This window comes from Castanea sativa, chromosome 6 (assembly GCF_040712315.1).
Source record: "Castanea sativa cultivar Marrone di Chiusa Pesio chromosome 6, ASM4071231v1".
Taxonomy (NCBI): domain Eukaryota; kingdom Viridiplantae; phylum Streptophyta; class Magnoliopsida; order Fagales; family Fagaceae; genus Castanea; species Castanea sativa.
In genome coordinates, this window is record NC_134018.1 from 16,730,460 (window position 1) to 16,791,407 (window position 60,948).

Here is a 60,948-nt window from a genome sequence, read left to right on the forward strand (position 1 = left end):
TAAGACTTCAAACATAATGTCCAATTCACTTATACCCAAGAACATCTGATCAATGGTATCTCAAGTATTTGGATATATAGAAAATATTAGGGAAAAAGGAGGGGGTGAGGGGATTAAGCTAATTCAGAAAGTAGGACTTACTAACTTGAGTTTGGAAAAGAGCTAGTTAATTTTTTTTTTTAAAAACTTAATTTTGTGATTATATGTAATCTATCAAAGTAGTTCAAATTAAAAGTTTAAATGATTCATAGCAGTATAATTCTGAAGTATTTCACATAAACCATAAATGTCAAAAGAAAGATGTAACATAGTTTGGAAATCATGTAACTTAACGAGAATAAGAAGGAAACATAACTTAGCACGGCTAGTGGCATAAAAGATTGCAAGGACTTACCTACAGTACCATGCCACTAATCACAACTAGCCTTAGGGTGTTTAAATCATTCTCTCAAAGTTCTCTTTAGACACTCGATTTTGCACCCATGATTTAATCAAGAAAGATGACTGGGGTGACCATCCATGTACCAAAAAAATCATTCTTGCATTAAATGCATCATTTGTCTTTGCATCACATGCATCAATTCGTTCTTGCATTGCATGCATCAATTCATTCATTGCATATCATAAAAATGATCTTGAGATTCTAATGATCACAACGGTATGTATGGTTTCTAAATCGAACTATCAGATTGAAAGATAGCGCATGATCAAGTTTGCACGGTCCATATGCATTGTGTCTAAGAAGAGTCAACCACACACGATTGATTTAGGTTAATTCTGATTGGCTGAACAGTTAAAATTAATTAAATAATTTGTGATTGGTTGATAATTAGTGTTTAAAGTAGGGTTGCATGCATAGGAATAAAAGACATGATTGGATAACAATAAAATTGTGGATAATCTGAACTTTATCAAGATTTATTTTAAGGGATTTATCCACAAGATAATTGTTTAAGATAATTGTTCTTAAAAAACCTGAATTTTTAGAAAAGAGATAAAAAAAAAATCATAGACGGAGGATGAAAACACGTCTAGATACAAGGACTGGTCAAAAAACCCTAGAACGAGAGTTCAAATGGCACCCGAATACGGAAGTAAGTTCGGCATCCAAGAGCCAATTCGGCACTTTTGGAGTGCTGAATTGCACCTTGTTGGGCTTTGGCCCAACAGCCTTCGGGCGACGATAAGACACACCCTTTTTGACCTTTTCGCAGAAGGATGAGACGGATTCACATCCTAATTGTCTATGCCTATTTTTTAGAGATTTTTGGCCTCTATAAATAGAGTCTGGGTATCATAATTCAAAACCTCTTTTTTACGCTCTGAGAGGCATACGTTTTGAGACTTACAAATTGTTGATATTAGTTGATCCTCTCTGAGATTTGCTACAAGAATTAGGGTTTACGGTTTCAAAGATAACTGCATAAGTTTCTTTGAACCCTAAAACATCTTCTCAAGTAAAAGGGTGCTCATGCAAGAGGTTGCTTTCTAACCCTTTTGTTTTTATGTTTCTCTAATCATGATGGTGCATGCTTTCTTGTTTTAAATATTCATATTCTAATTTGTTAATGTAGATTATCAAATTATGTTCTTGATTCTTTTATTGTCACTATAATCTGTTTCTTAGTTTTAGAGATCTGCGTGTACTAGACTAATTTTTCTTCAAAATAAAATGGATCTACATCTTTCTTAGATGTAGATCTAATTTTTTTTTTAGATAAAACGGATTTTGTATCTTTTTTAGATACAGATTTGATTTTTTAATGCATGCAGATTTTTGAAATAAAGAAAGAGATCATGAATCGTTGTTTTGTTGTTTGTTTTGTTTGAGTCATGTAGCATGAAATTATTTTGTGAATGAGATTCTCTACAAAAAAAAAATATATCTTTTTCAAATATAAAAACTCAAAACCATTTTTTTATCTCTTAAAAAACAGATCTGAATTTTTTTAACAAACCAAAAGACTTGGTGTTTTTTTAAATAAAAAAAAAGGTTTGAATTTCCTCTTCGAAAATCATTTTTTTTACACATACAAAACATATCTGATTTTTTATAGATCAAAATAAATTTTTTTTTCTAATCATTAAAACATGTCTGAATTTTTTAAACAAAGGAGGATATATTCATAAATGGTTTTGTGTCATTTAGTTTATTTCACATGTTCAACATATCATTCATGACATGCATAAAAATGGTACATTGGTCACAATAGTCTAGAAAACCAGACTTTGTTAGGGCGAAATGGCTGCCAAACACCTTCCCATTCCATATCCTAGCCTCTGGATTTAGGTCTTTGGCTAAGTAGATCTAGCTTTATCTTTGTTTTTATTTTGGGTAGATTGTAACTAGGACAAAAAGCAATGTATATTTGGTAGATTGTAACTAGAACCCAAAGCAATGTAAAGTTCAAATTTTCAAATTTGTATTTTTTTTATTCAATCAATGAAACGAAGAAATTCAATCATGTATTTGTATATTAGTTGTTTTTATTTTTTGAACATAACAAATAAGTGGCGACTCCACACCATTTACCCTGAAAAGCACACCACAAAAATCTCTCTTTTTTTGAGAGGCAACCTTACTCAGGCGAGGTCTCTCACATTCTCATAGTAAATGTGTTTCAAAATTAATCATTCTAAAAGTATTCCAGTACTGTCTTTGCAAAATATATACTTTGAAATCATGATACCTTCCAACCACTACAAAATAATATAGACATCAAATTCCATGTAAAAGATCATGAGTACTTAAATAGTAATTTCTTAAATGGCATTCATCTCAATATACCAATGTCACAAAGTATTCATCATCACCTGCCATGATATTTTCTCAACGTATCATGGGTAAAATGAACAATAAATTCCTCATACCAATTCATAGGTAGATTGAACAACAATTCTAGAAACATGTGCATAAATAACTCAGTATACCCATACATATAAGGTCTAGCTTGTCCCGTAAGAATTACTTGTAAGTGGTATAATTCCTAAATCTTGCATCATAAAAAGATACTTGGTAAAATATTCAAATATAATGTCTAACAGACTGACCTAATCTACTAATGAAAACATGACAAATGCCAAAGCCTAACTGATTAAATAGTTAGGCTAAACTATAGCTAAACTACTTGTCATTCACTGTGTCTGCTTGTCATATCTACCTGTCATTTACTATAGCTAAACTACTTGTCCTAAATAGTGCAGTAAATGTGTGATCTGATTACTTCCATTGCCATGTTTCATTCACTGCAAGTTTGCAATTTAATCCATTGCCAGCTTCTTTTTTAAAATTTAAAAAAGTCAAATTTTTAATTGTGTGATCTGATTTTCTTTTATAAATGAATGTAAAAAAATTCTTTCCTAAAAATCCACAAACAGTTGACTGAAGTAGTGCTTGCACACATAAATAGAAGGTATACCTTTAATGCGCAATGCTTACAAAAATATTGTTGCACTTGGTTACAATAGCATCGACAAAAGGCTGCCTGCAAATGAAACAGAGCACTCACAAACCAAAAAAGAAATAGAAACAAAGCACTCACAAACCAGTGCAAAACCATTTTAACCAACTGTTCAGATTTCAAACACAACCCTAAGAATCTTACCACAATGAAGAGAGGAAAAAGGATCCAACCCTGCTTATTTAGATTGCTTCTTTCCATTCTTTGCCTATAGTTCTTAATTACTGGCAAACTAATGCATAAAATCCAGATATCCCATTTATAAGAAAAATTCTTTGGGATGTAACTAGGGAACTACCAACGATGTAAGTCACAGTGTAAGTTTCTCTAAATTTACTACACATACAATGGTTTTATATTGAATATGTATTTTGAGTTCTAACAAATCTGCATTGCCACACGATTCTTTGTGAAGTGTTCCATACATTTTTTGATTCAGTAGATGTATAGTTATCTCCAATATTTGAATTCTATGTGCACTGCTTCTAAAAGATAAAATTTGAGTGGTATCAATATCTTTTGATATGTCCAATATAAAATGATTACCTATAGCACTAACAAGAAAAATGTAAGACCAGAAAAGAACATGCCCGTAGCCTTTATATTAATAACTACCATCACCACAAAATTTTTTATACGCCACTTAGCATTTGAGTAGTCACTAGCTTCAATTTAAACCATCATTATTCTATGGCAGACCAGAAAAGAAACATAGAGTTCTGGAGAGAGTCAGACCAGAAAAGAAAAAAAAAAGAAAAGCACTCACAACAGAAAAGAAAGGAAAAGTAGAAACAGAGTACTCACAAAAATAGAAACAGTGTTTTTTTTTCCTACTAGCAACCTATGGAGGTGGAACAATGGTGGAGGAGCAATGGAGGAGGAGATAGAGAGAGAGAAATGTAGGTTTAGAATGTAGAGAGAGAGAGAGAGAGAGAGAAAGAGAGAGAGAGAGAGAGAGAGAGAGAGAGAGTTAGACGTTAAATTTTGTTGGGTTTAGAGATAGGGTTAGAATGTAATGAATGTGGGTAATTAATGATATTCTAATAAAAATATTTGGGTTAATTTAGAACATTTATTATAATGTGAGAGTACTACATTTTTCAATCACAAAAAAAACCTAGGGGTGTGATAAATATTATGCGTTAGCAGGTGAAATAATTTTTCATCACACCCCTAGGTTTTTTTTGGTGATTGGAAAATGTAGTATTCCAAAATTATAATAAATGTTTTAAATTAACCTTTACCCAAAAAATAGAAAAGCTTCTGAGCACGCGCGTGAGTGCGTGCTCAACGGCTAGTTTTTGGTTGATGCATTTTTTTGAAGGATATTTTTTATTGATGCATTTTGACATGGAGAAGAAACATTTTGAAAAAGATTAAATGGTTCTCTACAGTTAATCCACCCTCTCACAATTCACAATTTTAGGTAACTCTCTTTCCTCTCATGCTCTCTTACTCTTAATTTCATTTTTTTATTTATTTTGTGAGTCATATTGATATAATTTTTATTTTAGGAAATGGTTTTGTTCCAAATCGAATTGGTAGAATTTTTCTCAAACTCACTATGTGGCAATTGAAAAAATTTTCCATGTATAATTTTAGTTATATGAATATTTTAATGACTTGTGTGATTTATTTAAATAACATATATGAATAGCATTTTCACATATTTTATATACTTTTTGTGAGTCTCAACTTTATATCAAATAGTTTAAGTTTAAGTTTTTTGGAAATAAGTCAATCTTTAATTTTGTTTTTTGTTTTTTTGTTTCACATATGCAAATAAACTATATATCCGAAATAAGTAATTCTCAAATGGGCACTATAAAATAATTTTTTAAAAAAAAACTATTGTACCTTTCATGATTAACTTCCTAAATCTCTCTCTCAAAAAAAAAAAAAAAAAAACAAATTCCTAACTCTCTACACGTGAAGACTAATCCTATGCAATTGTGCCTTACCACCCACATCCAAGTTTTCAACAACTCCATCTGAGGGGGAAAAAAGAAAGAAAAGAAAAGAAGAAGATGCATTTAGTTGGTAATCTAGTGGAGCCCCAACAATATTGCCAAGTTATATTGAAAGAAAAATTTTTGGGATCCCTAGCATGTTGCCTTATTTTGAAAATTGAAATATATACACAATTACAACTTGTAACTTATACATTCCAATTACTCTTCTTAATCTTCTAGATCAACCAACTGGAAAAAAAAAACTTATAAATAAAAAGAATTACAATTTTTTTTCCTCACGAAAATCCAACAAAGAATATAAGTCAACAACAATAGATGAAGATATAAAAATAAAAAATAAAAGATTAGATGTCTCATACTCCTTTGCATTCATTTGGGCTCTTTAATAAGTGCTTATGTAGTATCATGCCTCCGATTCATCACCATCGTCAACTATTCCGCAATCAATCTAATCACTCAATGATAATCTCTTTCAAAATGTGTCTTCTCCTTGTCAAAATACATAAATAAAAAATAACCATTAAAAAAGTTATATCAATATGACTCACAAAATAAAAAAATTAAAAAAAAAACTGAAAAATGAAATTAAGAGTAAGAGAGCATGAGAGGAAAGAGAGTTACCTAAAATTGTGATTTGTGAGAGGGTGGATTAATGGTAGAGAACAATTTAATCTTTTTCAAAATGTGTCTTCTCCATGCCAAAATGCATCAATAAAAAATATCCTTCAGAAAAATGCATCAACCAAAAATAACTATAAGAAAATTTTATCTAAATGACTAAAGAAAGAAAAACTTGAAAATGAAATTGAAAGTAAGAGAGTGCAAGAGGAGAGAGAGTTACCTAATTGTGATTTGTGAGAGGGTGGATGAACTATGGAGTACCATTTTTTCTCTTTTTTCAAATTAATCATTTTTGGCACTTTTTGTTGAAAAAAATGATAAATATAAATGATCAGTTTTTGTAGTTATCTTAAATAATAACCGCTGAGTTTAGTGGGAGGTGAAAGAGAGGTAAATGGATAAATGGATTAGTAGGATAAAAGAGAGGGAAATAAAGAAGTTTTATTTTATTTTATTTTTTTACATGAGGCAGTGGATTTTTAGTGGAAGTTTGTTATTATTAGCAAGAATTCGGGTGTTTTGAAATTTGTTAGTGTTTGACATTGAGCCTACTTCTAAAAAATGCTAAATTTTAGGGAATAAAAAAATGAACATGAAGAAAAAAATCCGAAATTTTAGGAGTGCTCTATTTGTCTATTTTACCAGATTATCCTTAGTTTCGTCTTTACTTAAACCTAGGGAAATAGGGGTATTTTGAAAAAAAAAAAAAAAATTCAGTGCAATGAGGCTTTCTTTTCTTTTTAGTGGTCATAGCCAAAAAAAAAAAAAAAACTTTGTTTATTTTTTTAAATTAAAAAAAAACAGCAGCAAAAGTGGGTTTTTTAACTTATTTTTCTATTTTAAAAAAACAATAAAAGTATAGTTACTTTGAAGAAGTAAGTTAGTGGAAGAGTGTTTCTACTTGCAATGTTTTAGTGCAAGTTAGACATGTATTTTTTCCGAACTATCTTTTAGTTTTGTCTCTACTTAAACCTAGGGGTGTAGGGGTATTTTGGAACAAAAAAAAAAATTCGGTCCAAATAGGGGCAGCTCCTTAAATAGTAGTATAGAAAAAATAATAAACGTATAGTTACTTTGAAGAAGTGGGTTAGTAGAAGAGTGTTTCTATTTTGTAGGCAATGTTTTAGTGCAAGTTATACATGTATTTTTACCAACTAATCCTTTGGTTTTGTCTCTACTTAAACCTAGGGGTGTAGGGGTATTTTGGAACAAAAAAAAATCCAGTCCAAATAGGGGCAACCCCTTAAATAGTGGTATAGATAATAATCATGGTCAGTTTATTATATTAACCACAAAATGTTCCTGTTCTAGTGCATGTATTTTGTTTTTATTTTATTAGTGGCATGATAGTATACATGTATTTTATTTTTATTTCACTTATGGCCTTATATAATAGTTTACATGTACGTTGATAACATCAACTTTCAGAATATGGTTGAAATTCATATAGATATTGGTAATTTTGGGGGTCAGAAATGCTGTATAGATTTCCTAAACAAAATTTTTTGATCAACACAACTAATTTCTAAAAAGTGGGGGAAGACCACAATGGAAAGATCAAGCAGTTAATCAAAGACAAAAAAAAAAAAAAAACTGAATCATGCGTTTATATACGAAGAAATGTTGTTCCCATGGTACAAAAAGGGGATTGTAAAATGAAAATACAAAAGAAAAGCTCTTTTTCTCTCTCTTGTTCTTGCTCAAGTTCTCTCATTTTTTCTAGATCCCCTTTCATGTTGTTCTCCTCCTTTTATAGCCGTTCCTCTCATTCTCCAGCTGTCCAGCTCTTAGCTAGATTCGGGAGGATACTTGTCCCATTAACCTCTTGCCCTGCCATTTCTTGATCATGAAGAATGACTTTTGGGAGTGTTTTCAGTGTTCAGGCCAGTCATTCAACATTTAATGTAGCTGACATTAGGTAGAAGGAGTTTAGTAATGTGGAGGTGACTATTACATTGAGCTCTGCGTTTCCCTTGACGTGTTCCTTGGGAAAAGGGTAAACGATGGGTGGCCATGGGTTAAGAGGAAGGTCGTTTCTTGGATAGTCTTTGCATCCTCAGTAAAGTAGGGTTTCTCGAATTACCTCGGTAGTAAGTTCAAATGGTCTTTGGGGAGAATGGGCATAGCGGATTACCTCGGTAGTGAGTCCAAATGGTCTCTTCTCATCATAAGTCCTTTCTAATTCTTGTTGCACCTCAAGCTGAGTCCATTCTTTGGATTTCCTCCTTAGGTCATAGTACTTGGGTTGGATTTAGGTCCACCCCTCCCCGCCCCCCCCCTATAGTAATGTATATGAAGCTATGAATGAGGTGTAATGAAAATATAGGATTTTATAATGAGGTGAATGCTTTACTTTTAAATGAAAATAGAACTTTAAGTGTTAGCTTAGATCATAATTCACGAGAATGGAGTAGCTAGTGAGATATATTTTTGTTTGTTGAGAAATTTCTAGTGAGATATATAATTTACATAGAATGTAACTTTAGGGTAAGGGTCATCAAATAGCCCATGGCTTATAGCTCGACCCATAAACCCGATGGCCCACCGGGCTAATTGGCGGCCCGACCCGTTGTTATTAAGGCTCATGGGTAGCCCACTAGCCCAGTGGGTCAGGCCGTGGGCTAGTTTTTATGCTCATGGGTACCCGGTGGGCGAGCCCAGTAGCCCAACCTGTTGCCCAACCCAATAACTTATAATTCATAACAAAAATATATAGGAAGTGTATGAAGGATTGATCTTGAAATATTATAGATGAATTTCTTAAGAGAACTCCCTCAACCACTAAGATACTCAAAGTAATTGTACTAAACTTAGTTTACTAAATATATATTTTTCTAGTAGTCTTCCAAATTTGAATTAACCATTTGACATTTTTTTTATTAAAGATAAAATATAAAACTATTTAAAGCCTTAATAAAAAAAATTAACAGGTTTCCATAAACAAAACAAAAAATTAATTATATTTGAATATAAAAAAATTTGTAATTAAGTATTAAATTATTTAATTCTTTCCTTTAAAAAAATAGATTGATCATTCCCTTATAAAAAATTGATTCTTTCCTTATAAAAATAATAAAATGATATGTTAACACAAGCCTATGGGTAGCCCATTAGGCCCAACCCGATAGCCTAGCTCACTAAAGACAAAATGGGTATTGCCCATGGGTAGGGTCATGGGCTGAGGTTTTCTCTTTCGGCCCAGCCCGACCAGGCCCGTTAACTAGTTAATAGCCCATTATGCCCATGGGCCAAGTGAAAATGGGCCGGGCAGGCCCGACCCGGCCTATTGATGACCCTTACTTTAGGGTTTGAGATATGTTTTATTTCTTAGAAATTTAAGATATGTATGTGCATTCAACCGATCAATCTTATAATTCCAATTAGACCCAATCGAACTTGATGTCTCAACTCTCGAGTAGGTTTTTCTTGCAGTGATGCGTTGGTTTTTATTTTTATTTTAATGGCTTCAACAGTTGGCGCCGTCTGTGGGAAAAACACTATTCACTGTTCTTATCGTTCGATTATCTGTTTTTGTTGTCAACGATTAGCCTTTCCTAGACAAAATGCTGAATGGTTCGAACAAGATCAAGGGCTACCAGCCTAGGCCACCAGGAGAGTAGGGATGCTTCTAGTAATCCCCTTCGCAATCGCAGGTCAGCGCCTGTCATGCAACTGCCTTCTGTTCAACATATACAATCCATGGCTGCCGCTATGGTAGAACTTACCCGTCAGAATCAGGAGTTGAATAAGGAGATTAACCATAGGAGGCAGCGCTAAGATGGGCACACGGAAGGACGAGCCCAGATTCAGGAAGGTGGAGGAGAAAATGTTGAGTCCGAAAATCAAACAAGGGGTATTGCTTCAAGAAGAGTGCCACACTTGGAAAGAGAGATGGACCAGATGAGAAAAGCCATGGATGAGAGGGAGAACATGAGGCGGACGAACCCAGTGGATGATTTAGTTCACCGAACGGACTCCCCTTTCACGGCTTCCATTAACAGTCATCCCCTACCTCCGAAATTCAAAATGCTTTCTTTGGATTCGTATGATGGAAATCGTGACCCGTGTGATCACATTGCTACTTTCAAGACGACCATGCACCTTCAAGGGGTCCCGGACGAGATTATGTGCAGAGCTTTCCCTACCACACTTAAGGGACCAGTGCGGGTGTGGTTTAGTAAAATACCCCCAAACTCAGTGGGATCGTTTGAAGAGTTGAGTAAGTTGTTTGTCAATAATTTCATTGGAGGACAACGCCACAAGCGTTCCTCTTTTAGTTTGCTTACTATAGAGTTCGGGAAAAATGAGAGTTCGTGGTCCTTCATTACACGGTTTAATAGGGAAACCTTGACGGTAGAAGAAATGGATAACAAGTTATTGTTGGCCGCCTTCCATAATGGGGTCAATTCTGACTTATTCATCCATAAGCTCTACGAATAGGAACCACAGACTATGGCCGAACTTGTCCATTCAGCCCAGAATTTCATGAATGCTGAGGACGCTATCATAGCCAAGAAGAGGAAGAGAGCAGAGCACTCGGAAGCAGGCCACCAGCGTTACTCAGATTAGGGACCTCGTCCAAAGAAGGCTCGGGCAGACGAGAGAAAAGACAAGGATGGTAAGAAGGCAAGTTCCTCAGCGAGGAATCAGGAATACACACCCCTGACTATGCCACTAGAGCAGGTTCTTATGCTGATCAAGGATGATCCGTCCTTGAAGTGGCCAGATAAGATGAAAGAAGATCCTAACAAGCGCAACTGGAGCAAGTACTGCCGCTTTCATAGAGACCACGGGCATGACACGGACGAGTGCTTTGATTTGAAGCAGCAGATGAAGAATCTCATTAGACAAGGAAAGCTAAGGAACTTCCTTGGACGAGACCAGAGAGATGAGAAACTGAAAGCTAAGGTGGAGGAGTCATCACGACCCCCACTAGGAGAGATAAGGGTAATTATAGGAGGAAACTCGACAGCGCTGTCATCCAAGTCGAGGAAGATATACCTGAAGGTGGTGCAAAACATCTAGCTGTCTGGATGACCTCCTAAGACGAGGGAAGTAGACAAGCAGACCATTACGTTCACGGACGAGGATACAGGGCGACTTCACCACCCACACGATGACGCGATAGTTATCACCCTACTCATTGCTGACTACATGACTAGGAGGGTGTTAATAGACAATGGCAGTTCTATGGACATTCTGTATTACCCGCCTTCCAGCAAATGAGGCTAGGATGAGATCAGTTTCGACCAGTGAATTCGCCATTGGTGGGATTTGGAGGAATGAAGGTACAACTAGTGGGCACCATCACATTACCAGTGGTCATTGGAACATATCCACAACAGATAACCAAGGAGGTGAATTTCCTCGCAGTTGATTGTGCATCGTCATATAATGCAATTATTAGAAGACCAACTCTGAATAGTTGGAAGGCTGTAACCTCTACTTACCAGTCATCCATCAAATTTCCGACCGAGCACGGAGTGGGCCAAGTACAAGGAAATCAATTTGTTGCCAGAGAGTGCTACTTAGCTATGCTGGCGATGGACGAGCATATGCAGGGAATGAGTATAGACGGGAGAAGGATCGCAGCGGTACCCACTGAGGTGTTAAAAGACGTCCTTTTGGACGAGAACCAGCCGGAGAAGTTCACTAGAATTGGGGCGAGCATGGAAGAAGAGGCAAAGCATGCTTTGGTCAAGTTTTTGAAGAAAAGCCTCGATGTCTTTGCATGGAGTCATGAGGACATGCCTGGTATTGTTCCAAGTGTTATTACTCACAGCCTGAACGTGTGTCTTTATTCCAAACTAGTGCGTCAGAAGAAAAAGGTTTTTGCTCTTGAGCGAGACAATGCCATCAAGGAAGAAGTCCAGAAGTTGGTCACCGCGGAGTTCATCCGAGAAGTTTATTATCTAGATTGGTTGGCGAATGTAGTCATGGTAAAGAAAGCTAATGACAAGTGGCGAATGTGCATGGACTTTACTGACTTAAACAAAGCTTGCCCCAAGGATAGTTACCCATTGCCACGGATTGACCAGCTGGTGGACTCGACGGCCGGTCACAGGGTGCTAAGCTTCATGGATGCCTTCTCAGGCTACAACTAGATAAAGATGGACAAAACGGATCAAGAAAAAACCTCATTTATTACAAGCCAAGGGTTGTATTACTACAAAGTGATGCCTTTCGGTTTGAAGAATGCAGGGGTGACTTACCAAAGATTGGTTAACCACATGTTCTGTCCTCAAATCGAGTGAAATGTGGAGGTTTATGTAGATGATATGTTGGTGAAAAGCCTGGATGAGGACAATCATTTGGACGACCTTCAGGAGACTTTCGATACACTTTGGTGGTATAACATGAAGTTAAATCCAAGCAAGTGCGCTTTTGGAGTTTCGTCGAGAAAGTTTTTGGGGTTCATGGTTTCACACAGAGGAATTGAGGCAAATCCGGATAAAATTCAGGCGATACTGAATATGGAACCATCGAAAAATATCAAGGAAGTCTAGTCTCTTACCGGACGAGTTGCCGCCCTTAACAGGTTTGTGTCGAAAGCTACTGACAAGTGTTTGCCGTTCATTAAAGTCCTCAGGAAGGCATTTGAGTGGACAGACGAGTGTCAAAAGGCCTTCCAAGACTTGAAGACATATCTCATGACATCGCCGTTGTTGAGTCCGTCTGTACTTGGAGAAGAGCTGTATTTGTACTTGGCGGTGTCCCCGCACGCAGTAAGCTCGGCGTTGGTCAGAGAAGAAGGGAGAATCCAGAAACCGGTTTATTACACAAGCCGTGCAATGAGAGAAGCAGAAGGATGGTACCCAATGATGGAGAAGCTAGTTTTTGCCTTGATCATGGCTTCCAGAAAGTTGAGGCATTATTTTCAAGCTCATATTATCAACGTCCTAACAGATCACCCCATAAAGAAGGCAATGAACAAGTTGAAAGTCGGTGGGGGATTAATACAGTGGGCTGTGGAACTTTGCGAGTTTGACATCAGATATCTTCCAAGAAATGCGATAAAGGCGCAGGCATTAGCAGATTTCATCGCAGAGTTCACCCCTAGCCAGGATGAGCTGGACAAAGACGAAGGAGTTAAAAAGTGGGTTATTAATGTAGATAGATCGTCCACACTATATGTAGAAGGGTTTGGAGTCATACTAAAGTCCCCAGAGGGTGCCAAACTAGAGTACGCGGCCCGTCTACAGTATCAAACCACCAACAACGAGGCTGAGTACGAAACTCTACTCAAAGGATTGGAATTAGCTAAGTCCTTAGGGGCAGAGTCGATAATAATCAAATGAGATTCTTAGCTAGTCATCAACCAAGTGAATGGAATGTGTGATACCAAGGAGGATCGGATGAAGAAATACCTCAGCAAAGTAAAACGACTTGCATGAAAGTTTTTAGCAGTAAGTTTTGTTCAACTCCCCAGGGAGGAAAATATGGAAGCAGATGCCTTGGCGAAAGCAGCATTGGCAGGAGGAGTTACGGACGAGTGTGACAACGTCCAATATATGCCGAGCATAGACTTTTCGGAAATACAGCAGATAGGAGGGGGAGAAAATTGGATGAGTCCAATAGTAATCTATCTTAAAGATGGAAGGCTTCCAGAAGACAAGGACGAAGCTAGAAAGTTGAGGGTAAGGGCAGCCAAATACGTCCTCATAAACGAAGTGCTATACAAGTGAGGTTTTTCCCAACCTTACCTAAGGTGCTTGGCTCCGGATGAGTCAAACTATGTTTTGAGGGAAGTTCATGAAGGAGTATGTGGAAATCATTTAGGAGCGAGATCACTAGTTCATAAGATCGTCCGTGTAGGCTACTATTGGTCTACAATGCAGGCAGATGCTAAGGCCTATGTCAAGGTATGTGACCAATGTCAGTGCTATAGCAATGTCCCTAGACAGCCGTCAAAGTACCAGACCCCAATGATGGCCGCATGACCCTTTGCATAGTGGGGACTGGATATCCTAGGTCCCTTCCCCATGGGAACCAGACAAATGAAGTTTTTGGTAGTAGGAATTGATTACTTTACCAAGTGGGTAGAGGCTGAACCTCTTGCAACAATCACTCAGCAAAATGTTGAAAATTTTGTATGGAAGAATATTCTATGTAGGTTCGGAGTACCCAGGGTATTAGTATCGGATAACGGACGTCAATTTGATAACGCACCCTTCAGGGACTTTTGTAAACATTTTGGAATCAAGAATCACTATTCCTCACCCTCTCATCCATAGGTGAAAGGACAAGCAGAAGTAGCGAACCGATCCTTACTGAAAATCATCAAGACTCGGCTCAAGGGGGCAAAAGGGATATGGCCAGACGAGTTACCAGGTGTTCTTAGGGCCTACAGGACGACTGTACGAACTTCGACAGGAGAAACCCCCTTTAAAATAGCTTATGGAAGTGAAGCCGTCATACTGGCAGAAGTTCATATGGCTAATCATCGAGTGATGAAGTATCAGGAGAAAGAGAATGGGGAACAACTTCATCTTGACCTCGATCTTATTGACGAGGTAAGAATGAATGCGGAGCAAAGGACAGAAACATACAAGAATCTTATGGCTAGACAACATGATGCCATGGTGAAATCCAGACGATTCAGTGTTGGGGACCTTGTTCTCAAAAGAGTCTCCTTGGCAACCAGGAACCCAGCTCATGGAAAATTGGGACCTAATTGGGAAGGACCCTATAGGGTAATCAACTGCAAGAGGCAGGGGTCTTACTACCTGGAAGCTCTGGACAGAAGAAAGTTAGAGTATCCCTGGAACGTGGAGCACCTGAGGAGGTACTATCAGTGATAAGCAGGGACGAGGGAAATCAATAACGAAGTTACAGCTATGATCTACGTGTTCACTTATATTTACTGTTGTGTTCTTACTACTACTATGGTGTGTATTAAGAATAAAAAGTGTACTAGTTCTTAAACTTTTGCACCACCTACAAACTAGCTTGTGCAAGACGAGGTTATGTATTTTCTTAAGTATTTTAATAAGGCACTAGCTTATAAACGTGTGCCATACTTGTGGACAATGTTTATATAATAATATGGTTTGGATTTCTAATGTATTTAATGCATAAATCTAATTTCCATAATAATACTCACAAGGGGGGCAAAAACCTGAAATGAATGAAAATCCCTGGATGCAGGGATGTGACGTTCATAAGCTTTTCTCGAGACGAGGATAAAGCAAAGGGAAAATAAGCTAAGGCATGCTCATCCACGGACGAAAAAAAAAAGGCATACAGTGAAATTTGTCCATGGACGAGCATATGGCCAAGACGCCCAGATGCTCTAGGACAAGGTAAACACTACAAACGTTTGAACGAAAGACGAATGCCAACTGTCTAGCCATGGATGAGGAAAAGGACGAATGATCATTGTTGCCATTTCTGAGACGAGTTATACTTAAATTAAAATGGCTAACAAAGACGTCCATGCATAGGTGGGTCATCCATAAGAAAAATGCATGGACGACTATACAACACTGTTCACTATTTAAAAGCCCACATCTAATGGTAAAAACAGAGCATAGACTCGTCCAAACAATATAAACTCGTCCAAACAATAAAAGTCAATACTGAATAGAAGTATGCATTCATCGAAGTTTAAAACAAGGGTAGACGACCAACGTCCAAAAACCCCTGCAAAGTAAGCCTTAAAAGGCTATTGTTAATAAACTCGTCCAGAAAATGTTGGACGAGATAATTGTATTCAAATACATTTGAAAAAGGTCCTAAAAACAGTGGACCAAAACAAAGAAATAAAACGAACACTTTGAACAAATAGTTAAAATATTGTCTTCAGGCAGCAGGGGCATCGGCATTAGGGTCGTCCTGGGCAAGCTTAGTCGAGGCGTCATCTTTAATGTTGATATCTTCAGAACTTGTCTGAAGAAAATAACTAGCAGCACCCCCTAATTGAAGCACAATAGAGCTGAAATCAACCTCGGGAAACTTTTCCTTTGCCTCCATGCGAAAATCTTCGAATCTGGCTGCATAGTTGGTGTCCAGCAGGTCGGTTAATTGCTTTGAGGTCCTAATCTCCTCTACGGCATCTTCCTTGGCCTTCTCAAGAGTATTGCTCAACTCGTCGGTCTTCTTCTGAAAGTGATCAAGTCGAGTGTCTTTCTCTATTATATCAGCTTTTAGCTCTTCGACGAGGTTCAGCAAACCCTTGGTTTCCTCCTTAGCCTTGGCTGCCGTTTCAGCCTAGCCTTTATAGTCGTTCCTGACTTCCTGTATCCTCCTCTCCAATAAAATCCTCGTCTTATCCAGCTCAGTAGTCTGTCTGGACGCGGCTATGAACTTCAACATAGCCTGCACAAGTGATTACGAATTTTCGTATAAACCAAATAAATGAAGCGTATGACGAGGAAGATATGGACGAAAAGAAAAAGAATGGAGAGAAGTTTGTATTAATTACCTTGAAAAGGTCATGGACACCTGAGTGTTTGAACTCTCTCAAGGACATGTTGTAGCACGCAGCCATATCCTCGCCAGAAATTGCCTTCTCAAACCTCTCCCAAGGCCAAGTCCTCACTCTCGATGATGTTTGAAGCAACTTCCAAATGAGGTTGGGACGAGGTAGGAGCACTAGTTTTGGACAGAGGGGTATGGGTAGGCTCAGACGACTTTACGTCCAGGATCTGGATGGACGGCGATTGAGTTGGAGGAGGAACAGGGACAACAGGAGTGACGACCCCAGACTTGGACGACCTCCTGTGCTTCGCTCTCTTCTCCTTCAGACGGCTGGGGAGATTCTCAAGATTAATAGCCTTCGACAGGCTTCTCTTATCACCCACAGCAGGACGAGCCCGAGTTTCAACGTCTTGCTTGCTAGCCTCGTCCACAACTTCCTTGCCCTTGTTCTCTTTCATAGTAGCCATTCCTACAAAGAAAGTTGTTAGCATCATTCAAATAATAATAATAATAATAATAATAATAATAATAATAATAATAATAATATGATGATGGTAATGGAAAAACGAATGAAATGACGAAGAAATCTTTCAGGGCAAAAACTTACGTCTGCGAATTGTAATTTCGTGAGCTAAGGCTTCTGGAGAGGGCTCAGGGCCAAGTCCCCAAGTAGCGAGGCGTTGAAGGGTAACCAAGGAATGGAAGTCCCTCTCTGGGCGAAGACGAGCTTTTTGAACAAGTCCCAAATAAAACTTGTTCAAAGACGGCCTTTTAACACTTGCAGTAAGGACGAGGAGTTTAGTTAGTATAGAACAACGTGTGATAAAGGTAATACTATAATAGTAATAAGCATACCTTCAGGATGAAGGTTCCCTAAGTCTCCTGTATATGGGGCAAATGAATCCCTCCCCACCTCAACAGGGTGTCCTGCCCAAAAACAAGAGACGAAGAAAAACTCCGTCTTCCAATTCCTATCTGATGTGACCAACGATTTCATTATCCTACAATCTCTTCTTCTAGCTGTAAATTGATAAAAGCCACGAGATTGGCTAATTTCAGAGGGTTTGTAGTAGAAAAGGAATTCATCCACGGTAAGGGGACAGTCCCCTTCAAAAACCTCTCTCCACAAAATTTGCATAGAAACGATGAGTCTCCATGCATTGGGATTGAACTGACACAGCCCTAAACCCAATCTAGTGAGCAACTCCCTAGCAAATGCATTGAGAGGCAACCTAAGACCTCCTAGAAGATAGGCCTCATAAATTCCTATGCCAAAATGAGGTTGGCAACATCACTCATCACGGACGGCCAACCTAGGGTTTAGCTCATTTGGAATCTGATACCAGCTCCTAAGAGATGCTAATTTCTTCTTGTCTGTCTTAGAAGGAACCCCCACAGCGTAGCTGTAAATGGTCTCAACCTCGTCCTTTGAAGTGGACGAGGGTGCACTGGAGGGACCAGTCCCCGACCCAGATACCGCTCTTGTCCTAAATTCCTCTTGAAAAACTTCCAGGGGAACCCTAGGAACCCCAGAAACATACTCGTCTGTGGTGTTACCCCCATTACTACTACTGTTACTACTAGAGCCACTTTAACTAGTGGAGTTGTGGTATTCGTCTATCTCTTTGTCAACACTATTACTAGACGAAGTAAAAATTTCAGACATTGTGGAAATTTAAGGAAAACCTAAAGACGAGTGTAAAGAAAATACCTGGCTCTAGACGAAGGGAAACTAGGGACGCTGGAATACTTCTAGATGAGGTGATGGACGAGGAATGTCAAACAAGAAAATTTGAAAAAAATGAAGAGGGTATGGGAGGAAATCCACTATTTATAGGCGTTGATAAATGGAACCTGGAATGACGTGATCAATCAGGAAGAGCCACGTGGCAACTTCCTCGAAAACACGAATCAACGCGACGGTTAACCAACAAAGTAATGACGTGTGGCACAATCTGAAACCAATGGAACTCAACCATCAAGATCGTGACACGTGGGGTAGCTCATGATCATGAACAAGGAAACATGTGTCCAAAGACTAGGAGCTCTGGACGACCTTTGGACGAGGGGGCAACTGATAGGGTACGATAGAGCACCAACCTCGACGTCGTCCATAGAGGTCGTCCAGGACTTAGCTAGTGAAGCAAGGATCTCGGAAACCTCACCAATAACTACCTCGTCCATGAAGGAAGAAGCTTGGACGAGGTTCGTATGATCAGGGAACGAGTCGCCTCGTCCTAGAGAGTCGCGAAGCTCGTCCTGAACAAAATCCGTCCATAGGAGGAATGACCCTTATTTCTAAGCTAAGTACGCTCGACAAGAAGATCCTCAGACGAGGCTGTCACACTTAGGAAAATTTCAGAGTGTAATATTACAACTCCTTATTACACATATAACTTCCAGTAACCGTTGTGTGAGAAGTATATAACTCCTAAACGGTTATGGAAGTTATCTTTAAACCCTCACACCTCCTTGAATCCAAGGGAGGTTACAAGTGTGATAACTGTCTTTAGGAAACTATATAAACGCTCATTCAGACCAAACAAAGGTACGCTTTATATTTCCCAAAAAGTTGGAACTCCAAAAATATAGAGACAAAACTAACTTTGCCATCAGAGGGTTCTTGGCCGGCAACCCGGTCACCTTTGATCGCTTTTCTTTCTTTTCCAGGCCATCGAAAGAGCAAGTAGTCCTTTCAAGTCCGGAGCATCCAACCTACTGATTTTCTTCGCATTATCAATTTTATTTAATAATATAAGTAGTCATTTCTTTTCTTTAAACCCAACTCAAGCGAGGCCTCTCACATTCTCATAGTATATGTGTTTCAAAATTAATCATTCTAAAAGTATTCCAGTACTATCTTTGCAAAATATATACTTTAAAATCATGATACCTTCCAACCACTACAAAATAATATAAACATCAAATTCCATGTAAAACATCATGAGTACTTAAATAGTAATTTCTTAAATGGCATTCATCTCAATATACCAATGTCACAAAGTATTCATCATCACCTACCATGATAATTTCTCAAAGTATCGTGGGTAAAATGAACAATAAATTCCTCATACCAATTCGTAGGTAGATTGAACAACAATTCTAGAAACATGTGCATAAATAAATCAGTGTACCCATACATATAAGTTCTAGCTTGTCCCATAAGAATTACTTGTAAGTGGTATAATTCCTAAATCTTGCATCATAAAAAGATACTTGGTAAAGTATTCAAACATAATGTCTAATTGACTGACCTGATCTACTAATGAAAACATGACAAATGCCAAAGCCTAACTGATTAAATAGTTAGGCTAAACTATAGCTAAACTGCTTGTCATTTACTGTGTCTGCTTGTCATATCTACTTCTCATTTACTATAGCTAAACTACTTGTCCTAAACAATGCAGTAAATGTGTGATCTGATTAATTCCATTGCCATGTTTCATTCACTACAAGTTTGCAATTTTATCCATTGACAGCTTCTTTTTTAACATTTAAAAGGGTTAATTTTTTAAATGTGTGATCTGATTTTCTTCTATAAATGAATGTAAAAAAATTCCATCCTAAAAATCCACAGACAGTTGACTGAAGTAGTGCTTGTAAACACAAAATTTCTCAATTGAAGAAAATCAAACAAATTGAAAAATGTGCTCTACAAATATATTTTTGTATTAATCAAGTAATAAGTACAATCTCTGTTTTGACTCTTTTACAAAAAGTGCTCCTCTGATTCTATCTTCTTTATGGTCTTGACTCAAACGCGAAATTTTCTTCAATTTGGTTGAAAGATGGATCAAATGGTCTTCATAACGAATCTCTGGCTTTGAGCTTGTTAGAGATTTGTTGTCCTTCAAGTTCTTCAAGCCCTTCGAATGTTCTTCAAGTTCTTCAAAGATTCTTGAGATAAAATTTCTCCAGAGCTTGGGCCTCTTGAAAAACTTCGTCCTCTAAATGAGAGGGGATGTCTTCTATTTATAGTGATTTTAGAGGATAAGCTCCACTTTGAATTGATATGCTTGAAAATATGTAGTAGACTTTTGATTGGTTCAAATTCTTCTTAGAGATAATTATCTCTATTTATCTATATCATATATTGATAAAGATAATAATCAACAAAGATAAATAATTATCTCTATTTAATTTATTTTAATAAAGATAATTATCTATCAATTTTGAATAGAAAACTTATCTTTATTTTATTTATTTATTTTAGTAAAGATAATTATTCATATATTTTGAATAGGAAATTAATCTTTATCTTGTGGGCCAAATGACACGTGGCAAATTTTAATATGTCAACGTAATATCAATTTGGGTGACACATGTCATCATTTGATTTAATTAATTTAATGACATTAATTCAAAATTTGTCATTAAATTTTGATGTGGCATTTTATAATTGGCTTAAAATTTTGCCTCCTACAATGCTTGCTCACAAAAATAGAAGGTATACCTTTGATGCGCAATGCTCACAGAAATAGTGCTTGCACTTGGTTACAACAGCATCGACAAAAGGCTACCTGCAAATGGAACAAAGCACTCACAAACCAAAAAAGAAACAGAAACAGAGCACTCACAAACCAGTGCAAAACCATTTTAACCAACTGTTCAGATTTCAAACACACAACCCTAAGAATCTTACCACAATGAAGAGAGGAAAAAGGATCCAACCCTGCTTATTTAGATTGCTTCTTTCCATTCTTTGCCTATAGTTCTTAATTATTGGCAAACTAATGCATAAAATCTAGATATCTTATTTATAAGAAAAATTCTTGGGGGTGTAACTAGGGAACTACCAACGATGTAAGTCACAGTATAAGTTTCTCTAAATTTACTACACATACAATGGTTTTATATTGAATATGTATTTTGAGTTCTAACAAATCTGTATTGCCACACAATTCTTTGTGAATTATTTACTGTGTTCCATACATTTTTTGATTCAATAGATGTATAGTTATCTCCAATATTTGAATTCTATGTGCACTGCTTCCAAAAGATAAAATTTGAGTGGTATCAATATCTTTTGATATGTCCAATATAAAATGATTACCTATAGCACTAACAAAAAAAATGTAAAACCAATAAAGAACATAGCCGTAGCCTTTATATTAATAGCTACCATCACCAAAAAAATTTCTATACGTCACTTAGCATTTGAGTAGTCACTAGCTTTAATTTAAACCATCATTATTCTATGGCAGACTAGAAAAGAAACATAGAGTTCTAGAGAGAGTCAGACCAGAAAGAAAGAAAACAGAGCACTCACAACAGAAAAGAAAGGAAAAATAGAAACAGAGTACTCACAAAAATAGAAACAGTGTTTTTTTTTTTTCCTGCCGGCAACCTATGGAGGTGGAACAATGGTGGAGGAGCAATGGAGGAGGAGATAGAGAGAGAGAAATGTAGGTTTAGAATGTAGAGAGAGAGAGAGAGAGAGAGAGAGAGAGAGACAAACGGAGAGAAAGAGAAATGTAGAGAGAGAGAGAGTCAGACGTCAAATTTTGTTGGGTTTAGAGATAAGTTTAGAATGTAATAAATGAGGGTAATTAATGATATTCTAATAAAAATATTTGTAATAATGAGTCTTCTTTTAATAGTTAGATATACTTAAATCTAATGGTTTAAAAAGGTGTAACTTGAACCCATCTCTCTCTCTCTCTCTCTCTATATATATATATATATATATATATGTAGTAAGACATAAGTACAGTATTTAGGTGTTGTTTTTTAGGTTCCCCTTTTAAGATTCTGCCATGTGGATTTTTTTTCAAGGGATGAAAGTTTATTTTTTAGTTAAGTAATCACACGTTTGAATTTTAAGAGGGAAGCTTAAGGAATAGCATCTAAAGTACTGTACCTAAATTTTGTCTATATATATATAGAGAGAGAGAGAGAGAGAGAGAGAGAGGACCCAAGATTTTAAGTTAGAAGAGGCCGGCGAAAAAGCAAAAAAAAAAAAAAAAAATCAAATAAGCATCCATATAGTATTAACAAATTATAAATACATAAAATCATTATTTCTTAATACATTAACATGTAATCATCTACCAACAAAGATAATATATATATTGTTTTTTAATACTAGACTGGCTGAGTTTTTATTATTTATTTATTTATTTTATTTTTAAATTTTGTAGAAGTTAGAGCATTCATAGTAGTGATGCTAAAAATTTAGCTTTTAGCACTTCAAAAATCTACTTTATTTATTTTACCACCTCATTTTATAATACACTCAATATCAATTGTTCTATTTTTTTTACCACTTTATTTAAAAATAATTTAAACAACTTATTAGAATAATAAAAGAAGAAAGAGAGTTTGAGTTTTTTAATTGAAGGAAGAAAGAGAATTTTAATAAAATATTGTATTATATTTTTAACAACTTGCAACAGTCAACTAGTATTTATACCAATTTATTGTGGTTGCAAAACATTTATTTTTAGCTTTTCCAATAGAACATGGTTTTTTGGTGGTAAATAGTTTTTTTTTGCTAAAATACAATTACTATTGTGAATAGTTTTATTGTTTTTTTGTTAAGTTTTTGAGTTGGATAGTTGCTAATTTGACTAGGCTAGCTAGACTGATTGGAGAGGAGGGGGCCTAAGGTTTTGGAAGAAAGGGCCTAACTACAAAAATGAAAAATATAACAAGTAAAACAATTTTTTTCCTTTAGGCCAAGGGGGCCAGGTTCCTATGGGTCTCACATTGGGTCCGTCCCTATATAGGCGGGGATTGAATCTCAAATCTCTTATTTAACCATTAGAGATTTTACTAGTTGAACTAACTGAAACCCATCTCTACAAGTTAGGTTAGGTTGGTTTTTAAAACTACAATTTTTTTTAATAGTTTGGTTGAATTTTTTTCAACCCAAGAATGGTAGGTGGGGTTAAAAAAAAAATCCCAAACCTAACATATTTCGATCTATGCACACCCTATAATAAGATTTTGTTTAGCGAAGATTTGGCTGCATTCTGTGGCTTATCCTTTTATGTTTTCATTGTGCTATTATTTGTGAAACTTTGATTTTGAATTATATTTACGTGGTTGGTTTTTGAGACATGATTTTATTTAATAATATAAGTAGTCATTTCTTTTCTTTAAAACTATATATTTATTTTATAATTTCTCAAATTTATTTTTATGTTTACTTAATTTTTTTTAGTTTTATAAAAATGGTTTTTTTATTTGATATTACGATTTAAGCGGTGACCCACTAGTTTAACCATCGATCCAATTTATGCACTAGGTCAATGTCCAATCCATGTTTGATGACTCGATATTTTTCTCAGTTGGTAAAAAATGAATAAGTTCCCTAAAATTTGTTAGCATGCTTATTTATTTTTATTTTTATTTTTATTTAAGCACTCAGTACTTGAAGTTACATATTTTCTTTGTCCTTACCTCTCCACACTAGCCTTTGTGATATTTCATACATCAGATATATGCATCACCTTTCTCTTATTGAGTGTAGGTCTCATATATTTGATAATCTAGGAAGCACCTAAATGAATACAAACACGGGTATGGGTATGGATACGGTACGATGACATGGTAATTTTTGAAAATGTAGGAGACAAGTATGGCGAAAATATGTATATTAATTAGTTATTAAATATATTTTTATATATGGTTAAGCATTTAGTTTCATATAATATTAAACATATATTAATTTAAGAAAAATAATAAATATATATTATTAATCAATTTTTTTTCAAATTAAGAGTAATAATTGATAATAAAGCAAATTCATTACTATTAAAGGATATTCATAAATTAGAATACAAATCAAGGATAAAGATATTTATTAATTTTCAAATGCAATATTATTATTCAAAGAATGAATGTTATCTTTGTTTTGTGAAAGGGTATTCTTTTTCTCTTATTCTCGTGTTCTATCTGTGTCCTGCATTTAAAAAAAAAAAATGACAACTAGGACATGCATGCATATGTGTTTGAAGAGTGTCAAGTGTCTGACGCGTGTTAGACATGGGTATGACACTTCAAATGAAGTGTCCATGCTTTCTAAGAGATAATTGTTAGTTCTCTACAATCCATTTAAATATACATTTCAATTAATTTGCTCTGTATGCATTTAGGAATTTGAACAATGACCACTTGCTACAAATTCATCTGTTATCATGAGTTGGCAGCCATGCCTGTCATGGACCGAGTTTGGATGCCAAGTGACATGTTCTTCATGCATGTATGGACAAGCAAGTGACTCACATGCCAATTTTGGGTGCCAATTCAAACACAATTTGACTAGATTTAAGACATTTAAATACATTTACTCTCTCATTAAAGAACATTATATTGAAAAACAAAACATTATTACCTTTCCAAACATGGACAGGTAAGTGAATCACAATAGTTTCCAATAATAATGTCACAACATTATGACATTATTTATTATAGTTGTAACTGAACATAAAATTAAGAGGAATACTGTCTTTACAATATTTTCACAATATAAGAGATATTTTTACAACACTTTTACAATAAATCTTATGTGGCAAGTTGTTATTTTTTGTTATTAGTGGACAAGAAAGTAATTTCAGTGATGAATTCAAATTAAAAACCTGTAATAACTTACTAATTAGGATTTGTTGTGAAAGTAGTGTGAAGATGTTATGTACATAACACTTTTCTAAAATTAAACCACATGCCATACAATAATTCAACTTAAAAATTACAAAAACTTGTGGTAAATTTTTTCTAGTTCTCATAACTGCTCACCACTTAAATAACTTTTTAAGAACTGCTCACTACATTAGTAGTTCGTAAAATTTTTTGTAAAATAATTTGTTGTTTTAGCATTTTCATTTAAAAATTTTAGTAAATTGTTTGTTGCATTGTCACTAAAGCAAATATAGGCTTTCTATTATATTTTAGGCTAAATTGCAAATTCCTCTCTTAGTTTAGATTTTACTTAAGAAATTTCCAATTTTGAATTTTACTTAAAATTTTTAAAAGAACATTATTATTTGTAGACTTTTTCTTAATGGAGCGTGCAGGGAACGCGACGATAGGAGAGTGAGAGCAGAATTTGAGAGCCGTTGAGAAATGAAACTGAAATACTCCACCTGTTTGAACGAGGAAGAGGACTAAACGCCAGTCCTTCCTTTTTTTGTTTCTCAAAAAGGTTCAAAACCTACCAAACCATATTTCCAAAATTTTCCAAATCCAACGGTCCCAAAACCCTAATCCCCCAAATGGAATTCACACATTGGTCCGAGCAATCACACAGTAGAGTTCCATTCCGAATCCCCTTCGTTGTCAGTGATATATATATGTATATATATCTCTCTCTTGCCTTCACTTTCACTGTCTCTTTCACTATCGCTTTCGCTTTCGTTTTCGTTTTCTCTCTCTTCTCTCTGTGGCATTGTAGATGAACTTCCTTCGTGCAATGGCTGCTCCTGCTTCCCCTCCGTCTGCGTCCTCGTCTTCTTCGCCATTACTCTGCTTCCATTGCAGGCAGGAGACTTCCGAGTTCAAGAAAGGCTGGAAGCTTCGCGCTGGTGGCTACGCTGGTCTATGCATTCGTTGCGGGTGAGCGCTATTCTCTTTTTTTTTTTTTTTCATTACTTTCTATTGTTTTCTATAAATGCATGTTTCTCATTTTGAATGTTTAGTGTTTGTATAATTTTGTTTGGATGAATATATATCTTTCTATGTTATGCTATTTTGCCTTTTATACATATAATTCGTCTTTGGTGTTTTGATTTTTCTAGTTTTGATGGTTTTGTAATTGTTTATTGGATGTTTGAACTGTTTTTTGTTATATGCCACCATGTGATGTGATGGCATTAACCGGCTCAGTCACTCACTCACTTGTGTGAGTGAGTGTCTCTGGTGCTATAATAGGGAGCAGAGACTATACATTATTGTCTTCTGGCCCTTGTAAGGCGGTTAATTAGACGTGGGGCTGGGTTTTGGGGGGATTTTTGCACTTGAATGCCCTTGTTGGCTTCACAGTAATGGGACTGAACTGCACCAGTGGGAGGGAGAGGGGGAAGCTGAGCTGGGTTGGCACAGTTGGTTTTGTCGGTCCTCATTCACAAGTATGTCAGGCACAGCAAATCAATCAAACTTAAGCAGCAAAGAAACTCACTGCGGGATTGGGAGGTCATCACTCATCAGCGAAGGAGCCAAAATGGAGGGGCAAGGGGAGTTCTATGAGAGACAGCCATTGAGGTCATTGGCGAAGGCAAATGACTTGTTCTTTTTGGTCGTTGACAGAGAAGAAGTCATTTAGATACGAGCAAATTATGCACTTCGTAAAGCGACAATTGGGGGAGGAGTCAAAGGATACGAGGTGGATAGGTGGCGAGGATGTGGGGGCTTTGGCCTTTTGCAGGTGAGACGGAGCAAGAAGGGGAAAATTTTGGGAGGGAGAGAGGGGGGGGGGGGGAGGGTGGTGGCGGTTTTAAAACCCCTTATTGACTAATGCACCAACTAACATTGGTTTATGGTGAAATGTCACTGATGACCACCATCAAGCATGGTGGTGGCTGTGGTTGGTATGTCTCAACAATGTTAGTTCTGATTGGTGACATGGGTGACATGAGACACACATAAAATCCTTTTTATTCAAATTATTTGAACAGAATGCAATCATTGGTCATAGCCTCAACAACATATCTTGCTATTAAGTATTTTATTTGCTTTATTAGGCAATGTTGTCTTGCTAACATGCAATAGGATTGGAGGAGTTGATTATCTATCTATGAGGGTTTGCTTTTGATGGTGTCAATTTCCTGATAATGTATTTAAACAAACTTTGTTAAGGTCTTTGTACGATTGAATGACTATCTTGGGGTAGCAAGCATTCCTTCATCCTCTTTCTAGAATTTCTTGAAACTTAGTGTACGTTTGGCTTTAAATTAAAAAGCTAGCTTATTTTACTATTCAACTTATTTTTGCTATTATTTATAAGCCTTACTGCACTTTTTTGTACTATTCATAGGTTCCATTGTACTATTTCAGTTAACTTTTACCTTTATCTACAGTACTTTCAATAAAAAAAATTCAGTTTCAGCAAAATAAGCGGATCTCAAACAGACCCTTAGATTGTAATATTTTAGGAGTGGTTTAAAAGCACACATTGTGTATTTGAAGTCTCTCCTCCCCCGAATAAAATTACTCTTCTTACAAAAAAGGAGAATATGAAATAGAATGAGTGATATTTATTGAATCTTTTCTAGTTGATATACCAAAAAAAACAAAAACGATTTATCTCATTAATTTGTTTCCAATTATGTTTGTATCTTATAAGTTATAATTAATCTGATCTAGTTTGACATTTTGATTATGTTATATTATTTTATGTTTTCAATGATCTCAATTTCATTTTGTATTTAGTATTTTAAGATATGTACATATTCCATTCTTTTGTTCCTTCTACCAAATGGCATCTTGCCTGACAAATGTTGTGGTTTTCTTGATTTTCATCTCTTTCTTTGTATTGTAATCTATGTTGTCTTTAGTTTATTGCTCAATAAATTAATCATCCTCATGGAGCTAATGATAGGGTCTTGGTTTGGGGGAATTTAGATTATGCTCTACATTTGTTGATGTCATCTTTTTTTCATTATTAGAATAAGATGAAGAAGAAAGGGGCAAGAAGTCTTTGCCACTGCTATTGTTGTTGCGCCTTTTCTACTTGTCTTTTCTTGTTGTCATGGTGGCAAAAAAAATGGATTTGGAGCTTTCAAGAAGTTTGAAAGAAGATGAAATGAAACAATAGAAGCAAGGGTGATATAAGTCTATTATCATTTTAAAGAAGAATAGAAAGGAAGGGGGGTAAAGCTTTGTTGTCATATTTGTTGCTGGCAACACTTAATTCCAATTTTTTCATTTCAATTATAAGTGGGGTTGTTGAAAACTTTCATCATATTTCTTCATCTTCTCTATTCCAAATTTTCAATTATGTTATATCTTAATGCTTCAAATAGAGAAGGGATTATGTATGACTTAAAGAGACAAGAGATGATAGGAGCTTATATCTTGTTTTTTGGATGATAAAGGCTAAATGGATCTTCTTGGAGGTAAGAATCAACTATAGACTTCAAGAAATGTAAGATAAGTTTAATTGAAGAAAAGAACTCCATCCAATTTGGTTTGGGCAATGCTATATTTCCACAACATGACCTGAGGGTCATCTTCTCTATTTATTTAACTTAGATTGCTTTAGCAGTATTTATAGGGTAATGAAAATACAATAGGAATATTGAGCATAGAATTTGGTTCAAAGAGTTTACTATGAAATCCATCCCATGGATCAAGCAATTAATCTTCAATTAGCTCTACTAATGACTTCAATTAATAGGGCTAATTAAATCATTGCAATAAATCTTCAAGTTGGTGACTTGATGATAGAGGAGTTGATGATTGAAGTCCTGGTGAACAACGACTGTATTTATAATTGTGCTATAGTACCGAAATTCCTTGTTGGGTAAGTTCTTACCTGCACAAAAGGCGTAATGATTTGGGCACTGTATCAGAGTGAGATCGATCAACAATAGAACATGATCCATTTTGCATTGTATCTAAGCCGAAGAAGTAATGTCATTTGATCATTATCAACTGAGCTTACTATATGCTTCAATTACAATCAATCCTACAAATAATACTACTTAAGAAAATACTTTAAATAACACGTCATTGCTTGTTATATTCCTCTACACTCTCGCCTGTAATTGGCGTACAGAGATTATGATGCATCTCAACTTAACTAAACTTCAATCCTAATTAATTAACCATTTGAAGATTAAGATGATTTGATCAAATTGCTAGCTCCTGGAAGCAACATCTTTTTAAGGAATAGAGTTGCTTTTGAATGAAGGCATTAAAGTTCTCAGAAGACTTCAATGGTATGGAAGCAGCATCTTGTTAAGCAATAGAGTTGCTTATGAATAAAGGCTTTATAAAGTTCTCAGAAGACTTCAATGGTATGGAAGCAGCATCTTGTTAAGCAATAGAGTTGCTTATGAATAAAGGCTTTATAAAGTTCTCAAAAGACTTCAATGGTAATGACTCATCTGAAGATTATCTTGGAGGCTAATTTGTGGGGGGTTTTAGAGCTTCAACACACAATAACCTCATATGTGTTTATTAGAAGGAAAAGTTAACATAATTCTTTGAATTATGTGAAAGGCACAACGCGAGTGAACATGTACACATTGTTTTCACGAAGGATTTATTGGAACGTTCTCTTTTAGACACATATTTCATATAACTAATGAACAATAAATGTACTCAAGTTGAAGTAATAGCTTTGAGAATATTAAGAAATAACAATGGTTTTTGTTTTAATAGACAAAGTCAAAAGTCTAAAATGTGTACCTTTTAACAAGGTTAATTCCCTCCTTTTGACAGATTAAGGGTCTGTTTAGGATAGAGGGATATGGAAGGAGAGGTGAGGGGATGATGGTCGTAGCCTTCATCCAAACATTGGGTTAGCTACTTTTGACTACCTAGACATTGTCCACATCTTTTTCTAAAAGAATCTTGAGCCATTTTTAATACTCAAGAAGATCGTGGATTCAGAGCCTTCATCCATTCGTATAGAGTCCTTGGGACTAAATGCTTCAACTTCTTTACAGAATACTCTAATCCCTCCAACATGGAGCATTCCTTTCTCTCCAGATGCACCACATCAAGCATAGAGGAATTGCCTTCCAAACTTCGGTATCTCTTGTTTGCCAAATTGTCTTTTCCAACATGCCAAGCGTGCAAACACTGATCTTGACACCATCCATTGAACCCCAAACAAGAAAAATACCAGATTCCACATTTAGAGCAATAAATTAGTGTGGTTAATGACATTTATTATTACTTATAGTAAAAAATCTTGAGCTAGTGCTAGCCCCAACAACAATTTTAATAGTGATACGATATTGGACATGGGAGAGAATCCACTCTAAATCTTACATTGTTGCCAGTTGCCAAAATTTCTCAACTCAACTAGGACCTTTTTTTGATAGGCAAACGGCAGAAAGGGGGGGGGGGGTTGGGAGGTTGGTGGGGTTCAAAAACTTCAAACCCTTGTGCCTAATCACCATAAGAGGTGTTGGAACTAGTGGGGTATCCCTCAAACCTCTTAACTATAAGACCTTTTCATAACGCACATTAATCTTCAAACTTAATTACTTTAGTCAAAGAAGAGTTGCGAGGGAGATAGTTATTCCATATCAGTATCATAAAGAATTAGGAATCATCTATGAAAAGCATGTGAAAATTTATGCACTATGAGCTTGAATCTCCATTTAAAAATCATAAAGCAGTTGATCCTCTGACACGCTTGAAATTATTCTACATAATGCATCCATGGCCTGAATGAGGAAAAGTGAATAGTGATCTCCTTGTTTGGGACCTTTTGAACCCCCAAAAAAAGACTGGTTGAACAACAATTGACTAGAACAAAATATCTAATTGAGGAATTACATGTGACAATCCATGCCCCCTCACTCATCCACTCTAACAAACAAAAAAGGAAACCCTAATGAGCATGAATGTAAGCACTTTGATATTAGTGCACAATACTCTCGCTTTTGTGTGGTCCTGGAGAAGTGGTTGGTTTACAACCTTATTATTAATTTTTGGAGAGGTTGATTCTCGAACTTAAGCCTAGATCACATTGCTTTGGTGGAGGGCACTTGAATGCAAATTGGATTAAAAAATTTATATCCAACCAAACTGAAACTAGAATTTATCTTCCTTAAATAAAGGCATTTAAAATTTTTCACTATTTTACCTAAAATAGTTTTTGATCTTGTCACCAACACCTTTGGCCCTAATTTTTGCATTTTTTTTTTGTGATATTAATACTTAAAAGAAACAATTTTTTCAATTTGGAATGCTTTTATGATATTTTTGAACATATATAATTTTTTTTTTGATAGATAATCAAAGAAATATTATCAAGCATATATAATATATATTTATCTACAACAAAAGAGGAATGATATACAGAAACAAGAATCTATTAGAATCTTATAAAATAGTTGTAGGATTCAGGTAAATAGCAAGACTAGTACAAAAATTAAAAATTTGAGGTACGTTTGTTAAAATTGCCATTATTAATCAATGCAGCAACCAGCCAAATTGAGAATGATGTAAAGTCAATATGGTCCTTATTCCTGAGGTAACTTACATCTGCTGTAATAGTTTGGGGAGAGTTTTATTTTCCAAGGAGGAGCTAATTGTAGAAAAATATATTCATTTAAATTCTATGTTGCTAACTTGCTTGCACAAAGCTAGAATAACTAGTTCTCACCATTCCACCATGCAACTATGGATTCATTATTGAGTCTTGTACACGTTGCCAATTATGCCATGCCAATTATAGTATGGGATTGGCCATATGTTTTTTTTCCTAGCCCTTATTATGACATTGTTATGGTTTACAAAGTCTACAAGGGCCAATGGCCATTCCATGGCCAGAACTTTAGCCAAAGTTGCTAATGACATGAAGGTAGAATTATGTGAAGTCATCACTAGGTAGTCATATTGAAAACTGCAACTAGTTTCCCTTTTTAAGCAGTGCTACTTCCTTGGAAATGTATATTGGATTTACATGGCTTCACTCTGAACTTTACCCCTAAAAAAGCAACTTATTTTAACTTTAATGAGGAGGTATTTTATTATCTTTATCTTTTAAATTTCTTGATGTTGAAGTAGGATTGACATTTAAGGTTGTCATCCTAGGTGTGAAAAATTTGATGGTATCCCATTTTAATGTTCTCATAGATAAAATCTAACTAAATGAAAGTAATCAATTAACAATAATAATGAATTGGTAGATCTGTCATGTCAACAGAGCTTTGCAAAATTACAAATAATACATGTTGTTTGATCATTATCCAAAATTCTTTTGATTCTTCCCCAAGGAATGTAAGATTTTTTTTGTTTGTTTTCCTTCTGCACATGTGGGAGGGGTGTTTGGGGTCAGGGGGAAGCTGAGCTTAGTAATATAGAACAGGTATGACAATGTCTCCATTTCTTAGGCTTTTGGTATGTTGTCGTTTCTTTCTAATGTCCAGATGGTGTACTTTATGCTTAAATTTAGAACAGGAGTCAGAGAGGGAAAGATTTCATTTTTTATTTTTATTTTAATTCTTGTAAGGAAAAAAAAAAATCATAATTCGTAGTTCAAAAATTGACATATTGCTAGAGAATTAAAGGTTAGTAATCCTAATTATATGTTGAACATCATAGATGTATTTTTTTGATAAGACATCTTAGATGTATTTAAATTCAATTATTGTACTCCAATTTTATGATGGTCACTGTCTTTCAAATTCATTCTGGCATCAAAGGTGGCCAAAAATAATGTGCCAGCCAAATATTACTTAAGGGTAGTGTCAGCTCAGTGCTAGATGCCAGTTTTTTGAGTGATATGTCTAGAATATATACCTAAAATTGACATCAGGGTATGCTTGTGCAATGATAATAATAAAAAGAAAGTTGAATGTTATAATTAAAAATTAGTTGTTTGCTCTTCATAGATGTGTCCTCAATTTTGAAATCTCTGTGGGGAAGACCTGGCATAGTATTTCTTCAACAAAACTTTGATGTAGCTTCATGCCCACATTATTGACATTCAATTTATTATGATGCCTAGGTTTCTGATGTTGGCATGCATTTAATTTAAAAAACTTCCTTTTTAAGACATCACCATAAATTTTAATAGCAGTTTCTTTGGACCAATAGTTCTCTCAATATAGTTTGTTGCCATTTGGATTGAAGTCCTGGCTCCACAATTAGATTGCTATATAGGCATGTTTAGTTAGTCTTGTTGTAGAATCAAAGTTCTTGCATTATTTCCTAATTAATGCATCAATTATTGAATTAATTGATTGCTGCTTTTGAAATGCATTTGTGGTAATGTATTGAACTATTTTGAAATTTTAATATGTTTCTATTATTTTTTAAAACAATCAAAGTCCTCATATTATGGTTTCATCATTTTTCATGTATTATCGAAGTGATTATTGCTTTCAGATTGAAAGTAATGGTGAATTATTGGATTTTGTTGAAATGTTAGTATGCATTGTTATTGATTATTATAGTCTATGTCCTTACATCATAAATTAATAATATACATCTATAATTAGATTGAGTTTTTACTGCTTTCATAGCGACAATTATGGTAAAGTATCAAATTTACTATGTTGGCATAGAGTAGATACTAATAGTTTGAATGTTCTTGATTGTTGTGACAAATGTTTAGATATTAAAGCATATTTTAATCATCATGAAATATTTAAAAACCTTAGAAGAGCTGGAAACTTATTGAAAAATATACTTAATTGATGCAATTTATGAAGGGGATTTAGTGTTCTCCCCTTTTGTACTTGTTCCTTTCTTTTCTAAGATTTTTTAATATTATTTGTCAAAAAGAAAATATGTTGCTTGATTGATTTAGTTGACGCTATGTTGAGTATGTTTATCGTATGCTCTTTTATGTGGGTTAGATGCAGGTCTGTGTATTTATTGAAATTCTCATTCCAATTACTCTCTGTCTCTCAAGGATTTGACATCCAAGTTCTTGGACCTAGAAACTGTTAAACTCTCTTGGTCTTGCACTATGTAGTATATGATTAAATAAAGTGTTTTTACAAAGAATGGAACTTAGAATAAAATGTGGTAAAGGGATTGCAATGATGAATCTGAAATTTATCCGTAAAAAAAGAACAATAATTAAAGGAGATTCTAAGTAATCTAATATATATAATAAACCTATCCCTTTCTATATTATCCCATAGTATTATGATTCAAGTCATTACATTTGAATCATTGTCTAAAAAGTGTCCTAAATATTTAAAGGAGAATTTCCCAGAGATGTATGACATTGCTTGAGAAAGATATGTATCAGTGGCAGAGCTAATTTCTTTCTTAGGGGAGACCTACCATTGTAATGTCAATTTTATTCGTTCAGGTCAAGATTGGGAATTAGAGTCTGTTGCCTCCTTTATGGATTTACTGTATTATGGAGTCTAGAAAGGGGAAGGGATTGATGACTTGTGCTGGAAACCTTCTTGGGGGATTTTTGACGTTTGCTCTTATTATAAAGTGCTACAATCCCCTTCTCAAATGTCTTTCCCTTGGAAGACGGTGTAAAATTCAAAATTTCCTTCAAAGATTAATTTCTTCATATGGTTAGCCGCGTTGGATAGAATTTTTACTAACGAGAATTTGAGAAGCGTCAACTTCTTGTTATTAATTAGTGTTGTATGTGTAAGAGAGGTGGGGAGATTACTAATCATTTACTCTTGCATTGCCTTATAGCTAGAGAGTTGTGGAACATGGTGTTTGCACTTGTTATAAGTATGCGGTTAAATGATTAAATTTACCATATCCCAATAGTTTAAACTTTTGAGAGAATTGGTAATTTAACATGGTATTAGAGTAGGAGGTCCTAAGTTCGATTCTTAACTCCTCCACTTTACCTCCTATTTAAAATCCCACATGTTGGGTCTCACCTATTAAAAGGGAGTTTGAGCCCACATGTGAGGGGGAATGTTAGAAGTATGTGGTTAAATAATTAAATTTACCATATCCTTAAGCTTTTGGGATAATTTGTAATTTAACAACACTTTTTGGGGTTCTTTGGGTTATGCCTAAGCATGTTGTGGAGCTTCTAGCTAGCTAGCCTGACAAATTTAGCAAGCATATAAATGGGGTGATTTGGAACATGGTCCTTCATTGTTTTATGTGGCGTATTTGGCGTGAGAGGAATGCTGATTTTTGGAGGAACTAAAAGACTGATTCAAGACTTGAAGCTATCTTTATTTCAGAATTTGCTAAGGGAGAACAAATTCATCGGGTCTTTTCTGTTTCACTTCTTTGTCTGACTTGCTGACTTGCTTGATGAATTTGATTCCTATATTTCTTAGTTCTGTTTGTTTTCATTCTTACCTCAGTGCATGTCCTGTGTGCTTTGTCTCTATGTATTAGTCTCTTCTCTATTAATGAAGCTTATTACTTATTTAAAAAAAGTTTCCTAAATATTTACTGTCTAGAATAAAAATGTTCCAGAAATGGAATTTAAGTTTGAATTCAGGTCTTTGTATTTACATGGAATCCTTACAGTGAAATGAGTGGCTAAAAGTCCAGAATGGACATGAATAAGTTCATAAAACATCTACAAGTAAAAATAGTTGTTATTTGATTATAAATCACTCCTTAATTTATTTTTAGCTGTGTCTCTTAGGTTATGTTAAAACTTCAAGCGGATTACAATTATGATTAATCATCTGATTCTTCTCCATATTTTATATAAATACTGACTTAATCCTTTGCAAATCTAGTTCTGCTTATGAGGAGGGAAAATTCTGTGACATTTTTCATTTAGATGCTGATGGATGGAGGGACTGTGCTACTTGTGGAAAGGTGAGCTGAAAATTTGCAGATTTTCTTGGCTATGTAGTGGTGGATCTATACTACCTTCTTTAAAAATATATGTATATATTTTTTGAGGAAAATCTCACATAGGGTACTTATTTCTTAATGTATCTATTAATTTCTCTCTTATTATTATTATTATTATTATATTATTATTATTATTATTAATAACTAACACCTTTCTTGCTTAGATGGTTCACTGTGGATGTATCATGTCATTCCATGTCTATACGGTGTTGGATTTTGGTGGAGTTTGCTGCATAAAATGCTTTAAGAATTCCAATGTGGTAAGAATCAATTATGTGGCTCTCGTCATATCTTATAGCTTAAACACCTTTTATGTTAGTTTGTTTTTTTTGTTGGGTTTGATAAATGATAGAATTCATTAAAGAAAGAAAAGAAGAGAGAGAGAGAGAGAGAGAGAGAGAGAGAGAGAGAGAGATTACTATTACACTCATCCAAAAGAAAAAGAAAAAGAAAAAGAAAAAGAAAAAGAAAAAGAAAAGAGAGGGTATTTATTGAAGTAAATGCCTCTTAAGTGTAACTTTATTCTTATAGTAGTATCATTCCCTTGATGGAACACCAAATGAGAGTTATTGCTTGACGATATTAATATATATCTTGATGTTTTAGTGATGCTATTCTGAATATGAATGTGAGAAAAAGGGAGTAAGAATTGAAATTAGAGAGCCAGCTAGGAAGCATGGATACCTGGATTTGGGTGATGTACTCATATGTGGTATGAATTGGATTGTCTTGGAGGAGAGACAAAAAAGAGAGGAGGTAAAAGCTGAATTGGATTGTCTTATTTCCTTAGGAGAGATAACTTGGAGACACAAATCAAGGGCTACCTGGTTGAAAGAGGGAGATAAGAATACTAAATATGTTCACAAAATGGCTAATTCACATAGAAGATATAATCAATGGGGGTGATGGATTAGTTTATGAAGAGGATGAGGAGGTGAGGAATTAGGTGGTTCAGTTTTATGAGTCTTTATGCCAAGAAACAGAAGGATGGAGGCCAAAGGTTGATGGGCTTAATTTCGCCAATATTGGGGGAGATGAATGCAATATGCTTGAGAGGACGTTTGAGGCGGAGATTACATAGGTAGTGAAGAAATTTTTAGAGTGACCTGGCACTGATGCGTTCACCTTGGTTTTTTTTTCAGCATTGTTGGAGGGTGGTTGAATTTGAAAAGCCCTTAATGCTTCATTTACAAGCTTAATCCCTAAAAAGACAAATGCTATTAATATACGTGATTTTAGACCTAGCTTGATTGGAAGTGTTTATAAAATTTTGGCAAAGGTTCTGGCCAATAGATTGAAATGGGTCCTAGATAAACTTATCTCCGCACCTCAAAGTGCATTTGTGGGTGAGAGGCTGATTTTGAAACTGCCTTGGATAAGGATGCTTTTGTGGAATCTTTGTAGTAGATACTGGAGGAGGGTGGGAGGAAGAGTTGGAGTGTGTGATTCATGAGAAATTTTAATGATTAGGATATTGATGTGGTGGCTTCATTCCTCCATTTGCTAGAATTTCGTGTTCCCATTAAGGAGGGGGAGGATTGGTTGAGATGGAAACTGAGTAATGTGCATTCCATTGTGAGATCTTTTTATGAGATCTTACGGGGTTCATCTTCTATGTCTTTTCCTTGGAAAGCAATATGAAGGGCTAAGGATCCTCATAGAGTTTCCTTTTTTTTGTGGATCATCTTAAAAACCTTGCCTATTAGTGGTCATATGACTTATTAGTTATTATTTAAAATTAAAAGACTTAACATAAAAAGATACTTAAGTTCAAGACACAAAATAGTAACAAAAAATCAACCAAGATTGATAATAATCAAACTTATGGACGTCTAGACTTTCTTTTATTGTTCATCTTTGGATGACCAAGTGTTGTAGAAAGTCCCCTTCCATATGCTTTGCATCAGTCCCTCCAGGTGAAGGAGAACTCACCCTAGAGTTAGCGACACCCTCGCTTGTAGATTAATGGTATGGAGTTAAGTGGATTACATTGAAAACATGACTAGTATTAATGTGACTAGGAAGCTTCAACATGTGGGAGTTGTCATTAATCCTCTGTAACACTTCATAAGGACAAAATTTAGTCACACCCAGCTTATTGAATTCACATGTTTGATACTCTTGAGTTAAAAAAGGCCACTTAGTCACCAGTCACCAGTCACCAGCTTCAAAAACAATGTGTCTCTGGCCATTGTCCACTTGTTCCTTGTACCTCTGGTTGCTGTCTTCTACATATTTGTTTAAATTTGCTCTATGTGTTTCACCATTTCTTGAGCTTTACAGCTCTCACACAAGCCTTCAATAGCAAAGGAATTAGATCTGAAATGCTGTTAGGATTTTCACTTTTCCCATAGACAAACTCAAATGGACCCATCTTTGTTGACCCATTCCTTGATCGGTTTTAAGAAAATTCTTCATGAGAGAGAACCTGATCCCATTGCTTAGGATTTCTACCCATAGAGCATCATATCAAATTTCCAAGATTTCTGTTGGTAACTTTGGTCTGCCCATCAGATTGTGGATGGTAGGCAGTAATAAAATTCAATTCAGATCCTAATGAACTTCCATATAGTGCTTATAAACTTTTTTGATTTTGGTACACCATGCAAACAAACAATCTCTTTGAAGTATAATTTGACAATGTGAGACACATTAATAGTCCTTTGACATGGTATAAAATGTGCTGATTTAGGAAATTTATCCACAACACCCCTTTGTGTTTTGAGGCAAAGCAAGAACAATATCCATGCTAACATTAGTCCATAAATTGGTTGGAGTTGGCAATGGTGAGTGCAAACTAGCATCCCCCCTTTTGACATTTGGAAGATGTGACAATAATTAGAAGTCAATGTACATCCTTTTTTAGCTTAGGCTAGAAGTAATTTGCCACAACCAATGAAAATGTCTTGTCCCTAGCAAAGGGTTTTTTATATTGCAGTTGAAAAGGGATCTTCTCTCTAAGAGAAAATTGTAAACAGACTATCTTGTCCCCTTTAAGAGAAAAAACCGGAATGCAAATGGAAGTCTTTAAGCCTACATTTGCGATTGGAAACCTCGTTGTAAATCTGTCCAGAGTAAGGATTAGAATGAAAATATTTAAAGCTATTAAACCCAACGACCTGAACCTGCTTAGTTGATAACAAAAGAGACCTTATACTTAAAAAGCAGCAGTCACCTTGTTCTATGTGCCTGATTTATGCTTTAATGTAAAATAAAACAGAAAACTATTGCAAATAAGTTTTCTGCCTATGAGCTTCCCATTTCCCATGACTATGATTCAAATGTCTCTGCCCATTCAGATACTTTAAAGCTTCAAGATCTAAATAGAAAATGAAATCCCGCTGATATAAATACTCTCTCCAATGTTAGATAGCACACATCACTGCATAAAGCACCAAGTCATAGGCTGAAAGTCCCAACCTGGAACAGCTTAGCTTATCACTAAAGAATGCCACAGGCTTCCCTTTCTTGACAAAAAAGCCTATGAACATGTGAGTTGGGACGTTATATTTATCCTGGTCATGGATGTGTTGAGTAGGATGTTAAAGAATACAGAGGAGGGAAGTTTCATTTGCAGATTTTGAGAGGGGGCTAATACAACTAAGGGTTTAAGTATCTCACATCTATTATTTGCTGATTACACCATTCTATTTTTTGATGAAACTAGGGAGCAAGTTTTGTATATTAGGGTGGTGTTGATTTGCTTTGAAGCTATTACAAGTTTGAAAGTTAACTTGGGTAAAAGCCAAGGGGTCCCAATAGGTGAGGTGGATACCATTGCTTCATTGGTGGATATATTATGTTTTAGATTAGGAAGCTTGCTGATGAATTATTTAGGAATGCCTTTGGGGTCACACTTTAAGTCAATCTCAGTGAGGAAGCCTATTTTAGAAAAGATGGAAAGGAAATTATATGGTTGGAAGAGATTAGACCTGTCCAAGGGTAGGAGACTTTGATAAAGATCACACTTTCCATCTTACTTTGGAATGTGTGTTTTCATTGAATTTCATGATTGGAGTTGGGGTCAGTGAATTCCTTTCTATAACATATTTACTTTTAGGTACCTAGGGTGGTGGAGGTGAATGGGAGTGGTAAGTTTGATGTTCTCTTATTACAAGGCTACTTGTGGTATCAATGTTAATTCATTCCCTTCGAAGATTATTTGGTGTCAAGCCCCCAAGAGGGTGTTCTTTGTGTTGACAGTAGCTTGGGGTAAGATTCTTATTAATGACAATCTTCTAAAGGGGGGTTTCTTCTTAGTTGGTTGGTTTTGTATGTGTCAGTGTAATGCGAAAACGGTGGATCATTTATTGCGCCATTGTGATATTGCTTATGTTTTGTGGAGTGAAGTATTTAAGCTATTTGGGGCTTAGTGGATGATGCCATTGGTAGCATCAGATCTTTTATTTGGATGTAGGAATTGGTTTGGGAAGCACCGAAGCACTATTCGAATGTTTGGAATCTTACTCCATTATGTTTGATGTGGATAGTGTGGAAGGAAAAAAAATTGTTATATTGAGCAACCCCTTGATCAATTGAAGTCCTTGTTGATTTGTACCTTGTTTGATTTGTCTCTTGCATGGGGTTTTACTCCTTTTAGTTCCATTTTAGAGTTCCAAGACTCACTTCATTTTCGTGTATGATTATTTATAATTTTTTAAGATACTTTGTTCATCATCATGAACATGAAGTAATCTTCTTTTGAATAAATAATATTACATATCAAAACAAAAAAGTTTCAAGTTCAAAGGTTCTTATACTTGAAAACTTTGAGGGTATGTTTAGTAATTGTTTTTTCCCTTTATTTTCTATTTCGAAAAACAAATTTCTATTTTTGAAACTAAAAACTTATTTGGCAACCCAAAATGGCCAGAAAACAAAACTTGTTCTCAAAACTTAATTTGTGAAGGAAATTAAAGACATGCAAAATACTGTTTTCAGTTTCTAATTTTCAAAAGTCAATGAAAACAAGTATTTAATTTAATGAATCATCTCATTTAATGAGTGTATTAGAGTATAAATCCTAGTAACAATATATTTTAGTATTTTCTATTTTTTTTCTTTCAAAAAACTATTTTTTTAATTTCAACTAACCAAACATGTTTTTGATTTAAAAAAAACAAGATTTTTTTTTCTCTTTATATTCCCAAAAACAAGTTTTTGAAAATAGAAAACAAAAAACGATTACAAAAAATAACCTAAAACTTAACGGCAACTCTTTTCCCAATGGGGGAAAATGATGCAACCATAGAAGATTAATTTGTTACTATAAAAATTTACCAATTCAAGACTTATTTTGTGGGGCTCACATGTGAATTCCAAATGAAGTAAAAGTCACGTGGCTTTTAAAATTCTAGTTATATGTGTCCTAGTGTTAAAAACAATTTTTTATTTTGCTTTTTGTTTAATAAGTTATGGTTAATTTTATATTTAGTGGAAAATATGTAATTTAAGCAATTTCAGCATATTATGGGTATTTTGGTAGTTGAGTCTGAAATTTTCAAGGAGATCTTGAATATTGTGGGTTTAATTTTCTTTGAATTAGGAGGTTTTTCTTTTCTTTTCCATAGGATAAGAATATATAACCATACTAAAATCTCCACATTACAAGTCAGAGCTCTATAACACATTTATGGACGATAATAAAAAATCATATGCTTCCACATAATACATGAATATATTGCAAAACTCCAATTGGATCACACAAACTCACAATCTTACCAAGAATAAGGAACCTTAACATCAATTCTAGGCCTACCACGCCTAAGGCTAACAAACCTCAAGTGACCAACCTCTAATAAAATTAATTAAGGCCTCGTTGAACATAGTAAGATTGAGTCACCAACCATTTATAGCAAAAGTTTCCAAATTTAACATAGACTCCAATAATCACCAATGTAGTAAGCTCCATATCCAAGGTATAGCTAATTAATCTGAAAAATTGTTAGAGGGTGGAATGAGCTAAAGCCCAGTAAGTAGCCTAATTAGAGAAATGCAAGTTTCATGATAATAATCATTTTACAAAACATGCTATAATTTGGGAATCTCTATTTAAATTATGCAAAATAAATTTCATAACAACATGACAAGAATGACAGAAATAATTTAGTATCAAGATTCCCAAAATAACTATGAAACTACATATTATTTGTTGTGAGCTAGAAAATATCCAATATTATTTCAAAACCAAAAACCTCACCCGAGGTGCCATAAAGACGGAAATGTCACAAAGACATCATACCGTCACAGATAGGTTGAAACCCAAACACACTAGCATGGAGGAAATTTGCAGGCTAGCATAGTGAGAGGAAAAAATATAATAAGTTAACATACGTTTGAGAGAATTTTGGAAACTAGCATCTCGAGTTTTAAAAAATTGAGATCGATGACAAAAATCGAGGCTTTCAAACTCGAGTTCTTTTGCTGCCGTGGAGCAATTTAGCCACATAGATCTTGAGTTTTACAGACTCAAGTTCTAAAAAGCAAAACTGAGTAGATTTTTGTCAGGGAAATTCCATTAAACTGGCTAAATCTGAAGACTTGGTTTGCAAGACTTGAAGAAGAACAGAGGAAGAGGAAGACGATCTGGTTGGAGATCTGCGGCGCCGAAGAAGAACGAAGAGATGCTGGGTGGGCGATCTGATTGGAGAAGAATGCTGGGTGGACGATCTAGTCTTCAGCGACTGGGTGGATAATTTGGTCTTCAACAATGAGGAAGAACGAATAGACGCGAATAGATGGGAGGAAGAAGAAGGGAAATAAAATGGTGGTACTCGAGTCTTAAAAACTTGAGTTCCATGTGGATTTTTTTCCACGTCAGATGCCACAACTTACAAATCGAGACTTAGAAACTCGAGTTTTATCTTGAAACTTGAGTTTTAGACACTCGAGATGTTAGTTTGTTAAATTGTTTTGAAATGTGACAACTAACAAAATTGTTTGATATTTAAGGTTAATTGGAAAAAAAATTCCACTAGCATGATATGTACTTTTGGCATGTGGTCTATTGGCCCTACCTAGCCTCACCCACACTTTCAAGGATTTACCTATCCCCCATGGGCAGCAGGGGATAACGCGCCATGTAGTACCTCTTTTGCATGTGGTCTCTTGGTCCTGCCTAGCATCCCCCACACACTTAAGGATTTACCTTTTCTCCCCATGGGCAGCAGGGAATGACGTGTCACATATCACTTCTAAAACTCATAAATTACATGAATATTATTATCAAAGCTTAGATAAAAAGAACCTCAAGAAAAAGTTTAAAACCCACCAAAAAGATTAGGAATTTTTACCTCAAATAATATAGATGTACAAATACAAACACTTCTCTCTTACGCTCCCTCACTTTCCCACTGGCACCCCACTCCTCACCACCTCCACATCTTTTCTGGCGAAGTTTACCGGAAAACCCCATAGGAATAAGCCAAGGCTTACGTATTTATATTATTTAAGGTGAAAATTCCTAATCTTTTTGGTGGGTTTTACACTTTTTCTCGAGTGAAAAAGAAAAAGAAAAGAGAATACAGTGAAAGGGAGTGCTGGCAGGTCAAAGAGGGAGGGAGATATTTGTGAATGTTTGGGGGTCGCATGGGTCTCTAAAAATCTGACCACATCATCTCTCTCTCTCTCTCTCTCTCTCTCTCTTTTTATTTATTTATTTATTTTTATTTTTAACTTGGGGTGTTACACTAGTAGTACAAGGAAAAAGTGCTTATATATATATTTGTGCTTAGTACTCAAAGATGAGATGAAGTTGGTTAATGAAAATATCGAGTGTTTTGAGAATTGTGTTATGTTGGCCTTCATGCGATGTTGTCTCTCATTCTCTTCTTCTCTTTCTTTTGGTACCGTTTAAACACAATAAAATTCATTCTTTTTCTTTTTCCTTAGAACCCTAAAGCAAGCCCCTTTTTTTTCCTATCAAATTCCTAAAACCTTCATACTTTATTCTACCAAATATTCATCAAATACCTCATCAAATTACCTTTTTAGTCCTATCACAACCTATGACCCTTTATTTAACAATTTTGTTTTTGATGAGTAAGAAATATGTATATATAACAAGCTACCTTATGCAAAGAGCACAATGCAGTCCAAAAAAGTACAATGAAAAGAAAAAAGAACAAAGAAGAAATTAATTAAAACAAAGAGAGAACTAAGGAACAAGGAGAGAAGAATAATGAGATGCTAGTCCCTAAGCTCGAGACTGGTCAAACAAAGAACCACTAAAAAAAGCAAGCTGCTGGTCCCCCGATCCATCCATGTCCTCAAAGTTTGCTAATTATGCTCCTTCCATATACACCACATTAAGCACAATGGAACTAAATTCCAAATACTTGACAAGTGCTTCCCCAATTAATTCCACCAATTGAAGAGAATATCTGATGCTCCTTCCATAGACACCAAATTAAGCACAATGGAACTAAATTCCAAATACTTGACAAGTGCTTCCCCAATCAATTCCACCAATCAAAGAGAATATCTACCACCATTCTTGGTAAAAACCACGAAACCCCAAAAGATTTAAAAGCAAAGCTCCACAACTGATGGGCCTTCTATCAATGTAGATGATCCATTGTCTCCTCATAACAACGACACATAACATACCAATCAACAAAATCAAAACCTCTACGCCTCAAATCATCACCTGTAAGAATCTTATCCCAAACTACAGTTCAAATAAGAAAAGAAACTCGCCAAGGAGCCTTAACTTTCCAAATACTTTCCCAAGGGAAAATGACGGAGAAGGAGCCTCTCAATTCATTATAGAACAAACAAATGTCAAAATTGCCATCTTCTTCAACAATTTAAAATACTAGATCCACATCTTCTCCTAATCCTAAACCCACCACAAGAACATGTGCCCTATATCACATGACTTATGACATAAAAATTAAAAGACTTAATGTAAGAAATTACTCAAGTTCAATGCACAAAACTGCAACTATATCAACTATGGATGATAAAGTGTTTGATAAAAGTTCACATAATCAAACTATGGATGTTTAGGCTTCCTTATAGTGTTTTACTTCAGATGATCAAGTGTTTGTTAAAAGTTCTCGTTCCATATGCTATGCATCAGTTTGTATTCACTATTCAGTAGGCATAACATTGTATGTACACCGACAAAGGATACCAATGATATACTGAGAGTTGTTCTAGCATTGCAGACATCTTTACAAAATTAAAATATCAGTCAAATTAATTATCTGTTCTTTCACATCCTGGATATAAAAGTAAGATTTTTTACATGCTACATGAATTCTAAAAACAAATTCAGTATGGGCTACTTAAACATCAAGTTTTTGTGAATTGTTAACCATGTCTGGTTCACATACTTTCAAGCTTGGTTTTAGCCCTCTATTGGAAGCATCTGTTAAGTGCTCAATGTTTCAGTTTGGAAAAGTCCTTGCTCAGTCTTCTGTACATTTTGTTTAGATTGGGTCGGTAATTCAGATACTTTATCGTAATGCATTTTCTTTGCTGAGGTAAGTTCTGTGGATTCACCTGAAATCCATTACATTTAGACGCTATACCTCATACTTCGTCTCTTTTTCCCCAGGAGCTTCTCTTTTATTCCTTCCTTCTTCAATTATATATTTTTTTTCCTTTTGGTTTTAGATAAAAGCGAAAGTGCATAATTTAACAGACTCTCTAAAGCCTTGTTAATGAGTACTTTCAGCAAGGGGAGTTGAGCAGACTGGTTCATTTAAGTATGAATGGAAAATGTTGGTGTTAGAAATATGTGGTTAAATGATTAAATTTTTTATCTCCTAAAAGCTTAAACTTTTGGGATAATTGATAATTTGACATGGTATTAGAGCAGGAGCTAACAGTTTGTAATTATGATTTCCATGGACTGTTATCTATGATTCCACCATTACTATAACCACTACCTTTGAAGTTCTAGTTGGTTATTCTTGGATGTTTTCTGTCCAGCAGTTTGCTTAATCTTTTCCTCAGTCACAAAAGTTAGTGATCTACAATTTTACATCAACCCTATTCTTTTTCAGGCCCCAGATCAAGACCCATCTCAGGCCCCAAATCAAGACCCATCCTTTAATACTACTCCTGAGATTTTGCAGAAGCAGAAATTGGGGGATCCCTCTGACAAAGTCATGACTGGTGATTATCCATCTTCCCTAACTATGGGATATAAGATTCACATGTTCAATGTCAGGCATCATTAAACTTTTGTTTTATGAGATATATTAAATAATATTGCTTCTATAGTTCTTGAATTAAAATATCGTGTAGGAAAAAATAAAATTTTTTTTTTCCTCCTTATGTAAGGAAAGAAGAGGAAAATTTTATTGGGGAAAAAAAAGGCAAGATACCAGTTAGAATCTACTTTTTATTATTTTTCAGTACTTCAAATTCAACCAGACATGATGGGCCTGAATTAAAACAATTAAAACTTTCCTTAATAAACTAGACAATGGATAATTTATAAATCTTCCTCCATTATTTTCTTCTTAACTAAACAAAGTGATGGCTTGTCTGCTGTTGTAAGTAAAATGATTGATCATGTGGAATGGGAGGAGTGATTACTGTGTTTAGCATAGCCTGGCTACGTCTGTTGTAGGAATTGACTGTGGGGAAGATCCAACTGCATCACTTGGTTCTCCAGTGTGTCATGAATTACCTCAGGAGACAAATGTTAAACCGCTTGTACGTATCTCTCCATCTCAAAAACAAGATTCTCTAGCTCACTTTACAGAACAGTTCAGCACAGATTCATCAAATGAAGGAGATACATCTTGTGAAACTCTAATAGACAGTGAAACATCTGAAGGGGATTCCTCTGGAAAAACCTGTTCATATTCTCAAAACTTGTCTGAAGAAAGTGATGATGAGGTTCAGGAAATCTTCAGACCGTATCCTATAATTTTTCATCTTGGTTTCTTAGATGTTCAGTGGAAGAAATTATCAGATATATTGTAATTCATAGTTGTAGAAGTAACACTACTTTCCGATGTCAATAAGATGGGCATAGTTATTATGCATCAGTCCTTGACCATATCTAAGCTTAAACTCTGCTGTCATTCCTTTATTTGAGAAATTTTTGACTCCTAGTGATGCTGATCCCAAAATGGCTCGCCTGGTGATACCAAAGAAAAGTGCAGAGGTAAGTCCTTATCCTTCCCAATTTAAGATTTAAATTTAATAATAACTCTCGTTAGTCTGGCAATGTACTAAAATTTATAATGTGCATGGCTCCAACTGCCTTATAAAAGGTGCTCTCCAACAAAGCTTAAGGACTTTGTGAATTTCCTTGGGATTCATTCTAAAAATTGTGCATGATATAATGCATTGAGAACTATTATTGCATCATTGTTTACACTTTCTTTGCTGCTGCGATCGCATATATTATTATTATTATGATGATGATGATAATTGCAAATACTGAGAAGATAAAGTTTCTTTTTTGTAAATCAAAACCCTTCACACAGTGGTGGGTGGGAGAATCCCTTTAAGTGTTGCTTTGAAATGAAGCTGCAAGGTCAATGATCAGTTGGGGGCTTTAAGATCTCATCAGAAAAGGGCTTGACTATATTTACATATTTGTCCTTGGATTATTTTTTATTTTATTTTATTTTATTTTTTGTGTTTATTGACACTCACAATGAAACAGGCTTATTTTCCAAAGGTTACAGAGGCACATGGATTCCCCATTGTATTCCAGGATACACAGAGAAAGGAATGGGAATTTAACCTTCGTTTTTGGGTCAATTGTAACAGCAAGATGTATGTTCTAGAAGGGCTTAAAGAATACATGACCTTAATGCAGTGGCAAGCAGGTGACAAAGGTAAAGGAATTAAATTGGAGATAATTTGGCCAGTCTTTTTTGGTTTTTCATTTTTATTTCTGAATTATGATAAGTATGCATTGAGTGAGGGCCTATTTTCTTTTTCTTTTTTACTTTTGGAACAATTGGTTGATTGATTCTTTTGTCACTTTCTTATTAACTTTGGTGTAGGCTACTTAATAATCACCATCAAGTAGTAACTTGTATGCCTATTTAAACACCTTGACTTTTCTATTGCTTTTAATCCTTCAAAATTACATAAATTATTTTCTCTATGATTTCAGCATCAAGTTCCTTTTCCATAAACCTTAATTTGTCTCCATCTGTTCTGATTGTGTACGACACTAAGACCAGCATGTGGCTTGATGTGCCATATAAGCATTATAAGGATGCGTAGAAAAAGCTTTTACCACATTAGCAATTGTCATTTGAATATTAACAATAAGGTAGTGTAATGGTAACTTTGAGGTGTTTTTGAAATTTCAAGGTCTAGCTGAACCAATTGATAGTTCAAGGACCAAATTGGAATCTAACACAGTTCATGGCAAAACTTATATTTTTACCTTTCTTTATTTTCCTGGATATTTTTCTATCTCTAAGCTAGGCATGTTGCCTGCAATGTTTGTGAGAGGTGTAGTTATTTGTTTATCATTGTGCTAAGCAGTGTGGGGTTTATTTGTTTACTTCCTATGTATGTAGCAAATGAGTTATACTCAAAGTCAAATATAACTAGAATTGGTGCTTTTCTGTTTTTGTTTTTGTTTTTCCTTTTCAGTAATATTTCATCGGATAGAACCAGAAGGAAAGTTTCTCATTGCAACAAAAAAGAATGTTAAACCGCCTCCGAAGGTACTACATGCTAAATGACCTAATTTTGATAATTAATATATGAGATCAAACATATTGCTAGATTGCCCCATTCATGCATATTGTAGTTAGTGAAATAGAATATAGTGCTGGATGAAGTATGTAATGCAATTTTATTGAAATCAAATATACGTTTTGGTGGCCAGTTTATTTATTTATATATTTTTGGATAAGTAATGCAATTTTATTAAAAATCAAATATACTTTATGTTTGCGATGATAAGCACAGAATGTCAAAAAAGTATAGAAGCTTTAAAGGAAAATCTAAGAGAAACTTGAAACAGTAAAATAGAAGAACAATGTGTGAAACCCCAAATCTGTGACCAATCAAAAAGAGTATGAGCGAGCAAAGTTTTCAATTGATCCAAGGAGCTCTACATGTCTTCAAAAGTACATTTATTATGCTCCTTCTAGATATGGCACATCAAACAAGCCAGTACCATGTTCCAAATATCTGAGTCATGTTTACCAAACCAATTTCTCTAGGTTAGTTTCTTCATTTTGGACTGTGTTGCTAGGGAAAATTTTGACTGTTGATAATTTGAGGAGGTGGCAAGTGTTTGTGGTACATTGGTGTTGTATGTGTAAGCAGAATGGGGAGACTATTGATCACTTGCTCATACACTACCTTGTAGCTCGAGAGTTGTGGAATATGGCATGTTCTCTATTAGGGGTTCATTGGGTCATGCGCGTGGTGTTGTGGAGCTTCTAGCTAGCTGGTCTGGTAAGTTCAACAGAAACAGAAGTATGGTGATTTGGAGTATGATCCCTCATTGCCTCATGTGGGGTATTTGGAGGGAAAGGAATGTGTGTACCTTTGAAGGGAATGAAAGATCAATTCAAGATTTGATGCTTTCTTTCTTTTAGACTCTGTTTGAGTGGGAAAATGCTTCAGGTTTTTCTACTTTGGATTCTTTGCATGATTTAATTGATTTTTGTACTTCTTTGCTAGTTAGTTTATATTTTCTGCTGATTCTTTAGCACACTGCCTGTGTGCCTGTTTTTTATTTGTACTTCTTCTTTTATATCTCAATGAAACTATTTACTTATCAGAAGAAGCAACATTCCCTGGCATAACCCACTGAATTCCAAACATCTGAAAAACATCTCCTCACAAAGCATAAGCACAGTGTCACAAATGGATTAAAAGGTGATCCACCATTTCCGCATTACTTCAGCACATTCAACACCAATTAACCAATGAAAAACCTCTCTTTGTGAGGTTATCCAAAGTAAGAATCTTTCCCAATGTTGTTGTCCACAAAAAGAATGACACCTTCTTGGGAACCTTCACGGACCAAATGCCTTTTCAAGGAAAAGGGACAGTAGTAGCACCCTAAATCTCCCTGTAAAAAAACCGGGTTAGAAAAATGCCATTACCCTTGAGATACCATCTCATCTTATCCACCCCTCCCCCGCTAGGCTCCTGCTGTAAAACCTCAGGTTCCAACTCCTTGCCTCTCCATCTGGTTGAGAGAACATACATCAAAATAAAAACATCCCTCTCCATTGAACACTCAAAGAGATCAGGGAATAGTAATTTTAGATAGAGGTCTCCAGCTCAACAGTCATGCCAAAACTGTATACGGTTGCCCTCTTCAACAATGAAAGCCACTTGCAAAGAGAATCTATCCCAACCTGCCTGCATATTCTGTCATAAGCTACACCCATGAGTTCCTCTACCAACTTTCATACACCAACCCCCCCATCCTCCCCATATTTAGAGATGATCATTTGCTGCCACAATGGGAAACTTCATGCCCAAACCGCCATAACCACATACCAAGCAAACCTTTTTTTAAATTCACAAACCTCCTAATCCCTAAACCCCCTGTCTCAATGATTGAGCAAACCTTATCCCAAGCCACCAAGGAATATCTAAACTCCTCCGAAGATCCCCATAAGAAATTTCTTTGAATTCTTTCTAATCTATCAGCCGCAGACTTAAGAATGGTGAATAACGATAGAAAGTATGGGGAGGGCTTGAGTGATTGGACTTTAATAATGTAAGTCTACTCCCCTTAGACAGATAAAGTCTCTTCCAGCCCAACAATTTCCGTTCCACCTTCTCCAAAATAGGATTACAAACCGAGATATCCTTATAGTGTGCACCTAAAGGCGTTCCCAAATATGTCATCGGCAAACTGCCAAATATTGCAGCAGAGAATATTAGCTAGTGCAGCCAAATTGCTTACATCCCCAACAGGTACTAATTCATGTTTTCCCATGTTACCTTTCAAGCCAGTAAGAGCTTCAAAACAGATTAAAACCAGCCTGTTTTATACCAACTGCTCTCTAGAAGCATCACAAAATAGAATGAAATCATCCGCAAACAAAAGATGTGAAATACTCACCCCCACATGAAAGCAATGAATGAAACCTCCCTCCTCAGTTTTCTTCAATAGTCTACTCAACACTTCCATGACCAACAAAAATAAGAGATGTGACAAAGGATCTCCCTGTCTCAAACCACGAGAGCTACCAAAATATCCAGCAAGAGAACCATTATCCAGAACAGAAAATTGAGCAGTGGATACACAAAACTTCATCCAGCTCCTCCATCTCTCCCAGAAACCCATCCTTTCCAACAAATAAAAAAATTTCCCAACTCACATGATCATAAGCCTTTTCTATATCCAGTTTACTATAGTTCTCTTCAATCTGCTATCTAAGCACTCATTAGCAATAAGAATTGAATCCAAAATCTGCCGTTCACCAACAATAGAATTTTGAGATTCAGAAATGTGATTTTCCAAGACCTCCCGCAATCTATTAGCCAAAACTTTGGCCAACAGCTTCTACAAGCTACCTAATAGGCTAATAAGCCAGAAGTCCTTCATATTCACAGCATTGTGCTTCTTTGGGATTAAGGCAGGGAAAGAGGCATCAAGTGATCTTTTAAAAACACTGTGTCTCTGGAAGTCAGAAAAGAAAGCCTAAACATCCCCTTCCACCACCCTCCAGCACTTGTGAAAAAATGCCATTATGAAACCATCTAGGCCTGGTGCTTTATTTCCTGTTCATTCTTATGTGGTAAGTATGCATGAGGGATGTAGTATAGAGCTAGAGCACATTGGCAATTAGTGATAGAGAACTGGTATGCTATGAGTAGTAATAATGTGTAGTTCTAGAAGAGTGTATGGTACTCTTCTAAAAGAGTCTAGAATATCCCAAGTTGTGAGGTGTCACTGATGAGGTCTGTACACCAGCTGGATTGTAAAGATTATTCTCCATTCCTTGTAACAAACTCTCCAACATATGTGGAATATAGGGACTAGGGATTGTATCAGAAATTCGGCTCCTCCATTTCATATTTTCTCTTTTATTTCTCTACTCACTTATTTGGTAACAGAGCAGGAGTTTGAAATCTTTCCTTGCCTCTGGTTCATCCCTTTTCTCGGTACAAGATATTGTTGGCATATTAGTTCTCCAAAAATTAAAATAATGTTCAAATTCTATCAGCTTAGAAGGAACCCTCACGATTTTCCTTAGGGCTAGGCAAAGTAAAATTGATCTTCATAAAGATGAAATGTATTTTTGGCTATGTATTTAGTAGATAGTCTGCAATTACATAAATAGCATGATTTTGTTAGACTCCTATATGTGTGGGATGTATTTTTTCTTTTGAACAGGAACAGAATAATAGAAAAAGTAAAAATGAAAGAAAATTAAAAGGAAAAAAAAAAGATTTTGGTTACTGTTGGTTATTTGACTCACTGCCATTTTTGGAAGTAAACTAGTAAAACTGGAGAAGCTTCATGGTATAATTTAGTTTCTGTTTTTTAAAACAAAATAAGAGAATTAAGAAGTAGAGAGAGAAAGGCAAAGGGAAGAATGAGAGTGATTCAGTTTCTCTCTGAAAATTTTTATATCAGACAATATTGCATTGATAGCTCTCACAATGATGTGAAATCTTGTTCAGAATCCCCAAGGCTGTAAAAATAGCAACATGCCTGGCTTGCTTTGGGCACTGTTAAAGGAATAATATTTTTAAGAATGAGGATTTGGGGAAAATGTTAGTTCACAGCCCTCTTACCATTCATTGCTTAAATAGGAAAAGGTGGTTACATTAGGATAGTGAATATGCTTGAAGGACACATCTGGTAGGGAAAAATCATCACTAGATTCTTCTAGACCCTTCTAGAAGAGTACCACCCATACAAAACAAGAGTACAGCCCATAATATTGTCTCTCTAAGTCTTTAACACTCCCCTTCAAGGTGGAGCATATATGTCATACAAATCTAGCTTGGAACATATAGACTCTAAACCACGCCTACATAATGCCTTGGTATAAAGTATGTCTTCATACTAGGAAGACTTAAGGAGGAAGTGTATATGGTTCAGCCTTGGGATGTATTATTGCCTGTAGTGAACACCTTATGTGTTGCTTGCAAGAGGCCTTGTACAGCCTAAAGCCATCTCATCCTGCATTGTTTGATCGGTTCAATGTTGTTGTACTTGGGTAAACGTTCTACTCTTGATCATTTTTCCTTTATTCATCACTCCACCATTGTCATTATTGTCTTGATTGTTTATGTAGAATTGTAGATGACATTATTATCTCAGGCAGTGACCCCAATGGTACTGCTAATTGAAAAGGTTATTTGGGTCAACAATTCATACAAAGGACCTTGATACTTTTTTGTTATTTTTTCGGGATTGAAATTGCTCTTTCTTCGCAAGTTATCTCTTTGTCTCAAAGAAAATACATGCTTGATCTCCTATCTGAGACTGGTCTCTTGGTTGCTCGACCTGTTGACACTCTTGTGAACTCTATTGTTGAACTTGATGGCAGGAAAAGTGATCTTTTTCCCGATGTTGGTGATGGTTGGTTAGGAAGTTGATTTAACTTACTGTTACTCATCCTGATATTACTTATATGGTTGGTGGGGTTAGTCAGTATACGGATGCTCCTCATCAAACTCACTATGAAGCTATTTGCCGTATCTTGCGTTATTTAAAAGATGCTTTGATACCATGTTGAAGGAATAATGTTTACAAGAATGAGGAGCTGGAAAAATCTTAGTTCACAGCCCTCTTACAGTAGGATAGGGCATATTCTTGAAGACAACTGGTAGGACAATTGGTAGGGACACATCATCACTAGAATCCTCCAGATCCTTTTAGACAAGTATTACCCATACAACACAAGGGTTATCATCTCTCTATTTCTCTAACGGGCACTCTTTAAGCTTGCACTGGACTTGACAAAACTCAAATTCCGAGGGGTCCTCATATTGTTCTTTCAGGGATTATATGCAGCAATAATATCTTTGGCATATAGAAAACATAACATGCTGTTTTGCTCAGTCCGCACTTTGGGTGTCACTCCAACCTCTGGGGAAGTAGAAATTAAGTAATAGGTTCATGAATTTTACTGCCTGTTACTCTGTTTTTAGTCTTTTAATCAGTTGCCATTATATGTGCTTGACGCTGTCATATTCATTTTGCTCCTTAGTTCTTATCTAATGAGTGAGCTATAGCAGAGTGGGGATATGTGATATCTTTTCATCTGCAGGAACCACCATCAGCAACTGGATAGAGTTTTGAGTCTCAGAACACACTGGGTAAATGGCTTCTCTGAGTATTCAACATTTTGTACAGATATGTTTAATATTATGTCTATCTATAGTTTTATTCCATTGATTTGAAATTTTTTTACTAAAAATTATTACGTCGTCCAAATTGTTTTTGCTCCTTTCCAGATTTCAAAGCAATATTCCAAAGCAAGATATTATCATCCAAGACTGGTGTGAACTTTGTGCTTTCTTTGGATGCTCTTGAAGCTATTTGTGCAGATTCTGTACTCAGTCAACCAAGAGTGTCAGTGTGTCTCTGATGCCTTCTGTCTCTCTTAGGCCCTATTTACTATAATTTTATTTGTCATGCTTGCAAAATTTACAAAGTAACATAAACTAATATGTAGTTCCCCAAATTGTTTCCATATATAAAGTTGCATTTGTATATTTCTTTTTGAAATGGTAGTAATTTGAATAGATGTGGTGAAGTAAAATATAATCTACAATAGTTGCAACTCAACTGGATACTTCATTCTTGCATTGAACAGCATAATCTTATAGCATGAACTAAAAATCCTAGCAAAGTTGTTTACATATTTTGTTCAGGTTACTCATTTGCTATATAATGCTCCTCACAATGCTGTGATTACTGTTTGGGAGATTTTGAAATTTAGGGGTTCTTTTGTCATGGAACCTTAAGTTGATTTGTAAAAAACTTGGATTAGGGATGCCAATTGAAAAATTGGGTCATTGAAAACTAGAACTGATAAATTGAAATGATCCCCTAACCCAAAAATGTTGTAAGGTGATTAGATTCACTATTTCGTATTAGCTTAAGCTTTTTGGACTACCGGTAGTTTATCTCTGCTCTCACTATACGTCTAGCCATTACTACTTCCCTCTTGGTGCCCGTTATTTTTTATTTATTTTGATTGGTAAATAAATACTTTATTGAAAATATGAAAAAAGAAAAAGAAAAAGGAAACAGCAAATTCCTTGGTACACAGGAAGTGTACAAGGAAAGCAAAAGTCTACCCAAAATTACATAAATCTAAGAAATCTAAAACAGAGGGTATGTCAAGACCACTCAAAGCAGTCCTCCATTTAAATAAAGACAGAAGAAAATTTGCTTCAACTCAATGATAGAACGCTCCTCCGCATCAAAGATTCTGTTGTTCCGTTCTCTCTATATTTTCTGCATAATAAACTGCAGAATAACACCCCAAATGTATGCCGTCCTATGTCGCCCAACATGTCTAAGCCAACAAGCAAGCAACTCAACCACTTGCTTAGGCATAACCCAGCAGATACTATACAAGCTAAATACAAAGGACCATAAATCAGAGGCAAAAGGACAGTGAATGAGCAGGTGGTCCACCAATTCCCAATCATTTTTACAAATACAACACCTGTTAACACCACAATTTTTTCTCTTCCTCAAATTATCCAAAGTTAGAATCCTCCCCTTTGTTGCTATCCGAGTGAAAGTAGGAGCTTCACCTTCCAAATTATTTCCAAGGGAAGGGGTGATTACCTTTGTCAGATAAGATTGAATAAAAAGACTTTACTTCAAAATAACCACTCCCTCTTTATTCATTTGTGTTCTTAATCTCAAACTGCCATTAAATCCAATCTATATTTCTTAGTGTTGTATTGTGTATAGGTTTATGAAATTATTGACATCATGGCTAAAGAAGAAAAAACGTGAGGAAGTATGAAAATTGAAGAGAGTAAAGTTCTCAAGAATTTTTCAGATTTTGGAACATTGTTTTTTTTTTTTTTGACAAATAAATTTTGGAACATTGTTACTAAGTACTTGGCACAAAATCATCTAGTAGTGTCACTTATATATATGTGTGTGTGTGTGGAAAAAAGAAATCTGCAGTAGATCTTAAAACATATCTGTTCTCTGAATAATTAGTTGATTACCATATTATCAAAAATCCAAAAATAAATAATTTTATGTCAATTTAATTGTTTCCTTTCTATTTTTCATATGATATATTATACAGTAGCTCATAAATGAGAATGGCATATAACCAGATCAATTCAAAGCCAGTTGACTATTCTAGCCCAAAAGATGGAAGTAAAGTGGTCAACAATCTTAGCCTTATGTGCCTAATAAAGTGTTTGTCCATTTGAAGTTCTGCATTGCAAAGATATTTTATGTTATTACATGTCCCAAATGAAAGTCTTGAAGAGATCAATAATGTATGAAAGAGGCAAAGCAGGAAGGTTTCATTGCCATGATTAGCCATAAGCAGATGGATGAAATCACCCAGTGCTTAAATTACTATCCCTGCTTCTTATTGTTTTCTTGACACCTTAGCGAAAAGCTCAATGGAGTAATCAACTCAATTCTCCCAAGATTCTAGTTCCCAGCACTTGAGTTTCTCAGAAATTTTGTCAACCGCTTCATTTTATCCTTCCAATGGAATAAACAGGAACTTACAATGACATATAAATGTATGTAGCAACACCTAGGTTGTGTTTGACTGTTTGTTGTATTATCTTTTACATAGTTGGGTAAAAGGATGTTAGTTTTATTTAGGTAAATAGTCAGCCTAAAGTTTAAATTCACACCTTATGGACATGACTCTTGAAGGCAAAGAGAAAGCACTTACACAGTTTAAGGCGCTGTTGGGTTGTTGGAATATTTATTCTATGCATATAAATGTATACTCAGATAACTTCTTTAAACCAAGAAAGCAAGTTGATTGCTTGTATTAATTATTAGTTTGAGACTTATTTAATTAAATTTCTATTTTCCAATATCATTAAAAGGTATGGCTTGGGGCTAAGGTAACTCGTACAATCCGATAACTCTACTACAGCTTGCTACCTTTTCTTCCAAGTAACATGTGCAGGTAGCACTCTGATGTGCTTATGGTTTTAGTACAATGTCCTATTTGAAGACCTGAGAAGCCTCTAGGTGCCAATATTTATACATTATCAATGTTGAGAAGTCCTATGTTTTAGTATTTAGAATTTTCTATGATTAAGATTGTTCCTTATATACCTATCAAATAAGAAAAAGAGAAATAAGAAAGAAAGAAAGAAAGAAATATTGTTACTTCTAACTATAGCTTTCCTTAATAAATTGAAGGAGAATGCTATTTTCCTAAACATTTTACAAATCTTGTTTACTAAGTAGTTGCATCGCATGTTATAGGCTATCCTATTGCCATGCATTTGGCTTGTAGAAAGTAGTGCAAGTGGGTTACCACATTTTTTTGGAGAATTAGGGTATTCAGAGCTCTTTGAGCATCTGGCTATTCTCTCGAGTGTCTGTAGTCTCCCGTCCCATATACAGTAAGTTATTACAGGAAGGGATTCCTTGGAGTTAGCCCTAAGATGTTGGTTAGAGGTTTTGAATCCAGGACCTCATGGATATTAAGAGGCCTTAGGAATTACTAAGTGGGATACCACATTAAAAATGACTAACATGAATTGCCACATAAGTTGCCAAGCACTTTTTGACCAAAATTTTGTAAAAAACTTGGTACTGTAACATTTCTCTCTCTCTCTCTCTCTCTCTCTCTCTATAAAAGACAAAAGCATTAAAGACTTGGTAAAGCATCAAACATTTATTGAAAAGAAATAGAAGGAATGAATGACAAGACATAAACAGATGAGTCAATGGATATTTTTTACTTTTTTGATAATATGTTGGTGTTTTCATAATATATCTCTTTTTTACCAATGAGTTATATAAATCATCATTAGTCTCCCCTCCCTTTCCTCTACCCTATCCTGGTGGAATTGGTGGGCGAAGTACAGAGCATGACACTGCCAAGTTGCCATGTTTGTAATAAAGAATTTGTAGTACTAACTCTAAATTGAAATTCTCTCTCTCTGTCTCTCTCTCTCTCATATGTAAAAAGACAAATGTACAAAAAGACAAAGTTAATAATTGGATATATATTGGAAAGAAAAAGCTGGAATGATGTTAGATCTGGTCTTCGATTCTTTAGACCTTGTTGAAAACATAATTTTTTGTTTTCTCAATATGTCAATTATGTCTATTATTTTTCCCTTTTTTTTGTTGTTGTAGAATTTTCAAGTTAGGCCAAAAAAGGAAAAAAAGAAAAAAGAAAAAAGATTAGCTGGGAGGATAGAATAAAATTTCTTCTAAAAAAGTTGTACTCTGGATGACTAGAGACTATGCTATACTTGTCATTACTCTGGATGTTTTTTCAAATGCATGAGTTTTTTTTGGTTGAGAATCAAATGCAAGAAGAGCTACAACATCCAATAAGTCTTTTATTCTTGACTAAGATGTATCTAATTTTAAATATAGTAACAGATCTTTTGGATTTTTAAATTGTGGGATTTTGTAGAAGTATTTGCCCCTTCTTTCATCTTTTAATTAGTCTAAAAGTTAAAGAGCAGTCCCAAACTGCTCTCCCTTCCATGTTCCAACTTTTTCACTGCCTGGTCCTTGCACCTACCCTTTAGCACTGTGCTTTTCCTTGCTTCAGGATTACAAGAACTCATTTTAATAATTGTGGTCCTCTAGTATCATTTGGATATTATCAAAAGGTTAATCATTAAAGAAAAAAATGAACAAACAAAATCATTACATATCTAAACCCATAGTCTTGCACATAATTATATGGAAAAAGTATAAACATGTAGTGTAGTAAAAATCCATGGAGGTATGTTACCCAAAAATCCCTAGTGGTCTGTTACCATATTTATTGGCTGTCTTCCCTGCATATTATAATAACTTGAATTTGTCTCTTCTTAACAGCTAAATTAGCTGCTGTTGTCTTGAAAGCTTTGCCAGGAAACTGAGAATTTCAAGGCTTGCCCTAATAGTTGACAGTTAAATGGTTTGGTATGAGATTATTATTATTATTATTTTCTAAAAAGAAGTATTTCGTTTCAAGGGTGAGCTAACACCTGCTTTTGTGCCAATTGGTCAGGTATTCCTGCTCTTTGAGTTACTTATTAAAGAAAAAAAAATCCTGCTGTTTGAGTTACATTGGCGCAAAAGCCATATCCCTTGTGTACCTTCTGGTTGGTCAACTCCATCATAAAGAAAAAGCTAAGTAAAGAAAAAGTCAAGGCTCTGGTTTAGTTAAAACTTAAAAAGTATTATTTGGTTTCAAAATTTCTTTTCATGAATATGTACCAACAAAGACATTTCCTCTTGATAGGCTCTAACCCTCCCAGCTTCTCCCCCCCCCCCCCCAAGGGGCTGTGTGGGGAGCAGCCTCTTCCAATTGTAATTGGACCTTATTTGTAATATAGAGATATGGTCTGTGAAGCTGTAATAATGTTCTTGTTGCTTGGAAGGCTCATTTTTTGCCCTCCTCTACCTTACCACTTAGAGTACTCGTATTAGAGCATGTATAATAGAAAACGTACCGCATTTTAGCCAATTAAACCCAAAATTTACCCACATTAGGCCATGCAAAGTTGTGTAAAAATACATGGTTGCTACAATTGCCATGTAATTTATACTAGCACTATTTATTTTGCATTTAGTTTTTTATTCTTTCTTTATGTATCTCAAGGAAAGGAAGAGAGTGGATGATGATATTTTTGTGTGAAGAAAGAGAAACAATTTTTAAAAATCAAGAAAATTGATATTTTAAGGAAATGTAGGGCAAAATAGAAAATCTGATGTAAGGTGTTTTGAAAATTAAGTATGTAAAATAGAAAAAGTAGGTTTTTATGTTAAAATAGATTGGAATTTTTCCACAAGTTGATATAAATGCTTTTAGCGAATTACACAGCACATCTATAATTTTTTGGAGTTTTGTGTAATTTTATTAATCTGTGAAGAAATTAGCTTATTTTGTTTGTAGACACAACTGGGTAAACATTGAATTCAAGACTAAGTACAATTTCTACCACCCTAACATGTTGATATTCTTTTGACTGCAAAATATATCAAAGTTTTTGAACTGTTCAGACTTCAGACTATTTTTCTTAGAACAGTCTCGTTTTCATCACTAAAATCAGATGTCCACATCCTTGATGAAAAGAATGATTTCCTTTTAGCATTTTGGAAAAATGTGCTTATGGCTTGTGTTTGGGTCAATGAAATATCTGAAGATAATATAAAGAAGAGACTTTTCACTCCAAATCTTGATTTGTGGTGGTATATGCAATTTATTTGTAATTTTTTACCTTTGGTCTTTACTTTCTTTGAAGCCTTAAGTTGTTAATTTCAAAATTACATGCTAGACTTGAGCAAACATGTGTTATTTTCTTTCTAAAGTATTTGAAAGTAACAATTATCTTCCAATTTTAATGTGTAGACATAATATTTGCTATATATATAACCAACATTTCTTGTGGTGATAGTTTCTCTCTCTCTTTTTCTTTTTCTTCTATGCCTTTCTTTATCTTTCTGATAATAATTTGAAGAATTATTGTCCTCATAATATTTGCCTTTTTCTTTATAGTTATTGTCCTCATAATATTATTATATTTTGATTTTCTTTGTCTTTCAGATAGTAATTTGAAGAATTATTGTCATCATAATATTACTTTTTTTCTTTATAGGTATTGTACTCATAATATATTATATTTTGACTTTTGCTCTTTAGATGCTTATATCTAGTCTTGTAAGACTCAAAGGGAACCGGATAGATGATTCTCCTTTGAACAACAACAACAACAAAACCGTAGTCCCAAAATTTTGGGGTCATCTATGAATCCTCCTATGAAGTGTGGTGATATTCATGTTACAGGGCATGGACTCGGCAAAAGCTAGAAATGGCATTAAACAGAGGATCTTGTTGAATTCTGCTGTGATCGATAAATAAGGACTTCCCACCATGGTGGCCATAAACATTATGCTGGAAGGTAAGCCACAGATT

The 60,948-nt window shown here is 35.1% G+C and overlaps 1 protein-coding gene across 3 annotated transcripts; it reads left to right on the top strand.

Moving 5' to 3' along the window:
* Nucleotides 1-25,578: 25,578 nt before the first annotated feature.
* LOC142641366 (B3 domain-containing transcription repressor VAL2-like) lies at nucleotides 25,579-59,146 on the top strand. Of its 3 annotated transcripts, XR_012845390.1 has the most exons (12): nucleotides 25,579-26,029; nucleotides 35,794-35,875; nucleotides 36,079-36,174; nucleotides 45,928-46,039; nucleotides 46,500-46,791; nucleotides 46,943-47,042; nucleotides 47,550-47,724; nucleotides 48,500-48,573; nucleotides 54,112-54,160; nucleotides 54,299-54,420; nucleotides 58,866-58,952; nucleotides 59,041-59,146. XR_012845390.1 is itself a non-coding variant. In XM_075815786.1 (10 exons), the coding sequence occupies exons 1-9, from the start codon at nucleotides 25,869-25,871 to the stop codon at nucleotides 54,133-54,135; spliced, it is 1,068 nt and encodes a 355-aa protein (XP_075671901.1). In that variant the 5' UTR covers nucleotides 25,579-25,868; the 3' UTR covers nucleotides 54,136-54,160; nucleotides 54,299-54,636. The 3 variants fall into 3 exon arrangements, 2 of the variants coding, with proteins under 2 accessions (XP_075671901.1, XP_075671900.1); XM_075815786.1 differs by lacking the exons at nucleotides 58,866-58,952; nucleotides 59,041-59,146 and having other exon boundaries at nucleotides 46,991-47,042; nucleotides 54,299-54,636; XM_075815785.1 differs by lacking the exons at nucleotides 58,866-58,952; nucleotides 59,041-59,146 and having other exon boundaries at nucleotides 54,299-54,554.
* Nucleotides 59,147-60,948: the final 1,802 nt, after the last annotated feature.

What these genes read in the sequence shown, in the direction of transcription:
- LOC142641366 (XM_075815785.1), top strand. Translation starts at nt 25,869, where the DNA reads ATGAACTTCCTTCGTGCAATGGCTGCTCCTGCTTCCCCTCCGTCTGCG. An exon ending in ACTGTGCTACTTGTGGAAAG is followed by an intron (nt 35,876 to 36,078) that starts GTGAGCTGAAAA and finishes TTTCTTGCTTAG; the next exon opens with ATGGTTCACTGTGGATGTAT. An exon ending in TACCAAAGAAAAGTGCAGAG is followed by an intron (nt 47,043 to 47,549) that starts GTAAGTCCTTAT and finishes ACAATGAAACAG; the next exon opens with GCTTATTTTCCAAAGGTTAC.